This window comes from Pempheris klunzingeri, chromosome 10 (genome assembly GCF_042242105.1).
Source record: "Pempheris klunzingeri isolate RE-2024b chromosome 10, fPemKlu1.hap1, whole genome shotgun sequence".
In the NCBI taxonomy this organism is placed as follows: Eukaryota; Metazoa; Chordata; class Actinopteri; order Acropomatiformes; family Pempheridae; genus Pempheris; species Pempheris klunzingeri.
Window position 1 is genome coordinate 8,228,650 of NC_092021.1, and position 72,089 is coordinate 8,300,738.

Consider the following 72,089-nt stretch of genomic DNA (forward strand, 5'->3'; position numbering starts at 1 on the left):
ACGGCCAGTACTAGTGTTCCTGAATGTAACGGTGCACAGAGGGATACTTAACTATAGTAATAGCTACACCAAAGCGATTCTTTAAGAGACAAAAAGTTTGCGTTTTGTGTCATCCACATCCTCATATCCACAGACCATTTTTCGGTATACACAAGGAACATTTAGTTTACAAGCATTATTTTTTTACATTATTACATTATCCATCAAAATTATTACATGTTCCGTTCTGGAAAAACTGAGCCATCTAAAAGGTATTATTGTGCGTAAAAATGCTACTGTAAAATCAGTCAGTACATTTTAGTACATTACTAGGCAAGTCGTGACATTGTTAGGGGTCATTAGGGTCATTACATGTTCTATTAAGTGCAAATGCATTCCTTCAGGAAATTCTTACATTATTTATTGCTACAATCCTCATTCACTTTTTTTGCCGAGAGTTCGAGGAGAAGATTGATGCCACTGTTGTGTGTATCTGTTAATTATGAAGCTAAAGTCGGCCACTGGTTGGCTTAGCTTAGCATAAAGACTGGATTTAGGGGAAACAGTTAGTTTAGACCTATGCAAAGGAAATAGATTGTGCCCACGTTATATCTCATTTGTTTAATCCGTATAAAAACAACTACTATTTTAATAGAAATATTGATATGCACATTTAGTATGTGAGAGGTATGGGTGTCCTGATCCAGTGCGCAGTGGTTGTCACTGATACCTCACAACAGCTTTCTGCAGATCTTGCCTATACTTGTGTAAGTGTGCATGGCCTCCTGGTGCTCTGGTTGCCTCCCACAGAGACACGAAGATGAAATGGCGACTGTAAATTGTGTCCAGGTGTGAATGTGATACACTGCACAAGGCAAAATGGTATAGACGTTGCACAGATGGTTGTGTATGTGGAGCGGTATGAGTGGAAAATACGGTGTATGATCCGTAGCTCGTGGTAAAGTCAAAACCGTCCTATAATGCATGCTTACATCAGCTTGCTGATTATTGGTGCATGAAAGCGATCAAAGATTTCCACCAAGACTTTGAATGAATCAATAATTCTAATAAAGTGTACTGTATGATCTGTATGCTTCCCCCCATGGCCGCTTCTGTCTGGATTAGGTTAGTCATGGCAGCTGTGGGCTATTCATGCCCGATCACACTAAACTGAACTAAAAGCGAGGTGCACTGCATACGATGCATTGATTATAAGAGATTTTTTTTTTTTCCTCCCCCTTGCTAATGCTTCTTGATGAGCCTTGGCAGATGCATTAAGGAAGTGTAAACTCAAAATAGGTCTCACGGTGGCTCAGCAGTGCTTCATCTAGTTGAAAGGATGAGGGGGTGTGTAGGGGTGGATAGGATAGGATTTCAAAAAAAGCAGGGGAGAGAGATTTATTTATTTCATTAGTGAGGTTGTTGAAGCCTGTGACTGGTAGCAAATGAGGGATGGAGCAAAATATCGACAGGGTGCATACACAAAGTGCCACCAGGATACTCTTTGGGCATACACAAGAAACGTCAAAAGAGGATGCAGCCCAAGATATAGACACACATGATGCATAGTGGTTATTTAAGCATGTCATTGTCACATTTTTGGTATAAGCAATAATAGTGGCTTAAGAAATGAAAAAAAAAGTTCTGCACTGATAAATTGTTTATTGAACATTTTTGTCATCTTGTCTGTGTTTACATCATGTCTGCTATAGTCATTTCCCTGAAAATATTTCCTCCTCACACTGTGTGTGTTTATTTGTTTTCTGCCTCCCACTGGTATGAACTGTACCCTGATGCATGCAGCAGGGAGCAGCAGTTATTATTTGTAGCTTACCAGGAGATTACTCTGCATAGCTGCGTCACATCCAACTATTGGATGTCCTGTTTGATTTAATAAAAGATAGCACCGAGAGGCAAAGTCTACTAAACTGATACAAGTAATGCTTCTTCCTGCTACCTCTTGAGAAAGCCCTTATTGATATACAACAAGCTCTGCATACGAGTGCGAGTATCACCGCAGTGGAAGATTTTCTTTCTTCAGTGAGGTCGCCTACGAAGGCTGGGGACAGAACTGTCTTTGACTGATGTGCTCTGTATGCAGTACCTTCATCATAAAGTAACGCAACAGAGAGGTATTGATCAAACGGGCCAATCTGACAGGTTCCCGATACACTAAGATATCAACCGTTTCTCCAAAATACTATTCGTCAATTTTGAAAAACGCATTGACTTAAATTCATCGTTCAATGTCTTGAAATCTACCAAATGTATTAATGTTATCACTTAGTCACTCTGACAGCTGAAGACTTAGAAATACATGTTCCATCTATAAAAACGCTACGATATCTGTTTAAATGAAGGTTGAAGAGGGTTTACAGTTGCATCAATCAATATTAATATCTCTTGTATTTGTGTGTTAAATGCGTCTCTGTATAAGCACAAGTATATAGCATGAAACTATGCCACCTGCCACAGCATTTAAGGCTGCTTGCCCCAACACGGGCTTTTAAAATGCTCAACAAGATAATGCATACGAAACACATACATTTATCGTAAAACTCAATGGCATGCACCAGATAGTTCGTGACTACATGACTGATTCCCCTGAAAAAATCCCATCCCATCATGATGCATTTTGAGCTCTGTGAGGAGCGAAGCGTGTGGTTATTCCAGCATTTATGGATGGAGTTATTATGAATAAATGTAATGAAAGAATCAAAGCTCAAGATATTTCACTTCTTAATGGCGGTGTGAGTGTTGGATGAAATTATTGTGTAAATGTGAAAGGGGTTGCTTGTAGTGTCAAAGCAACAGAGAAGTATCGGCTATTTCCTGCAAAGCAGAGAAACATCTCATTATTTTTGTTTTCAAGCAAACTCATCAGCCTTGTTTCCAGCAGCAGCAGCAGAAGGAATCTGACAAGCCCACGGTACGCTACATACCCAGCAACAAGTGGCAACAAACGGTCAGAGTTCACAACAAGCTGGTGAATGGACTGAAGCATTTAGAAGCTAAAGAGCCAGATATTTTCCTGGAAAGCTGGAGGAGACATTGTACTTTCATGCATGAGGCAGAAAAACAGAAAAAACAAATTGATTCCTTTTGGGCAGCTTGTCCACGTGGGACCAGAGCATCAATTTATTCAGCTTTAAAGTCTACCTTATTTTGGTCAAGGGCTCAAGTAATGTGGGCTGTTATTCAGTTAATGCCTTCGGGTTACAAATGAGCACAGTTAAGTTCTGAATGAAGGCACAACACTGCTCTTGTTGTCAACAGCAGCAATCAGCCCAAGTGTATTTATGCTATGAATTACGGGCGCATCATACCTCAGTCTAATACTCCAGTTAGAGGACACACAGCCTTACTTCAAGTTATGTGTTGTTTGTAGTAAAAGATTTTAAATAAAATAAATCACTCAATTAAAAACACACACACGCACATTTTAGTTTTGTTGCTACCAACCTTGTAGCAAACTGCAGACCACTTTTTCTAAATGGCAATATTTCTGCCCGGCAGCAAAAACTGACAATAGCATTATATATTTCTGGTTTCTAAATTACTTTGCAACCCAAACAGTAAGTGGGGAGTTTTGTCTGCACAGAATACACAATGGGGGCATTTAAATCAGGATAGACTTATATAGTTATTAACAGTGTTTACTAGTTAGAAACAAGAAACGTCTTTGGCGATCACATCCAGCTGTGACATCATCATATCGTAAGGGACCGGTGCGGAGCCGGATGGCGTCCTGTCTGGACCCGGACCTATAACTAATAAATTAGTGAGAATCATTAAATATTGACTGAGACCGACACAGCTTTTCTAGCCTTTACAGCACTGGTTTAGCGACCCGGGAAACTCACAGACAGATTGCATGCATTGTAAATCATCCCACATGATGCTGTTCAGCCTATCAAATTTGTGCATTTCGAAGCATTGCAGCATGGGTCAGTGAGTGACATACACACACATACAAGGGAAGAGACAATCATGTGAGTGCATGTGAAGATGAACAACATGGCAGCTCCCAAACATCTTGATCGTTCCCCCGGTGGCTCGCTGCAGAAGAGGTCATAAAGAGATTTTAGCTAGTTCTTATCATGCTGATGTGTGTTCCGTTTTCTTCTTAGTTTGGTTTTAATTAGCTATTTGATGCTATAAAAAGAGGGTAATACATCATGATTGACAGCTAACTCTAACCCTCAATTGAGTCAGGTGGGTGTATGGGTGGGACCTTGATAGGTCCAGCATCCACCACTACTGCTCCATAATGACATCACCATGCAAGATGGCAGTGTCTGTGCCCAGGATGTTTTGGCTTCATGTTTTTTTACAGTGGGAGGAAGTGGAGACGTGTCATCTTTCTTTAGAAGCAGTGGGAGAAATAAGCGAGCCAGAGGAAAGTAATTTCACATGGCATGCTCTGAAGAGAGAAGAGCAGACAGCAAAAAGAGAGCTTTTATTGATGAATGGACAGACTCTCACGTGTTCATTCTTCCCACGGCCAGTTCAAAATTAGTATGTCTCACATGTTCCGGCATGGTGGCTATTATCAAAAGCACCAATGTGAATTGCCACTACGAGACAAAGCACAAATCTTTGGAGCAAACATACCCACTCAAATCCAAGCTGAGGATGCAGAAAATAAACAACCTAAGAGCCCAGTATGATCGATCAGAATCCTGTATTTTATTTTCAAATGCAGCCCTTATTTTACTTGAAATTAAAAAAGAACATTATCTATTATTATCTATCCAGGTCGGTTTTTGTTGAAGCTATTTTAGAGAGTTGTCGATTCCACTCTGCGCTCATTTTGGAGGATGAAGTTTTGTGGTGCTATTGTGCTGTAATGCGTTATTATTTTGTCCACCCCATTTATATTAATGATGGTAGGGTAACTAACAGCACCAAAAGCTGCATCCTCCAAGATGAGCATACGGTTGAATCAACACGTCTCTAAAACAACAAAAACTGAACGTTGGCTGTTGAATCAGACGACGTTAGTTTCAGCTTGGTGTGCTGCATCCAACAGACTGGCATCTGAGTCTATACGGCCCTGAACATGACGTAGGTTAGACTTAAGACTGACTTTTGCTTGAGGACGCTTTCTTTAGCTGGAACTCTTTGAATTTTGCATGAATACTCCTGGTCTAGACACTGTGGTGGTGCTGATAGGATGAAGAGAATGGCTGAAGATCTGGATGGATGTGGAGAGGAGTGAACCTCTGATGAACTCTAGTCTGGGTGCTGGATGTGATGAAACTGGAGTGGAGGGGTGGAGGGGGGGGGGATCACTACGGTTTTGTACTGACAGAGAGGAGAGAGACAGAAAGATGTGAATGAGTGTAGCGTGAAGATAAAATTGCGATGGAAATTACGCTAAGCTTCAATTCAGCTAACATTTCAGAACACTTCTGGGTTTGGAGAGCTCAGAGTACGTAATGGCACTACTGTTACTCGTCCTAATTGGTAAGGTGTGGTACACAGTTCTCTCACTGAGGCCATCACCAGTACAAATCTATGCTGTCACTGTAACAAGCTTTACCTAAAAGACAACCACCAAACGATATGACCTGCATAATAATACTAAACTTATCATTTACAGTGTGTATCTATCCAGCGGATGGATATCCAACGGCCCATTTCACCTCTTAGCTTTGGATGCATGTGCGCAAGGCTTAGATAGTCTTGGAGAAGATGATTAAAACTGGCTCAGAGAGTTGACTCTGCATTGCATGATGTGATTGCATCACCTCAGAGCCTATTATTTGTGCAGTGGAGCAGAATAGCTTGCAAAGGGGAAATGGCTGCCACTTGGCAAAATTTGTGGAGAGGATGGCTTGTAATTTCAGCCTGTAATGTAATTATTTCAGCCCCCTCGCTGAAAGGCAAGACGTCTCGGGCTTTCCTCGGCGAAGCGGCTGCGGTCATCAAGGTCATCGTTTCTGAGAAAGTTCAGGCATTAGAAATTTTCACTTCACTGCATATCCATTTAGAGGGAAGGTAAGTTTATATTCAAAGGAAACAGGTGAATGCACTTTCCAAAACATCATTTCATGAATCGTCATTGAATTTCCAATCAACTCCAGGATACTGGCAGCAGACACTTATACATACACTTATACATAAAAAAAGTTCTGTGATTACAAAAAGCACAGTGAAACAACAACAACAATTTATTTTCTATGTGTGTATACTGTATATGTGAGGAACTTTAGTTTCAACACTTTGAACAGTTTTAAAAATACAATCTCTGGTGACTCATCGCTCACATCATTTCTGTACTCATTAAACCATTCAGTGAGTATTTGACAATTTGCACCCCTATCCACTCATTTCACCATCTTTTTTCCCTTACAGGATAATTCCGCTTCATTTCAGCCCAGCGTATTTTCTCGTGCTGCCTCTTTCTGTTTACTTTCAGTCAGACTCAGACAATCATTTGAAATGAAAAAACAGATTTTTTTTTAAATTTTAAATCTTTAATTTGTCTTTCATCTGTTTTCAGATAACATTTTTGCTCGCTTTTAAAGCTGAAATGCAATGTTTGTTTTTCAGAATTCTCTCAAAAACCTTGCAAAACACTAACTAGGGCTAATTTAACAGTTTTTTTTTAGTCTTTTTTATTGTCTATTCTACTCTAGACAATATAATGTGCACCAGAAACACTATGACGAGACAAAAACAATGTGCAGCTCACATTATAACACAGTTTATATCTTTTTTTGGTCTTTTTGTTGCTGTGCTGCTCAGAGCATCACCATGAATCCACTCAAAGTTGGTCGTGCTTATGTTCATCCCTGGACAGCTCCGTGTGGGAAAAGTTAGTCTGACCCTTTCAAACAGAACCACAGTCAGCAATAAGCACATGTTTTGAAAGGGCAAAAACCGGGCCTCTTTTTATAATTCACCACAAATTGTGTCTTTTGGGGTTGTCGAAAGGTTGTCAATAAACCTCTCAAGCTGAAACCGGTGTTCACAGAGCCGCCGTTTCTTTCTTCATATGAGTAATCACAACTCTGGAGGATTATGTTATCCACATTAGTGAAGAGATTTATTGTCTCTGTAGAAATGTTCTTCATGCTGCAGGCCCATTATGATTTTGTTGGCAACATGACAGACCCGGAGTCAAAAGAAAATGAATTTTCTTTGTAGTCCATTGTAATGAACTTGTGGTTAATAATCAGTTTTGTGAACAGAGACTCTAATTCACTTTAAATCAGTTTCACGTTTGTTGAAATGTAGCTTGATGTTTGATCTCAAGACAGTGTGTTGGCGAGGTTTCTCAGTCTCACAGGATTAAAACAATAGCAAAAACAAACCACGTTCTTTCAAGAGTAAATGTCTGCAAGCATGAAGGAAACAGTGGTGGTGTGTTTGTGTGTGTGTGTGATTGTCTGGGAAGCTTATAACTGTCTATGCTTTTTAATTAATAATTTCATTTTAAAATAAGCCTCTTGTGCAACTTCAAACTCAGAATAAACGTCAAATTGACTGACTTCAGCCATATGTCTTTGTTATGTCTGATTTTCAATTTACTACTTTCAGTTTTGCCCTGTAACCACAATCAGATACTCATAACTTGGGATAGAACAAGGATCTTAATTACAGAGCAAAGCCTTTGTACTATTGCTGTATGACGGAAACACCTAAGGCTCCTTTGTTTGGCATCAGCCTAGTACGTAAATCCATTCTAATCAAGTTCCAGGGGACTTTCCATTTAACTTGTGCGTGCAATCTTACTTGTCCATGCTAGGAGAGACACATTTCTCCTGCCTTGAACTAGGTCTAGATGCAACAACAGGCACTTTGAAAAGGTTATGGACAGTTATTGAAAGCAAAGGATGGACAGTCCACCCTCGCCCTGAAAATAAGATTCAGTAACCTTTTCCTTCCCTGGGTTTGGGAGGAGCAGGTGATTCCCGCTAGTGGAAGCTGAAAGTCTTCAAATCTCATGAGGAGTGAAATGCAGTGAATCATTATCTTATTATTATGCTAGAAAGCTGTAGTGTTGCTTGGTGTTTAAAATACAGCATCAGCTAACAAGCATGTTAACCATGATTACTGCCAACGGACTAGGAATGATAATGGTAACGAACTTGAGTGAGTTAAGGAGGATTAATTATAACTGATTGTGTTGATTTAAAGTCTATGCCTTCAATTTTAGTCAGTGTGGTGAAGCTGAAGTAGCTTAATCGCTACATTAGCTCATTACATTTACGTTAGTTCTTTAAGATTAAGTAAAGGATAATCCCTGATGAAGTGTCCATTATCAGGAAATAATGGGCGCTGGGGAGCCCATTAATTTCTGACCATGGACATCTTGAGGGGCATCATCCTGCTTGTACCATGGTCACATAGCTTGTAAACAGAGGCTTTGACTGTGTCCCTGATATAGTCACTCATTTCATTGGGCAATCAGAACATTAACTTTACCTGACAGTTAATGAAAATGTTGCAAAGAAAGTTATGAAGATATAATTAAAGTTATAAAGACTGTATTACAGCCCTGGTCTTGGTTTGATGGTTTTGTTTCTCACTGCCCCCTCTTCTCTCTTGCAGCGTTGCCTCAGTTCATCGAATTCATTGGCTTTGTTCATCTTATTTTTGTTGCATGCTGCATATCCCATATTTGCCATGGCCCATGAGCCAGGCCGTGACAGCAGCTGCAGAGTTTTAGTACCTTACCCTAGGTTTTTCCTGGCCCGTATGTATCTGCATAATAATTTACCCCTTTCCCATAACTGTTTATCCTCCGTAGAATTTGCCAGGGGTGTGTAACAAAACCAGCCAATAGAAAAAAACAGCCCAAAAACCAGCTCAACATCAGAAATTAAAATCTGTCCCTGTCAAATCATATGCACAGCCTCCAACAACATAGCAGTGTTGTTGTGTCCAAAAACATTGCTGTCATTGCTGAATGTATTGTAATATCTACAAAGTAATATATGTTTAGAGTGCCAGCACTAAAAGCAGCTCTTTCAATTCGGATCTAAAATGGCCTTGTGTATTTAGATACAATATATTAGCTTAATCAAATACAGATCTGTGAATGGGTAGACCAATTCAGTGACACACAAACTAACCATTTGTTCTCTTCTTCTTTCCCCCTGCCCAATATGAATGTATTTACCGTAGTTAATGCAATACCTTATATCAATTTGTTAATACAATACCTTATCACTTGTCAAAACATTTGACAGGTGATATTGGTGCGCTTGAGTTCATCTGAGAGGAATGTGGGGGTAGTCAAAAAAGGAACTACTGATTTGGAGCAAGAGGCAGCTAATTATTTTCAAGGACAGATTTGTGAGGAACTCGATCTCACTCTGTCTTTGAGTCACTTTCAAGCCCAATATGCCTTTAAAATTACTTTTCAAAAATGCTCTTTAACATACTTCATGGCGGTGAGGATGTTTTACTTGATGATGTTTGATTTGCTTTGGTTTCACTTGCATAACTTATATGTTAATTGCGCAGAGGAAAGAAAATCCAATTAAAACGCACTTATCCATCAGTGCACTTTATTCCGTCACTGCCTTAACTTGTGACATTTAGTTCAGCAACCATCGAGAGTCTTTCCTGTATATAACCAAAATATAATGTTAGCTTATCTCCCTCCTGATGCAAAATGACTCATCATCTCGTGGAGCTGCAATTAATGTGTCTCACATGCAGTATTTAACCGAGACCTGAGGTTAATGTAGCCTGGGTCCAGGTGCTTCACAGGAAACAGCTGTACAGAGCTATGACCAGCAATGTACGGTGTGATGTTGTGTTATTTCATCTTGGTATCTAAGCAACAGTAGCTTGTATTTCAGCCCCAGGTTAGAGAGCCTTTGTACTTCCCCTTGTGTCAGTCTTGACAACCGATTCCAAGTTTCAACACACGAGTAGGTGGGACTGCCCGCAGTGTCAGAATGAACTGTTCGGACATTTTGTAACGCTGCGGTAGCTGATATAAATTGTTTGGACTGTAACCGTGGCACCATTTTACATCAAAGAGAGCTGCTTATTCAGTGGCCCTTGAGCCCCGAGAAGTTACAAAGATTTCATTGAGACAAATAATGAAGAGCACCAGGTGGCCACAGGATCCAGCAGGGGATTTTCACATTAAAGCCAGCAGGTGTTGTAGCTGTGATTCATGCTCTGTGCCTTGATTTAGAAGCTGACATATGGTTCAACTCACACTGCAGACCTGCACTCAAGTATCTGCTCTGTCACCCACCACCGACAGCACCATCCTTTGTAAAATGGCGACTTATGGACTCATTAAATTAATTGTTGATCTGCAGAGTCACTGTGGAGTGTCATGTAATTGTTGGTGGGTTTTTGTTTAACTTTATAAAATGAAAACCATTTTGAAGTGAAACTTCTATGAATTGGATGTGCAAATCGAAAAGTATTAACTCAATAAAGTGCATGTAGTGTAAAGCCCTGAGCTCAAAGCAGTGAGCTTCATTACTCTCATTGCCAATCACTCCTACGGAGTCCCCCTCCCCTCATTACTTGAGACATGTTTGGCCACAGCAAAGGATTTCTAATGGAGCTAAAGGACCGCATGTGTTATCTGAGCCAAACAGGGTATGACAGAATGAAGTGGTCTTGAGCGGAGCTTAATCCAAGTCTTTTGGGGAGGGCTGCAATAGTACAGAGAATGGTGGCTTTGAAGACTTCACCCCACCAAGTCTTAAACACATTCAGCAACTGGATGAACTCCTGTTATTAGAATTGTATGCCTATATGTGATGGGGAAATAAGATTTTTAGATTTTCAATGTTCCTTACTTTCTACATGCAGAAGCTTGAGGAAACTGGCATGTACATCTTTCACTAGCTCAAAAGCTCGCACTTAAAGTTTAGCAGCCCGCTGATTTTCCACAAGGGGGTGTTGTTTGGTCATTCTCAAAGTAGTTTTCATGCTGACCTACACTACCCATTCGAAAACAAAGTATAAGTGTGGACCTCCAGATGTCGACATGATGATATCCCCTGTTGAAGCACTGGTTCACAACCATTTTGGCTTGGTGATGTTTTTTGTCTCCTATCTATGAGTTGCAAGCAGCACAATCAAAGATTTACATGTCCTTCTTCATAGGGATAGTTCCATTTTGATAGCCTGTAAAGCACCTGGCAGAGGTAAGAAACCCTCCAGCAATTCATAAGGAAAAGAAAAGAATTTTATGAAAGTCAGAAAATTTTTTTGAATAGAAGAATTAAGTCTTTTCTCCTTTCCTCTCCATCCTGGGAACCCTTCAGACTTATTTTGTGACCCCTTAGAGGGTCTCAAGCCAAAGATTGGAAACTGTTGTCCTAAAATGCATTAGAGTATTAGCTGCTGCAGTTTTAATAGGTGAAACACGTACAGGCAATGAATGTTACAGGCACATCGTTTTCTCTACAGCTGCTTTTTTATGCATCTGTTCAGACTTTTACAGTTAACAACTTGTTAGCTAAAATAAAACATGAAGAAAAAAATTGCAATATTATGTCACACTAAGTGAACAACTTGTAAGTACAGTATCAAATACAGCAACATACCTTAAAGGAACTGAATGTCTCTGCAAAGGATCAATAGATATGTAAAAGAAAATTCATTTTTCATTTTCCCCCACAAGATCCACAAAATCAAGCCACCAGGAGGACGGTCCTTGAGAACAGAGGACAGACAGTGACATCATACCATCAGCTACAAACTGATCTGTGTCAGGAGTCTTTCTCACATTGTGACAAGTGAGAAATGTTGAGGTCACGATATCGTGGGAAAATTAGCACACAGGAAATTCCATCAGGGCTTTGCTGCAGATTTGACCATGTGATTTTTACTTTCTCCCACTGTAAGACTTTCCATGCAGAAGGTGGGGGACCACAGAGGCACAGTTTCCCTGAACAGGGTGAGTAATAGCAGTGCATGATTAGTCTCACAGACTACTCACATTCTTGTCCTCTGACATCCCACACATGTGCACAAATGTACCAAAAAGCACCAAGGCTGTGGACTGGTGTGTTCACAAGGGATTCAGTGTCACTTTCAGCCTTCGAAGCGCAGTTTTCTCAGAACAAGAACAAATCTGCCAGTCAAATCTTGTTGTGGGGATTCAAGTTGTTCCCACTTTAGTTTCTTTTGTTTCAGAAAGCAACTCTGAAACAAAACATTAACATTTATTCTTGCAGTTTGGATGTTCATGGACCATGCTTAGACATTTTGAAATCAGTTTGAAAGTTACAACAGGGCCCATTAGTCGAGCTTTGCTGAATACCACCAGAAAAATTATGAGGTTAATTAGAGCAAATGAAATGGGAGAAACACACTGATGGCTGGGTGACACTGGCCTCAAACATATCAGGCAGAATGTTTCTATTATGGTTTATGTTGTATGTATCTAATTATGTTCGCTGCAGACATTCTCCAAGTTATTATTCCTACAATACAGGAACCTGTGAATTAAAGTAGGCAACCAGCACAACAACTTACTAACACAACATCTACATATCATCGACAAAGAACGGAACTATTCGCCTAAAAAAATGACTCTTCCTGTGACAAGCTTAAGTCTAATTTTCGCTCTTCTTTTAGCTCATTTTTGGTCACCACTAAAGCTGCTGCTTAATGTTCTGGTAGTTTTACCAGCTAGTCTCTTGCTGTGTCAGTCTGCTGTTTGGTGGTGCTCTGGTAGCGAGCAGTGGGTACGTTGGAGCTGCCTGTTGTCACTGGAGTTGCAGACTGTAAAACCAAAAGAATGAGCTGACACTCCTGAGGGGAACCACAGAGTATAGTGTTAACTTTCTGTACGTTCGTCATGTTATGAGCGCCACCCTCACACATTTGATCTATATCGTTATTAAAATATTGATTGCCGCAGCGTTAATGCAAGTCAAGAAAGATATCTTATCATTTTTTGAACCAATGACTCAGACCTGGGCTGCCAGTGTGGAAGGCAACTATTCGTCATATCACCTTTAGTGACCCTACAGTTTATTATTTCACACTACTTCCTGCACTGACAATGAATGCTGCCATTACACCTGAATTACTGTTCAGGAACAGCTGCAAATGAAGGAAATTCATGTGAAGCACCTGCTGTTTGTACCCACATACACACTGTGCTTTAAATCTATGTGAAAACAGCAGGCTGGTCTGTTAATTAAGGTCTTTATACCACAAGTGTTGCTGGAATTTTGTCCTCTTCAGGCTTTTTTTCTCCGTGCACCATGGAAGCATAGGTGGAGATCGTTAAGCTGCTTGTATAATACAGCAGGCTGACCACAGAATATGACCATGGATAATGATCCATGAGAAGTGAAACAGTCATAGTTTACTGAGGGTGTGTTGATGTGATTTAACTGAGTCATGCAGTTAATAACACGGCCAATCATCTTAATGACATTTAGACAGATATAACAGTTTTATCTTTTATGATTCCATTTCCAAACCTTTATTTACCAAAGGAAGGTGGACTGAGCATCTTTGCTCTCTTACTACTCTGCATCACACTCATAATGTTCCACACAGTCACTCCTGGGAGCCGACCAGCGTGACCACTGTCTTCTGCTGCTGGCTGTTTACGAGCTCCATGGGAGCAGTTGGGGTTGAGGAGGCTGGCTTGACGGCACCTCAGTATCCCTTCGGAGAGTGGAGACAAATATTAGCTTTCCCTGCACAGATTTTCCCAGCTGTTCAGGGGAAGTTGGACCAGGACCACTTTTCTCAGTCTTATCCAGAAAGAGGGCTTATCTTGCCAACTGTGGCACCAGCTGAGGACAGCACAAAACGTTTGATTGTGGCCATCAGTCAATTTGCAACATCTTTCACTTTCTGTAGAGTTTATGAGAATAGAATTGACTAAAGCAACTTCAGCTGATCTGGCAAACAAAAGTCGCATTTATCTCAAAGCCAAAACCATTAACCATGAGTACCTGCAGTTACAGTATACAGTTACAGTATTTACCTATGTTCAGAGTAGAAGTCTGAATTATTAAGTGAACTGAATACTCAAGTGATTGAATCAGTAGCTTCATGATTTTCTTGCTAGAGGCTTAATGAAAGCCACAGAAACAATCATGATGTGTTAATTTTGGTCTATATTGGTTGTTACTGAGATGTTAATATTATCATCAGTGCTTGTATGAAGCCTGGATTTGTACTGAACAGAACTGAGCATACAGAGGTGTGCGTAGTGATGATGTGATTGTATAGCTTTAAAAAGAAAATGGAATGCCCCCCATATTCAGTGTCTTTGAAGTGAATGAAAGGGTTTGAATTAACAAAGTTATCCATAACTTCCTATTGTAGTTCAGAACTGCTTTAAGGCAACTTTAACTTTGAGGCAAAAGCACACAAACACCCGAGCATTACACCCTCATGTGGTTGTTAAACATCTTAAGCAGCCAATACAACATCAGAACCAGGATGCAGCGATTTGATCCCAGTCAGCATTACTGACTTTGAGCAGTTTTGTTGGGCGATAATCCCTGACTCGGAGTGTTTCAATTTATCCCGAAGGTGATGGAGGTTGTCGAAGTTAGGACTCTGTGCAAGCCAGTCAAGTTCCTCCACACCAAACTGTAAGAGCTGGTTCTTTGTGGACAAAAAGCTACAAGCATATGTTGTCCAAAATATCATAATATAACTGAGGCAAGAATACACTGCAAGAGTTAAGTGAAAAGATGGGTACTACTTTCAAGCCTGTATGCTGAAGATATGAAGATCTGTCCAAAGGTAACACTGTCAGCTTAATAGCACCTCTGAAGCTCACTAATTAAACTGTCCTTTACCATTTGTGTGATCCGTACAAAGAACCAAAGAGTAAAAATGGCAATTTGACCTTTTGGCAGTTATGTGCTGAACTATTTCATGGCCAGGACCAATAACTTCCTGAAGACTGTCGGTTCAATTGGTCCCTGGTCTGGTCTGTGTACAGTTTCTGCTATGAAATAGTTCATATAATAATAGAAATAATATTCATGTACTTAAATAGTAAAGTTTACATTTAGTTACAATCGTTACAGGTTGTGGCCATGTGGCGTCTCCAACAAGTGAAGTAATAACACACGCCATTGCCATTGCTTTTGTCTAATTATCTATCTATACAAATTTGCGTCAGAAGGCTTTACAGTCTATATAGCGGACAACACCCATCCTCAGACAGTAAAAGCCACAGTTGTTAGTCAGAGCGACCCCCAGCTGTGTATCAAATCTCCAGCCTTGGCAGTAGCGCAGCATTCCACATTTAACACAGTGTATTATTGTAAAGAAATCCACTATGGTGTTTAACACAGACTAATACATTCATTCATGTTTTGAAAGTATGAGGTACAAAGGGGCTAAGAAAGGCAGACTACAATTCCGGCGTATATTTGCCAGCTTCAAACTCAATTATGGAATGTGTCACTAGCAGAGACCTGGAGGAGCGGAAAGAGGTCTCAAAACCTCTCCAAAGACCATAACTCAGGTCTGAAGTTCCTGAGTGAAACAGACACCTGATTCTGGATAATGGGCTTCAGAGAGAAATTTCTCATCTCTGTGAGGGATGAATTGAAGTGGACTGGAGCGCTGTCCAGGGCTGCTGTCCTCCTGCAGCTCATCAGCTCCCGACAGACAGACAGACAGACAGACAGAGAAGGACAGAGGGAGAGAGCTTAACATGATGACGTTTTCTGCCACTGCACAGGCTGTCCACAGTTATGTTTTATGTTTTTAAGCATTAATGCCACACTGGAGAGTGATAAGTACAGGACGGGTACTGTGATATGAATGATTACAGAGTTCCTCACTGGCTTGAATTTGAATTCCTCAGTAAACTTTGTGAGTAAGGGGAATATTTTATCTCCATATGTTCAACCGTCCCTCCAGGAAATCACTCGGAATTTCCATTTCTTAGTGCCTGCAGACTGGCACAGAGTTATCACACGGAAATACGCACCCACCCACTCACACACACACACACACACACACACACACACACACACACACACACAACTTCAGCCCTTCAACTTGATGAAGTTTCCCTCTGAACACAACATTCAGCGCGGATCAGCCTCCCGTTCAGCAGCATGGCTCTACCCAACAAGTGGTGGCTTTTGTGCGCCGTCTCGCTCTCCTGTGTCGTCCGTCTTGGCTCCTGCACAAGAGATAGACAAGGTAAGATGACTGATATAACAACTCTGTGTGCGAGCAGAGTGTTATTCTAACTGCATTCGCCGCGTTCGCCTGAGCAGCTGAACGACAGCAACAGGGGAAAGTTTTTGTCCCCGAAACTCGTGCGTAAAGTGGAGCTGGGTCTGGAGTTTTGTACGCAATGACACTCTTATGTCTCTAGACTTCAGTTTATTTTAGCTTGGACTTTGCATGTTGTGTGTTACCGTGTTATATGTGTTATTATATTCCTACAATATTGAAGTGATATTTGTCTTTCTTGCGTGAACTCATTTTCAAACGAAATGTTTGCGGCTCAAAGTGACTCATTATACTGTCCAACACTTGTTAAATCAAAATACTGATAGTTGTCCGTGTGAAATACCCCACACACTTGAAAACCCTGCTCCCTACCAACACCATTTGCTTTGTTGTGTTGGAGGCCTGTAAGTCCTTATTGGCTGGAGATGTGGCGTCGTGCGGGGCCAAAGTCCACACCGACAGCAGTTCTCATACAGACCACGACTCGCACCTGAACCGCCTGGCACCTCCTCCTGTCTTGTCGTGTCGCAACAGCCTCTCAGGCGATAATAAGTCTGCTGGGATTGGATGTCAGATACTCAGCAAGTGGAGAAAAGGTCTGAGCAGAGGCAGGTCTGGCCCAAAGCGGAGGAGAGTCTGTAATACTGCTCTCTCTTCTCTACTGAAAGTGATGCAGTTAAGAGGAGAGCCCAGAAAGGTCATTCCTTTTGTGGTAGGTCACATATTGGTTGAAGGCAGTAGAAAGGTGTGGTGCGTTCACTGTATGGCTTAAATGTCAGCATCAGCCTTCACTTATCTTTCAGTGACATGCAGCCGGTTTTGTGTATTATGTTCCTGTGAGGAAGCAGCATTTACAGTGTGGAAGCAGGAAGGCTGCTTCTTATGGAGATAAATATCTTCAGGAACATTTTACAAATAAGTATTGCTTGTAAAAACATTCTTAAAATACTTGCACTCTGTCCACAATGTCAAAGCCTTCCCATATTTATTTATTATGTTTATGTATTTTTTAACATTTTGTTATTAAAGGCCCATTAAGAACTGACAAAGCTCTGACTGCCCTGCATGTAACCTGCTTGGTTACATTATTATGGCCCATTATGTGGGGCGCAATTGATCTGTGGGCCCGTTTTTACTCGCCTTCTTCTTCCCCCGGCCTCTGTGAGCTGAGTTTGTATCTTGTTGTATTTAAGTACCCATCAGGTGAAGTGCACACTGCCAGAAACACATGGTAGCTTCATTACATTCTGTCCAGAGGCCCGGAAACCAACCACAACTCTTAGAAGGCTGTCTACTAAACTATTAATTAAAATAGAATAATTGCCACACAGTGGGCCTGGGGAATAGTTCATAATAATAATGTAATTTATAATTATAAGAGTTTATTTATTAGGCACTTTTAAAGCAAGAAGCTCAAAGGTAAGGGGATAGAAGCTCAGAGATGTACTCCATTCAAAGTTTTATAGGTAATTACTTAGGGGTGGGTGATATGGGCAATATCTAATTTCATGATATATGTAATTGCAATGGTATACATCATGATATAGTAATTGTTCTGTAAACTCAGTTGAGAAATGCTTTAAAATAACTATAGCTGTACATCATCACATTGGATTAATGTCTGCTTACACCTGCCTGCCATGAGATACACTTGAGCTAAAAACACAAGAGTCAAAACAGTAAAACTGACATTCTCTCAAAATGGAAGCTTAACTGTTCCAAATGAGAAGAATAATATCCAGTGTTTTAAGGTTAACATGTGCCAAGAAATACCAGGCTGACTCCAGTCGGTAGGATGCCTCCTCCGCCTGCTCTGTGTTTACAGTTTCATTCCCCTCCTCCGTGTCTGCCCTGATCACATGACTTCGCCAGATAGCTGGACTCATGCAGTACTGAGGGTAGCTCCAGTACTGGAAATGGCGTTGCCAGATCTTTTCCAGTGGACACATTTCTACTGTTGCACAGTGTATAATGTCATATCACCCAACACCATGATTAATAGTAATTTGAAATGACATTTAAAAGAGACTGGAAGCCGGTGCAGTCACTGCATAATTGGTGTGATGTGTGAGAAAGACTTTGTTCTAGTCGGAACAATCTGGAGCAGCTCCACAGCTCGACTGTTCAGACAAGTAAACAAGGTATTGCATTAATCAAGACGAGATGGTATGAAAGCACGTCTAATTTTCTCTGATACTGAGTAAAAGATATGATCTCATTTTGAAGTTATTCCTCAGCTGATAACAACATGACTGGACTAATGTCTTTATATTTTGCTTCAGGCTTAAGCCACAGCCAAACAGTAACCCTGCCTGGTGTCATGTCAGGGCCGAGGGGACCAAGGAGTGGCTGTATTTGTCTTCAGAGCCAATAATCACGACCTCTGCTTTGTCAAATTTTGAGTTTGGAAAAGTTATACGTCAATGCAGTGAAGCAATGCCAGACCTGAATAGGAAGCAGAGGGACACAGTCAAAGCTTTGCTGAGCTGCATTTTGCAAATGTCACCAAACAAAGCCGTGTAGTTACAGCAGTTACAGCAGTACAGTCTCAGCAATGCCACCAAGCAAAGACACGCTGTTAAAGTGGAGGCAACCATCTTCGGACGTGCATCGGACGTTCTCTGCCTTCACATCATCCATTAATTCCAGATAACGGACTCCTTAATGGGTTTTATCCCTTACTTAACATAGACTTGTATCTTACGCTGAGTGTTAGTGGGTGAACCCACTGGTCACCTTTTCAAAACTCTGGACACTTAAGCCACAGTTAAGTTTCCATCAGAGAAGACTATTGGCCAGTGTGTTCTTATCCTCAGATAAAACAGCAACATTACAGCAACATGAGTGGTTCTGCAGATGGATTTACTGTTACTGCACCTTGAAATTATGGTAAAAATGGAATAGTGCTACAGTATAAAGCCTGCGTTGGTAGAGCAAGTCATCCCATGTTTGGCATAATATATTGTGCCTTATTTGAATATATTTGAATTTAAATATGTTTGACCTTTATTCAGTACAGGATTGGATATTGTCATAGCTTTTCCCTAAGCAAGCGTTTTACATATTTTGCATATAAGAAGCTTCAGTTTCTCTCAAGCCATCAGCTGACATGTATTGATGGTTGACATTTGCAGTCAACACATGTTTCGTGTTTTAACCTCAAAGCACAAAAGGACAAATACGCGGAGTGTTAAGATATTGCACTACAAAAATTGAGCCTCCAGGCAGTGTTACAAAAATGCATTACCATTTGGCAATTATGCCTTGCATCCGTCTGAGATATGAGAATCCATGTTGTCTGTAAATACAGAGAGGCAATCAGGGCTACTTACATTACAGGGGCCTTCAACAAGGTTTTCCACAAAGGAACACTGGCTTTTACTATTTGCATATCTTTAGGTGCTCTTGAGAGGTAAAACAATAAGGGGCCCATTGAGCCCCTTTGAAACATCAGTAGCCTATCATTGGTGCACGGTCTTGGTAGCTTCACTAATCGTCTCACAGAGGCACAAACATTGTGTCTCATTAATTTATGGAGAAATTTAATTAGATCCTCACTTGCTGTTTGAAGTGGTCCTTTTATTAGGAGGCCTCAAGCCATAGACGGAGAGGCAAGTGTGTAGCGCGTGCCATCTTAATTAGCATTTGCAATAAGGAGTAGACTTGAGAAAAGTACTTGGCTAAACTGTCACTAAAAGCCATTTGAATCTGTTCGATGAATACACCTATAACTGCAAAGTGTAGACACTTCTCTTCCTTGCCCACCTAATGTTTTCTGCACTTTCCAATGTGTTTAGTTGTAGTTAAGTTTAGTTCTTAATGAGAAAATGTCTTTTGACTGAAAATGAAGCTCACCTTGAAGATTTCACTTAACGTAGCGGCAAAAGCAGCAGCTCTTTGTGGGGGCGACACCTATTAATGAGTCCAAATGCATGAAATTCTCACTGATTGATGCAAATCACTTCTCTGCTCTGTTTGTACGTCTCCACTCCACAGTTTTAATCATTATTTTTTTTTATAGTTTTTGCTTTCCATGCCAACTCATTTAATTAATACTTTGTTGGGTTTTCACTTCTGACTACTGCGGTCAAGTAATCCAATTTAAATTAAATTAGAGCTGTAGATTTGAGACTTGAACATGAGTAGGACTTGAGCTGTGAGTGTGAGACTGGTCTTTCACTGTAACACATTTACTATAAAATGACAGTAAACTACTGGCTATGATAGACACCAGCATCTAACAATTATTCATGGTGCCACTACTGTAATTTACTTCAGCAGTATATTACCCTTTCATTTATTATGGTGTCCTACAGTAGGATGTGAGGTTCATTGTGCAAAACTGCAGCTATGCCTGCCAGTAAAATACTGTTTCTACTGTGTTGCAGCTGTAATGCACTTTTCTTCATATTCATATCAGTAAAAACTACTGTAAACTGCAGATATATGTGGATAATATAAATATCTCTTTCACATTTGTGATCCAGTAGTACAGAGATTGTAGAGTGCATGAAACACCTACAGCAAAAAGAGTGTTAATGTAAAGTTATTAATGGCTGCTGTCTCCCAACCTTAGTCATGGGTCAAAACATATAGTAACAGCTATGCAATTTACTGTGCAACATTTTGCTCTGTGAAGCCAAAACAAAGCACCATTAAACAGAGCGCTGAATAACGTAGTGCAGTCATATGTCCTCTATTTTAATTAGAAGAGGGTTGGCATCCAGGTGTCCAGGCTCACAGCTCACTGAGTGAGAGAGAGGGAGGGAAAAGAGGAATAGGGGAATGAGATTGGAGGGCAAAGAGAAGCATTTGAAACAAGAAGGGACACTTAAGTAACTTCAGGTTGGAGTGGCGACATTAGGACTCACCGTGAGTGTTCTCAGACGCTGCTTTTCCCCCGTCTGTCCTCTGGTCTCCTCTCTGGGTTAATCCCAATGAAGCACCTGAAAACAAACGGGCACAAGATCAGGCAAAGCACTGAGAAATAAGGGCATTTGACTTGTTAACTAATTGTAACAGAATTATAATTTCAGTTCCTTGGAATACAAATAATATGCTAGTTCAATGTACCTTTTCATGGTTACCTGTTATAACATGAATGGCTGACAGTGATTTTAGTTAACGGTACAAGACACCTCCCAAAGGATACAGCAACACAGTGATAAGCAAAACCGTATCTGGCTAAACATCCCTCAGTCACTTTTTTATTTCACTTGATCATCTAAAATACCGTTTCGCATTGCCCCCCATTGTTGTTGCAGTTTGTATTCACCATGAAACAATCTAAAACAGGGGTTGCTAACTAGCTATGCAATAGATACACAAAATGACACACAAATAACTTCATCAAATCCATTCCCTGGCTGAGATGAGTTCTTACCTACATGCCAAGGCTGACGCAAAGTACAGAAAGAAATCTCCTTCGCCACTGCAGCAAACACACTTAATATTTGCTGTAGGCACATGTGATATTAGCCTTAACTTAGCAAATGTAGTGAAGAGAAAGCAGTCACACTCTGAATGGTTCCAGCATGTCTCCCTTTGTCAGAAGAAGCCTGCTGTTTGTGGTGCTCACTGTACGGTGCATGGAATAACAGAAGTCATTTCTTTAGCTTCCTGATCATAACTGCCTTGCAAGCTGCCAAGAATCTCACTGTGTTACAGTGTTTTGAAAAAAAAAAACAGACTTGATTGAATCCCACCGGAGCACGTGGCCTAGTATTGACATTCCCAGCGTGCTCCCAGCACAGCATCACTGTAGGTTACTGTACTTCTCCGAAGAAATGGGTTGAAATGTGCTCGAGGTAATGCCTCCAGCTAGCACACTGGTCGTCTAGTTATTATGTCCTCTTGTCTTTGTCTTTTCCTCTCTCTTTCTCATTAAATCACAATGGGTATACAGTGCATATCTCCATGTTGTTGATGAATAATATAAGCCCGGATTCTGTATATAAACAGCTAAATGAGGATGCCCCACAGCTTAGTGGGAGTCAAAAACACTCACATTATGTAATCTAATTGACCTATGATTTTGACTTTAATGGCTACAGATCACCACAGGCTATAGAGTTCTCAAGTCCTTGCTGATTCATCTGCTGCAGCATATAGAATTAAGGAGACATAGCATGACAGCAGGAATGCTGGTGTGTTAGTTGCTGGTGTTTGTAATGAAACTAAGACGAGAATGCAAAGTAGAGACAAGGTCTCCTGTGTAAGTCGGTAAACACCAAGCAATTATTTGAGCATTGTAAAGTAAACAATAGACTGTAACACAACACACAACATGTCCACATGTGATTTATCATATGTAGAACACTGATGCACGACCAAAAGACTCTGCTCCAGGGAAAATGGCTCTGAGCATCAAACCACTGAATCACTGTTAACCTACTTTCAGATAAAAGGCTGACGACATTGCAGTATGGTGAAGATATGTGTCCTGTGTGAGAAAACGCTTGCCCACTTGAGGTTGACACTGCAGTGGAGATGACAAATGTACTCGGAGAAGCATGAGCCACGGGTTAATCTGCGTGTCCTGTGTCACCTGTAGAAACTGCCAAAGGATACTTCCTTAGCTTTATGTTTAGAGCGAAGATGCTGTCTCCTTGGTCGTTTCTCCAATAAATTTGACAAGATGGAAGTTAAGCTTTTGATTCTTAGTTGCAGCAGAACCGACAACCTGAGAACTCTCTATGTCATCTTATTTGCTCACTAGCAGGAGTTGATAGCACAGCTCAGAGGCAATCAGCCAATAGTGATATGTTCTACCAAATGGATAAAAATGAGTTTTATGATGTAATGCTACCATTGGAATCAGATGGCTGCGCAACAGCTAGTGAGTGTTATTCATCTTCTTGGAAATGTCAGCTAGAAACTTTCAGTATTTCCACCACTAGCTTCCATTAGTGCACTCATAGGTGCCACAGAACACATCGTGCACTCTGTATAAAAATGGGGGTGTTTTAGTGGCCTGAGGTGTAATTTACAATTTACAATGGAAAGTTACACACGACAGGTTTCTGAAGAGACTCATGTGATGTCTCACATACTGCTTTCCCCTTCACTCCTTGAATATTCCCTGCTTAAAAACACTTGTTTGGTTATGCTAAAGTGCGAAGGAGCTTGAAATTTTGGCCACCACACCACCGTGCTGCCCCACATCCCTATATGTCTTGTCAAAATTATGATAATGTTTGTCATAGACAAACATTGGCTAAAGAAACATATTATTTAGTAGTCAATTTCTTTTTGTCTCTGCTTCCTTTTGTTGTCTGTTGAAGTTATAGTCGATATATGTTCCAACCCTCACCTATGGTCATGAGCTTTGGGTAGTGACTGAAGGGCACATCCAACTGGTAGGAGACCCCTTGGTAGACCCAGATCTTGTGGAGGGATTGTATGTCTCATGTGGCCTGGAACACCAGGGATCCCCCAGGAGGAGCTAGAAAACATTGCCCAGAAAAGGAACGTCTGGAGTACCGTGCTTCGCCTGCTGTCAAATTGGACTACACTTGAATGGACAGCACGCGTTGATGAGGGCACTGTAATTGAAGGCCAGAATGTCTGTAAAGACGTGCTACTATTCCACTGGTCTTACAAACTTTGGTTAAAAATGGACTTGTGCTGCCTGCATAGTGTATATACTTTCTGGTTGTGGGGGTGTTGCCTAATTACTCCGAGAACAAAACTAGACAAAAGTAAGGCCTTTGTTCAAATGTCCCTTTATCTGTCTGTATGCACAGTGTGTTGTATCTTGAAGGGCAGTGTGTGGACAACGGAGTCTGCAGCTGGGGATATATTATTAGTGTCTCTCTCACTTACAGGAAGGACACATAATTGGATAAATATTTCACATTTTGCTCAAGGGGTGAATGACGCTGACAAGGATACTTATTAGGGATGTCGCCCTGTACTGTACATGCCTTCATGTCTCACTGACTTTGGTTTGTTCAGAAAGATAGTGATATCTTTTCTATGCCTGGAAGGCTTTTGGGACAGAGCACTGGCCATCTGCTGCTGGATAAGGCTATTTTAGAGCTTCCCGTATGAGTCGTAACAACAGTAATTGTAAGCTTTATTTAAGGGAGAGTTTCAGGAAGTGAATCATCTTACAGGACACATAACTTGTGAGAGATAATTATTGTAAGTCTCTTGGAAAGCAGCGATGTAAAAATGCCAAAATTTGTAAACAGAAACATGGCTTGAGATATTTAATGGTATTCGATTGCTTATGTTGATTTATTAGAAATGTGTTTTGCAAAGAGTGTTAGAAACCAAAGGTCAAGGTCAGTGAAATAGCAACATATAGTTGTGCTACCACAAAAATTCATCTTAATATGTCTTGGCATCACGCAGCAGGAAAGGGCGCTCTCGTCATAAGAAGGTGTGCTGTCTGATTGTAAGCTTTGCACTCAACCATAGCAGCTAATGTCAGTGGCGTGCACAGAAGTGGGGAATAAAAGAAAGACGTGAACTAAGTCTGAACTTGTTGAGGTAGCTCTCGCTTTGTCTTCTCTCTGTGCCAGTTCAGACAAGGTGGGAGTGGACGATGAGCTTCTTGCTTTTGCCTGCTTGATGTTGATAGTCCCCGAAGCTGAGATTACTCCACTTTTGCACTCCAAAGCTGCCCACTGCTGAAAAGTGACTAAATGAGAGACTAACATATAGTGTGAAAAAAATGTTTAAACTTTTAAAGTGAAGATAGAGATGTCTGCTGTTGGGCCTGCGTGCAGTTGGATAAAAGTATCCGACTTTGTGTACCTCCAGCCCTACAAGTTCTAACTTTAGGAAAGCACACACGGCAAGGAAAAGAGCCCAGGTTCAATGCAAGTCCATCAAAATCAAAACACCCACAGCTCTTTTCAAACACTCCACGCTTTATTCACTTTACGCTTTCAACCAAAAGTAACCCTAACAATCATCTGAGTGATACTATCAGCTGCACAAGGAGACCTTTGAACAGATGAACACCACCATGATTCAACAAAACAAAAAGATAACAGGAAAAATGCTCTTTATTCAGTCTTTTTTTAGTGTAGTGCAGCTGACTGATGATTCAAGCATGGTGTGAGTCAACTATAGTTTATGTAGTATGAGAGTATAGTGTGAGAATGGATCATAGAGAATAAAAAAAAAACAATATTATTATTAGAAATATTAAATTTGTACTTGCATACTGAGATGTGCAAATATGTACCAAAAATAATAAAAAAGTTGTGCAGGAGTGCAGGATGTGGGCATTACTGTGTTTCTACATAAATGAAATATACAAATATCTCAAATAGTATAAGTTTGTTTGCTGACTTGCTCACATACAGACATTCATTGTTTCCAGAGGATGTATCCTGACCCTGACTTTTCATGTAGTGCCACGATGAGGTTGAAATGTTTGCTTTGAGTGAAATGTAAATAACAACAGGCGTACAGTGGCCCTGTCAGGGAGGAAATAGCTGCCGCTGATTTTGCATAAAATTGAGATTCATAAGATAAAAAAAAAAAAAGCAAACAAATTGGAAGTTTAGCTGTAGCGTATTTGTAATAAGTGTAATAAGTTGCTCCCAGTAGCAGCAGCAGGGTTAATCCGTCTCAGGAACTAAATCTCACCAACTGCTAATAGAAGAAACATTCCACTTTTTCTCTTTTGTGTTGTTTAAATGATAACCTGCATTAGAGAAAAGTACCACGGTATCGATCCCCTCATCTAATCAAGAGTGCATCTACAGTACAATCGGTCGAAGATGACATTTGCACAGATGGGGAAGGAACCACTTGCTCTCGCTTCCTGTCTGTCCCATTGATTCAGCTGTGTAATCACATCCACATCAAAGGAGAGGAGACTAAGGCACAAACATTGATGGCTGCTGCCTGCTGAGTCCTTGGATGTCCATTTAATGTTTGACAAATGGCTGCTTCGTCGTATGTGGGGAGTTTTAAGCTTGGCCACTCAGGATGGACAAAACGGCAACTTTCCAGCCACAACAGGTTATTGTTCTCACGTAGTAAAAACTCTTAGTGGTTGTTCAAAAACCTGCGGTGTGGTTTTATCCTGTGGGAATTATTGACCTGCTAAAGTGCTGTCTTTTTCTGAATTTTTCTGACAGCAAGTAATTGCCTTGTGGCCATCAGCACCCTTTGAAAACACCGCTCACACACGTCACAATGCTGTGAAGGTACAGATGGGGAATAAGCTTATATTGAATTCATTCATCGTTCATGATATTGCAATGAGATAACGCAATATCACTATACTGCAAAACTGTAATATAGTTGTTCCAAAATTCATGTCTTAAATGAATTTGGATGATAGAATAAAGCCCCTAAAGAAAATGAGATTTTCCAGCAGATGTGTTTCACTCAAAGACCAGTAGCACAAATATCGCACCTTCCTGTGAACATTATGTCTGTTGTGGGTCAAGTCTACTGGAACCAACATGAGTGAGTGGCAGATGGTGAACTGTACAGGAGACTGTGAACAGTATGGAATAGTTCGTCTATACTCAGCTGATAAAGCATTAAGGCTGTAAACATTCATAGTAGATCTTAGACCTAAAGATGAGGTGCTGCTGGCCTCAGGCGTTGCACAATATGTCTTTATAGTTATAGTAGTAGTTATAGTTACACATAATGTTATTGTTGGATGAGTTGATCGAGATGAGATTACGTTGTGTGTAAATGAGTGCACGTTTTTATAGGCTCATTTCCTTATTTTTACTGTGTTTGTAATTTGTTAATGTTGTATATGTACTCACATGGCTTATTCTCATTAGAGCTCATCTACAGTTGCGTGAGGTCCAACGCAAGTTTTAAAAGAATGTCGGAATGATAGAGCATAGTTTTACTGTGAGTGTAATGAGGTAACAATTGAGACAATCCTTTTTACTTCTCAGCAGGTACTTACAGGTATTTATAGAAGCTGAAATGAAAATAATAAGTGGTGATTCATATTTAGTTGAATAACATACACAGAGGTGACTGGTTGCCATCAGCAATTTAATTAGTTTGATCCTGGTTTGCATACACATCTTAGATTAAAAAAAAAAAAACCTGTCTGTTCCCACCTCTGCATCTCAGCCCAGGTCTCTTGCTGACAATCAGGGGACGTAAGTGGGGGTGAGACACTTGCAACGCTTTAAGGTTAGCTGGTCCATTAAATCATTTAGTTCGTAGGCAAGGGAAAGAAACCTGAGCAGCAGCCTGCATATAACTCAATTCCCAATATATTCACAAGCACATACCACTGGGAGCCTTCATAGACCGCATGAGAAAACACAAGTAAAACATTTCAGAAACTTTCATATTTCAGAGCCTATATTTTTAAAGTAGTTGTTTGAAAATTCTGTCCCCATTTACTATCTAGCCTGGCTGGCTAGGGACTGAATCCCATTGTGCTTTTCTCTCCATTGTTTCTTCACTGTTCCTCATAGCTCTCTTTGGTGTCATTTAAAATAGTTCTGGCTTTTGTGGGACCTGCATGATGATAACACATTCGACTGGCCTACATTGCTTAATGTGTCACTAATGCTTTTCAACACCAAAATGTATGTGCTATTTGAAAAATAATGATTCTGTGCTGACGGAGCTCATGTAATTTAAAAATAAGCAGCTGCTCACTAATTGTTATTTTACCATTGTGTGACATTAACGTTATGTAGTTAGATTTATGTAACATTAGCCAACCATCCATTTTCTTAGGCTTATTCGGGGCCAGGTTACATTGGCAGCTGGCTAAGCAAGGTAGTACAGATGTCCTTTTCCCCACAAAAGTTTTTCAGCTCCTCCGGGGGGGGATCCTGAGGCAGTCCCAGGCCAAATGAAATATATAATCCCTCCAGCGACTTCTACGTAACATTAGAGTTTTCTTAATTAAAATCACAGTTGCTCAGAGCTCCTGTTTCACTTCGGGCGGTTAGAGAAATTTTAATCTAATCACATTCTAATATGCTGGTGCTCTTTGTATTGAAAGCCTTTGATATATCCACCTTTGAGCATTTTCTATTACTGGTCTGAACACCTCCATTCTTTTGAATCATTTGGTTGTTATTGCAAGCGATGTGATGAATAATTCACTCAGTGTTTTGTAACTGGGACCTTCCCAATTTGGCAGATGGTGCCTTAGTACTTCTTCGCCTACAGGCTTGTGTAACTTATGGCAAATTTATGCCCACATCATTGTTTGCCATATGCTCCTTCTGGGCTGAGAAGTTGTCATTTTCTGTCAAAGAAAAGGGCCAGACACAATGTTTCTCCTCCATATTCATGCTTGATGTCTTGCAAAGGCATGGCCGCTGTGAGGATATCAGTCACCAAGCTGTGGTTCAGCTAATCATACACACCCGCATTAGTGTGCAGGCCAGGAAACGCACTTTGTCCAATTGATTGGCTGAGAAGCAGCCGGGACCAACTCTAATTGGCATTGAGTGGGATTGTTCGGTTCGGCAGTGCCCTGACTTTGCAAATGTCAGAGCCTGGATTTGGCAGAATCACTGAAGCGGGGGGGGATTTATGGTTTCCACTATTGTTTTGTTATGAAGACCAATTGGGAAGCAGGTAGGGGCTCAACTTAGATATTGCCAGGAAAAGATAATGCCATTGCAGGGGGACAGCGTGGAGATTTCCCCCCACTGAGCTGACACTGGAGAGAAGTCAGTTGATAAAAACAGCTATTTAAGTTTGCAGCTGCTAGATATAGGAAAGAGAGTCAAAGCCATGAAAAAGGCAGACAGAAAGTTTGATTTCTTTTTTGTTTGCTGTTGTTTGTTTAAAGTCTCCAGTTTGAAAGAGTGCGACAAAAACCCTTCAGAGGGTGTGGGTGGAAAAGGCAAGCTGAGATGAATGTTAATCTGGCTTAGAGTGAACAAATACGTCTACAAATGCTATCGGGCTGTGGAGCCACAATTAACTCGCTCATTGCATCCCTCCTCCCTCACCACCTGCCATACCAATGTGCAGGCTCTGATTAAAAATGCATGGGTCTCACAAACCTTTTAGATAATTAAGAAGGTTTCCCTGCAGTGCTGCTAGTTAGAGCAAAGGAGAAAGCGGTCTTTTTAACAGCGCCGTAAAAGATACATATAGCAATGGCCCACACAGATATCTTTGTGGTTAAAAATATTCTTCATGAGACCGTACCTTGAGTGCAAAGCTTTTCCACTTGGGCGTTTCCAGCGGCAATCACACCACCAGTGATGGCAGAGCTTTTGTCATGCTGTATGCACTGAGCTGCCCAAACACAAGCAGGCTCACCACTTACTCAGTCTTCAGGGTAGACCTCAAATCTGTTTCCCCGACCACACAATATGAGCTGTCAAAGCATTTATTGTTCGTAAAAATGGCAACTGATTTCTCCTGGAGGCGTGAACGCGTGCGTGTTTCAGGGGTTCTTTTGATCTGTTGGAAAAAAGTGCTTTGGAAGGTGCTTGAAGCCCACTTTGATCTCCCAACACAAAGTGCCATAGGAAGCTCTGTTTGCAAGATTGCTTCAGGAATGAGGTCATCTCTCTATGGCTGATAAAAGGCTAACGTCGATTTCCTTAATGAGCTGCATTTGAAATAATCTGCAGGATCATTGTTCCTTTGTAGTTTCCCTATACCTCCTCTTTTGCAGGTTCACTATTATTGAGCAGATCCACCCCTTATTTTGCTGTTAGCAGCCTAAGCAGAAAAGAAACACATAGTCACCAGCCTGAGTCCACACAGTCCCAGTTTGTGGCATGCAAATGGCTCTTGATTATGAAGCCATGTCTTTAACTAACAGCAAAATCAACCATAGTATGACATCATATTTTTGTGCATCTGATGTCCCGTAGGTCTACTGTATGACCGGAGCACAACACTGCTAATGGTGTTTCTTTGTGTGGTGACGGCCTCACATACCTGACAAGTGGACTTAATCCCACTTTTAAGGAAGAAATATTAATTTGCTATCTTTTTATTCACTCATCTTTTAAAGAACAGAAGTCTTGACACAAATAAGCCACACAAGTCACAAAATAGCGAAAACAAAATTAACAAGCAGGGCAGATTTATCACATGAAATGTGAAAGAGGGCAATTGTCAAAACTTTGATGATTTTAATTACAACTTATTAATATTGTCTTAAAAGACTGTTAGAAATTAAAGTTCAAACAAACAACTGTTGATTTCACAGCTACAGTGACAACTGTCACCAGTAAATTTACTCAGCTGGAGCTAATTAGCATTTGTTCTGTGAGTTCCAAAACAACAAAATAAGGAAATCACTGTCTGTTGCCTTGCCTGGTTAATATGCTCTCTGCATGCCAGTGTCTGTATTATTTACCTTTGACAAAAGACGGGTTTGCTGAAGAAGAAACAAAGTAAGTATCAGTTTGATGTTCAGCGATCGCATCAGTTTCAAACAAATAACCAACAGGTAGCTCATCAGAGAAACATTTCTGTGTCCTTAAGCTGTCCAGTGGGTTTTAAAGCTTGGTGCTGAAAACAGCTGCCTGCAGCGGCGGAACACGACGCTGTGAGAGTGAACGAAAAAACAGTGAAGTTGTGAGCTGGACAGCTGAGCAATGAGCTGATACTCACCAAACTCTGTAAATGTGAGGGGAGCTGCAGATTCAGGTGATAATTCTATGTACTAAAGATTCATCATTATAAGTGACACCTTTCATGTTGACACATTGTCTTCCCATTGTCATTCAATACATTTATTTAAAAATATCAATTATAGCCACTTTAATAAATGCAAAAAACAATTTCATCTGATTCTATTCACATATAGAAACAAGATAAATGTGTAATAATATATCTAGTAATAGGCATACCTGGCTTCCTTTTTGGGCTCCCCTTCGTCTACCATGACATACAGTGACAAAGCATTACTCAAATATCTGCAGTAAACATGTTGGGAGGTGTCAGATACCAAAGGGGGTGACAAACTGGCTGTACTTGACACCCTGGGAATGAAAACAGGCTGAATATTTCGTCTATGGTAACATGAGCCTGTAGAATTATGAACAGATGGAAACTAACTAACCTAGCTACATAATAAATAACCCACAACACAGCACTCTTTTAAAGGAATAATCAATAGCACAAAAGCATTGTACTTTGTCCACTGAAAGAGAAAATCTGCTGCTTTATGACATCAGTGTTGTGTCTCTAAGCTCAAACAAAACCCAACTTTTTCAAACTTGTGGCTTCTTATAAAAAAATAAATTACATGTTTTAAAATCAGCGCACGCACACAGATATAACCAGGGTAGGCTCATTTGTTGAGTTCAGCTGTAAAGCCTCGGAACAGGTTGTGACTCATCCTCAGCCCTTTGTCCACTGGCTTCAGGGCACGGCTCTGATTAACACTGACAGGGTTTCTTACGCAGCAGGCCTATCTACCGTGGCACCACTGATGCAGCCGTAGTTTTCTTCACCAATGCACACTGCTCTGACCAAGTGTTACGATCCAACATATGCTTATTTAATGGAGTTTGTACTCTTTGCTTTATGGGCCATTTAGCGCAGTGCGTCACTAAAGAAATGACTGTTCCATGTTAATATACTGTATATATGTACTCTGTTCAAGTATTAATCATTGTTTTTCTCTTCCATAACTGGTTGTGCAATTCTTTTTTTTTTTGTGAACACAAAATATGGTGCAGAAATGACATCTACAAATAATCATAATATTTTTCATACACATAAATCCCTGCACCCCGTCCATTGGCATCCCTCTTGAATACCCCCCCAACAACTCACCCCAGGACCTACCATGGACTGCTTAACCATATTTAATTGGTGTTTCTCTGAATATTAGTTTTATTTATATTGGCCCCTCTATCATTAGATTCATGATTGTAGACAGTATTTGCCCTTATTCTTGAATATAGTGTGCTTTTACAAACTAATTGATAAGACAATTTAAGCCTGGTGAACCTGGTTTGATTTGAATGGCCCTTCTTCAGTCGTAACTCGTGGCAATCACAATTTATGATTTTGCAAAAACATTTCCAAAATCAAGGATGATGAGGATTTTGGGTCCAGATGTAGATCAAAAACGTCTAAACATTGTTTGCTATCAAATTTACAAGGAATTGTGTAGCTTTTTATTTGATGTTGTTTGCCTTTTTATCAATTATCTTCTGTGTTCTGTCTTTTTGGTTTAGGAATTACATTATTACAACTGGATTTTTGAGAGGGATGGAAAATAAAACTTCCACCTGGGCTTCTTAAACATTAGAATTTCCATTCCACCATTTTAGTAATTGGTGGAATTATTATGCTGTATCTTATCTTCTAATCAGACACACCTCAGCGCTGTAGAGAGGCATCACTTAGGCAGTCAGGGAAATTGTAAATGGACTGTACCCCTTTAGAGCCTTTCTAGTCTTTTTCAACCACTCAGAACGCTTTAACACTACGTTCACGCACCATGCATACACTGATGGTAGGTTGCCAGCCCTGCCATCAGGAGGGAACTCGGCATTCACACACCAAAGCTATGCTTCAGAAGATATTTGGGGTTCAGTGTCTTGCCCAAGGACACTTTGACAGCCGGGGATTGAACCACCGATCTTCTGATGGGAAGCTCCACCTGTGAGCCACAGAAGAAAGAAATAGCTGTTACAGCGTGTCAAGTCATATAGTAAAGGCTGCGGATGACAAAACCATTGAGCTGTCAAGATTGTAGGATTACTCTTCTCTTTTTCTTTCAACATCTGTCTCACTCCAGCTATTTTATTAGTACATCATGCTTCACTGTCATCCTGATGTGCTCTTTGGTGCCTTTTAGTGAGTCATCAATAATGGGCTGTCCTTTGCTCCTTTGCTTGTTTGCTGATCCATGGCTACTGTGCAGTTGGTGCTTAAGGTTCTCCTAGAAATGGAGATAATCTTCTGTTACACCAAACAAGCTGGGACTGGGCCTGAACGACTCTACCTGCCCATCTCTGGAATTATGGAGGTGCTTGGCACAGAGCGCATGTTGAGCAACTCAGATCTTTATCCAAATGTGTGCAAATCTTGGCCAAAATGAGCCTGTCAGCAACACACAGGAGACTAGCTGCCAATGGAAATTTGATACATCTAGAATCCATTTCCCTATTCAGCATGGTCTATATTTCAGGGAGCTGATTTGTTGGCTGGCTTCCAAGAGTCTTGCTGATGCATTGTGTGAGTAGGACTATATTTATGTATCTTCTGTTTAACAACATGGAGGATTCCTGCTGACAGATCTGGAGCTTTGGGTGAATTTGTGGATTGTTCGGAAAGGTTTTTTTTTTTCATTCATGCGGACTTTATCACTGTAGCACTTCTGACTGCATCATGCAACTTAAACTGGGAAAAGAGAACCTACAGTATGTGTGTTATGAAGCTGTCAAACCACGTATGGGTGGTCTCATCGTCATACACTGGAAATTTTGGAAATTTGTGTCCAGCACAAACACATTAAGGCCGGTCACTACTACTACTACTACTACTACTACTACTACTACTACTACTCACAATAGTAATAATAATAATAATAATAATAATACACAGTACTAAATCCCTCAGTACAACAAGAGTTGTGTTATACTCACCACTCTGCTGCTCTGAATTTCTCCCTTGTAGAAGAAATAATATTTTCATACTATATTTTTTTTTCTTTGCCGTTCTCCTGTCTGATGTTAACGTCAATAAAACTCAACGCTTCCTGATGTACTGATGCCCACCTATAAAGCGAAGCAGCAAGACCTTTATTGTTACAGTTCTGAAGAAAATGTTCCATTGATGGTAGCTTTGCATCATTCAGGGAAGAAAGCAAAATGTTGTACTCCCAAAATTTGTAATGAAAATGGACATTATACTGAATAATAATAATCATCATAATCATAATCATACCAAATAAAATATTTTGCACAAGAAAAACCCTAATTAAACACATGTTCAGATGGGTTTGTGTGAAACCTACTCTAATACAGTGCTGGTGTCTCATCTCTGCGTGTCTTCACAGCTTTTTATCTGTATTCATATTACATGTTACTATAGCTATATATTTATTTTAGGTGTGGTTGCTAGTGGACAGATGTTCCTCAGTTTGAAAGTGTATTATGCATTTGAAAGTGATGCAATAACGCACTCTTTAATTTTGAAAATTGACTTAAAAGGATTTGCATTGTGCATGCAGGCATGTGTCTATGTGGTTTGCATTTGTCTGTCTGTTCTACAAGGGCCATTTCCAGTTTCCTGATAGAGAAAATGTTTTAATTTGGCTGTAAACATTGTCTGAGGTTGTGTTTCTTTTCACTGCCTTACAATGCTTCTGTCTGGATAATGGACACGAGTGATTGAGGAACACATTGCTTATTGTACTTTGGTCTGCCTCAGACAAGACGGACTAAGATCAATGGGGAGAAGTCGTTTTCTTTCCTCTCCTTGGGCAGTCAAATTCTGGCTTATTGAACCTTCTTATTTATGAGGGGAAAAGTATGTGGTGCAGACACATCCATGCCACATTCATTTTTCATCCAAAAGGAATGATTCTGTCGCAGCCATGGTAGCTTGAGGCATCCAGTGACAAAGAAGAGCAAACAATTTCAACATGTCATTATTTCTGAGTAAAGTTTGTTCAGTCAGGTTCATCATTGAGGTGTGTTTACACAGCCAAAATGGGGTTGGGTACAAGACAGAGACTCAGATTGCCTGTGTGGTTGTGTATTTTCTCCCTTGCTAGACAACCCAGTCTTCTACTGCTTATCAGCCACAACATGAAGAAAGCAAATAAAAAAATACCACAAGTCCCTGCAGGGAAGCCCCGCTGCCCTCACCCAGCCTCCCACATGTAGCAGCAATACCACAGGTCAGGTGGAGGGAAGGAGATTGGGAGTATTTGATCGGTGTCCCCAATCCTTGGTTATAAATTAGAATTAGATGGGTGAAGGAGGAGGGCAGTGTGTAGTGGTGAGCTGCTGCCCTCATTATCTCACCTGGCAGAGGAACTGTTTGTTGACTGCCGTGCCGATAGGACAGGGCAGGCTGGTTCCCATTAGAGGATGTGCTTTGATAGAACTTTGTACCTTACAGGATAGATAATTTAATGTTTGTTGTCCAGAAAAATAAATAGAAGTGGAGGATGAGTCCTTATAAGCTATCCGTGTTATCCACATGTGATCAGGTTAATGTTTATCATAAAATCAGTCCAAAAACAGCAAGAAACGGTCTAAAACCCTGAACAGCCTCACATCCACGTTACCTCCACATTACCTCAGCTGCCTTTTCAGCCTTTCCCTTTTTCACCCTTTCCACTCTGTGCTGATGTCTTGAAATTAGAATTCTAAAATAACATTCGATGGGAGATCACGTTAGCGGTACACTGAGGCTATTGAATATTACCACGTGCAAATGCAGAGAGACATTTTAAAACACGGTCACTCAAGCACTGGCTATCTTGAAATCCCTCTGGACAGAGATCCCTCTCTTCTCAGAGGACTGAAGTAACTGCACTGCTACAGGCAGGCATAACAGAGACCTGACCTAAAAACAGCAGGGATGAGGGCAGAGAAAATCATTTCCCAGCAGCACACAGAGATAGTGATTTAACATTTGTAACAGTGGTTAGTAGAGCATGTCACCTCTTTCCTGGATCTGACAAAGCCAGCTTTTGTGAATGATAATGACAGCAGAGGAGAGCGTCTATGCAAAGCTAATTCTTTGTCCACAACTGTATCTGATCCGGACAATCATGAATAATGGGACCTCTATCTCAGTGAATAATAACCCTACATCCAATGATCAAACATATTCTGACAGCAGTGCAGACTATTTAACACTCTCTGATCATCCAGTCTCTCAGTGTGTGTAGCATACATCCCAGTCTGTGCCAGTGCAAACTACAACTGGATGCTGCATTCTGGGAAATTCCCACTTCTGTTTTTCACTCTTCTCCTGCCATTTGCCACCTGCCTGGATCTACTTTGAGCACTTGGGGGAGATTTAGGTGCTCTCTGAAGGTTCTCTATTCTCAGTGCAAGTACACACACATAGACTCACACACAAAGACAAACACACACACACACACACACACAGAAAAACCTGTGGGGGTATATTTAAACCTGAAGCTGTATTTTATGTCATTTTATAAAAATAAAAAAAATAGTATATGAATGACTTTCCTGACTGTACAATATTAATTATTCCTAAATGTTCAGTGAGGTCACAAAGCTCACCATGCTTTACCGTTAAATCCTTCAAAGTCTCCCCCTGCTCCAGAATATCTTAAAACAGTAAGCTGTCAAACCCCACGCTGAAGTCTTTTGGAAAATGCAACTTTACCTTATCTCAAAGCCTCAGGTTAGAGTTTGATGTTGTGACCTTATTTCTTCCCCCACGCACACACACACACAAAAAAAAAATCCTTTTCACAGAGTGACACAAGGAGCAGAGTACTAAAAGTTTCTTTCTATCCCACCCCAGCAGATGGAGCTCCGCCCGAGCTCTTCATCTTCAATGAGTTGTGTGCCCTGAAGGACGAGCCAGGGCCTTGCAAGGCCATTAAGAGGCGATTCTTCTTCAGCATCGACACAGGACACTGCGAGTTGTTTGAATATGGAGGCTGTGGGGGAAATGCCAACAATTTCCTGACCATGGAAGCTTGTGAGGAAACATGTGTTGTCTCAGGTGAGTCTGACCCTTCGGCTGATACATTAAAAACGCAGTTTTCAACAATTCACTTTGACGTTTGGTGGACCAGTTTAACGATCTCCTCTTGGATTCATCAGTAACAGTGACGCAGACACAGATCCCATCATCACTGATACAAAGGGATACAAAAGGAACATTTTTTCGTAATCACAGTATGGGACAAGTATATATTATAGCTTTGCTTTTGTTACTTTGTTAGCAAATAATCAGTTTTGTTTTCAAGGACTGTTGTTTCTCATTAGACTTTATTGCCACCTTGGGCATAAAATCCTATTACAAAGTCATTTTGTTGGTATAGTATAAGATGGAACATTGCCAGCACATTAATTCTGAACAGTTTTCCTGGAGGCATCTGATTAATAAAAAAAATGGGCACTTTTAAGAGAGACAGTTAGTATTGCATTATTTATAGGTTACACATGCTAAATTGATGATAAATTGAAGTTGAATTAATTGATAATAGATCTTCCAGCTATTAGATTTTCCAGTTCTCATGTCTCAGTCCGAAAGCAGATTTTAAATATCTTTAAATTGACCATGGTAATGTATGATCCAAAGTTCTTAATGAAACAAACACCTCATAACAGATGCTGGATGTTGTGGAAACTCCTCTATGGTGACAGTGTGAAAGAGGCAATGGCCACTCATCAGTCTGGAACCTTTTGTACTGAGCAGTGTTACAACAGAATATATAGTAGCATAGTATCTCCTATTATGGCATCCTTGTGAATTGCTAGTGTGTTACTGTACATATTTAGCTAATTGCCCTGGCATGCTAATGTAAACACACACACATAACATCACTTTGTCAAGAGTTCTCAAGAGTCCATTATCAGATTTTTTAAATATCAATATGAGAATCAGCCTCTAAAGTCCAATATCAGTCAGGCTCTACAGCACCAAGTATTCCTCTACAACTACACTGTTTCAACATGTTAAGAAGATCATGCCAAAGCTTGCACATCTGGTTAAATAGTTAAAGTTGCCGAGCTATGATTGGACAATCGCTGTTCTGGGAAGAGGTTTTAGTCAAGGTACACTTCAAAGTTCCCAGAGAAGTAAGAATCCACACTCAGAAAGCACTTTAAAGCTTTGTACATTTCAGTCTAAATCTATACAAATCTGCTCACATCAACAGTTTGTCTCCCTCTTCCTCATTCCAGGCAATATTATGCTTCATTAAACAGTCAGATTAGATAAAAGTTAGCATTGGAAAATAATTGCATCAAGTATATAAACGTAGCAATAAACACAGAGATGAGGGGGTACGGGAAAAAAAGGCAGTACACATCATTAACATAATGCATGGATGGTCGCATGTGTTCTGTATTTGCCAGTATTTATCTGTATCTACGAGTTTATTTGTGCTGTCTGTATGTAGGAAATGGTGTTCGTTCATCTGAGACTTCTGGTGAAATATCCCGATTTTAGGGTGTTTTTCTAGTTCAATTAGAGCGAAATGAAAAATGGAGCTAAATATATGTTTTCCCGCTGGATTCTGAATAGATGGGTTGTAAACTATGATAGTTTTTCCAGATAAGTCTCAGGCTCAATGCAGATGAAAACAACCTGATATTTATAACAGGAAATCAATTTATTTTCTCTCACACCACCCTGAAACATTGTGAGTGATATGCGTGCCTCGCACACGGTGGACTGCAGTTCGAAGGTGCATCTATCAGCTGTGATTACATTGCTGATAATCAATATTGTCGTTAAGTGCTGATGTGAGTTATGTGAGATAATCAAAGACAACGGCTTTTTCTGCAGCAGCTATTTTGCGCTGGTCAACAGAGATCAGTAAAAGAGGCAGAGGTGTGAAAATGTTTCTTCTCAGCCTTTTTAAGCCTCTTATTGGCGGGGGGGTGGTTTGACCATCTGTCCGTCTCATTCTTGTGATCACCTTATGGGAATTTGCTCAAATTTGACATGAACGTGACTCATTATTCAATACCATAACTCAGCAACAGAGAGGGAGATCGTGACCATATTCCACATTAGCTTGGATACTGAATTGATGACACTAATCATGGGCCTGGGCAGACATGGATGTAAACTACAACATGGCTGGCTGGCTGAGGCACACAAGTGCAAGGTGGTAATTGTAGTGTTAACTTCTGTCAAGTGGAAAAAAATGCCTGAACCATCATCGCTGCCATAGTTCCCTTAGCCTTCATGCAGAACACAGCTGAATGCCACAGTTGAGGTCAAGCGTGTTATGAGGCAGCTGTTGAAGATTTTTCTGTTGGAAAAATGGAAACACACGCACAAACACAAAAAAAAAAAACACTAACTCAAGGGTCACTCACGCACAACACTGAAGTTTGATATTTGATAATATTGACAGAGCAGCAGAGGATGATAAAATTAGAGGGGTAAAAGTCACTGTGAACGTTGATCCTCGCTGGATCTTACCTAATCGGATGTCAGTCCGAGCATGACGATACCTGCTGAGTGCAGTCTTGACAGTGCAGGAGTACACTGTGACACTCACCACTACACACTTAGCTCCTGTCAAGTGGAGCGTCAGTAATGTATCACAAAATGGCTGCTCTCGAAAAAGCTGCACCATTTAACTTTTCACACTTGGGAGTTGAATTTAACCCTCAAAAAGGTGACTCGTGCCACGTTGGTTTGGATCAAATGCAGATGCGCGAAACAATACTGAGATACGCATGTGAAAAACACCGTACGTGCACAAAAGGAAACCGAAGAAGGAGGTAAGAGAACACCTGCCTCTCTGGAATAACAGCTGCACAGAGTATGTAATGGTATCTGTCATCTTAAGAGGGAAAACAATACATCTTTAATACTTAAGCTTGTCCGATCAACATGAAATATGCTTTAACATGCATAGACGTAACACATCTGTCTAGATGGCGTGTTACTCTGTGGTGTGACAAAGTGAGAATAACCTTCACCTCCTTATTGCATGGTATGGGATATATTATGCAGGCAGACAAGAGGATCACGAATGAATTTGCATGTCTCTTCGTCAGTCTCTACGCAAACAAATCTGCACTGTAAAGACAAATATGGAAGTGCAGAGTTTGTACCCGCAGCTCATCCAAAGGTGACATTAAAGAAAACAGCTTGGACAGAAATGTGAAGGTGACACGTCAGCACAGACGTTGAGCAGTAAGCTGGTCTGTGTGTAAAGTCTTACTCAAGAGTAAGACTCTTGCGGCTTTCTGATCATAAAGAAAATTACGCTGCATTAAACAGAGCTATAAAACACACACATTTGGACCATATACCATGACATTTAAAGGGCAGTTTCACGACTGTTTTTAGTGGTTCAAATGGCATGTTGCAGTGCAGTATAACACCCAGTTGTAGCTGCTTTTATATACATTGAATCGCACTACCAGGTTTCAAATTTGCGTAGCAGCCAAGTCAAAACTCGAATGGAGAGAAATAAACTGCGTTCCAATTCCATATTACATACCAATTAAACAGGTACTGTAGTGTGTTCAAACGGACAAAATGACAAAACTAAAAGGTTCCCCAAGGAGCCACTGTTTGTGCCATGGAGCAATGTTTTACAGTCACTGTTTTTCGTATATCTAACTGCAAAAACAGTACACTTCAAATATGAAAATGAAGTACATAGTATATTTAAGCAGTTTGCAATTTTGTTGTAGCTGCAAACAAATGAAGCCATTAAATGAAGTAGCCACTGCAGTAAAATTGATGTCACACTGATCTTGTTTGGCTCATTAAATCTAATGCAGTTGGAAATTAATTTTTAAAAAGCTAAATTAATAATAGTCTGATCAATAGTACCCGTGATTATTTTTAAACTCCTTGGCCACATTTTTTCACATTAAAGGTCCCATATTCGGCTTGAGTTCATAATTGTGTTTGAAGGTCCTACTAGAACAGATTTACATGATTTGATGTTCAAAACGAATGTTCTCACACAGATGTGGCTGCTGCAGCTGGTTTTAGCCTCCTTCCGTACACTCTGTTTTAGAAGAAAAGTAATCTGTGTTTTTTGCTCTCGCTGTCATCATCTTCATGGTACCAGGAGCAGACATTAGGGAGGAAAAAACAATGGTGGAAAGCTTGGTGGATTCAGGAGGTTTTCAGTAGACAGTCTGCCTGCTTAAGTGCTGAACGAGATCGCATGATGAACAGATCCGCTTGTGACATCATAAAGGGAGACAAATCCAAACAGAGCATTTTCACACACATTTACTGAAAGAGAGAGAGCATGGTTCTCATAGTTTGGCTTTCTGTGGGGACGCATATTTATGTTGAAACGACATTAAAAACTGCATTTCGCATAATATGGACCTTTAACTTTGCCTGTACAATGTTTCTTTTTGTACAGGAAATGCATGCATTTTTTTTTTTTTAACTATTTGATTCAGTGCAGTCAAACTAGCAAGAAAGCAAAATTAGTCTCTTGAAAGGGTTTTGTTTTACAGCCACAGACCTGTCATCACTTTTTTATTTTACAGAATGCAGATCTCAAGGGCAAAATCCTTTGCAGCAGGGCTGTTATCGTCAAATCAGTGACATTTTAATTTTCACAAAGAGCACACACTATGAAAAGTGCTAGTGACACATTCTAATTTGAATTATTCCACCAATCAGTTTGTTCTACCTTCTCGTGTGTCTTACACGTGATGACGCGGCTGCAGACAGCTGAAAAAGAGTGCTCTCGTAAAGGTCACAAACCAGTGTGAGGAACAGTCTGACTTACTGTCTTGTCTTGGATTTTTCTTTTCTTTATCTCTGAGCCTCTCTGACTTTTTTCTCTCCTGCACTGATATTTCACTGAGACCCCAATGAGTCATAAACCACCGTGTCCCGAATTCTGTCTTTGGTCTGCTGTTCCTTTTACAGCGGTGCTTGAAGAGGTCAGGGACACAAAAGCAGAGGTTTTCTGAGACAGTTGCACTTTTTGTCCCTAGCTCAGGGCTTCTGCTCTGAGCTAGGGAGAAAAAAACCACAACAGCACAAACAATATGATATTGCTGGAGACGGCAGAACTGAGTATTGTTAAGAAAACTTGGACTGGAACAGTCCAACTGCTCTACAGTTTGTAGAGCAAAGCAGTTTTTGTAGCACTTTACAATAAGCAAACAATAAGATTGTAACAAAGTAATCAGAAATACCATAGGTAGTTCTTTTTGGAAAAACTGACACGCTGATATTGCTACAGAGGACTGGAATACGTTTGGGTTCATCCATCGGCAATCGCTATTTTTACAACCGAGTTCATTTATTTTGCTTAGATTTCTATTCCGTTAGAGATCGGTCGTGGTTTTGCCCCACAGGGGGCCTGGCCAAAATGGTGTCAGCACTTTTCGAGGCAGAAAAACAAAAACCTGTCAGAATATGCTGAAATATATCGAAGACAGGTGAAAATAAGCAGTGAGGTAAAGTAAAGAGATGAGGGAGGGATGGTTCCCACAGAGCTGTTGTAGACATTGTTAGTCTAAATATTTCTGTGCCAAATTATGAAAAATGTGTGTTGTGTTTTTTTTTGTCATACACAAACCTGACTTCCCCTCACAATCATCTGACCCCATCTTAAATGTGAAGTCCCTTGTGATGAAATATTGAGGTTCTCTGTGGAGAGCTGCCAAAACTCTCTGGAACGGTGGGTCTTGTGATTCACGGCCAGTGCTTAAAAAAAACAGCTGACTAATAATTCTTCCCAAAACACAAATCACCTCTTCCACCTTCACAGCTCTGATAGAGAATTGTGTTTCTGAATTATTCATCGCTGCATTGCTCCAGAGAGAGCGCGAGACTACCCTTTGACACATGTCTTTGCCCAAGCTTTTAAGTCAATGTCACCTCATAAAACGTATTTATGTGTTACAATGATAGCCTTTTAATCGCGGTCACCCCTGAGTAGAGTGCGGCTATTGAAAGACTTAACAGACAAACCAAACAGAGCATGTGTTGCTGATGTAAGACATCCTCTGGCATTCACATAAGAAGTCCTGCTGGGACTTTAGACAGGTAGCAGCATTTCGTTACACACAAGTCAGAAGCCTCAACAGAATTCTAATTTAGCTTCTCACAAGTGTGATTGATTTTGTGTTTAGTCAGCGCATTAGTCGATAAATCACACGGGTTACTCTGTCTACTCGTCACTGCCTTGTTGTAAACTCATGATGGCTACATGTCTTACAGAAGCGAGTGGATGACAGATGACAGTACAACATTTTGGGAAATATGCTGTTCACTTTCTTGTTAGACAAGAAGATTGATACCGAAATACAAGGCTACTGCTAGCAGTGTGTTAGCTTAGCTTAGCACAAAGTAATGGGGGGGACACAGCTAGAATTACTAGTTACTTCTCTCAAAAGTAAATGAATTGCTTTACTAATCACTGCATATTAACGCTGTAACGCCAAGTGTATGATGTTTGATACGTGAGTTGTTGAGACCTCTACATCATCAGTTTATCATCATCATATCATTTTATCTGTGTTTTATATGTTTTTGTTTGTTTAAGATAAATAAACTGTGAGCAATACATTGCACAGAATACATTGCACAAAAATGCAAACTTAAAACTTAAAAAAAAAAAAAGATTTGTCAGAAGGTTCAACAAACACTCCTGTTTAAAAAAAATAGAATTTTCTGGCAGTTATTTCATGGTTCAGGCTTTACAGAGTTAAAGTAAGTTACTTAAAGGGGGGTGTTACTTTTACATTACTTTTAAATATCTCCATCAGTTCTATTATTAATACACATATAGTATTTTTGAGTTGCTATGGCACAGTGTGGGCTCAGTACTCAAGCTTGGAGAATGAAATCACCAGTAAACAAGGAAGTGCCCGCTAAAATGTAGTGGTGACATCAGGGGGGAAAGTCACTTCCTCTCTGGTATGGGCAATAGAAAGTGAGCTACGCTAGCATGAGCTGTGCCAGAGATTAATGCCCTTTCTGGTGTGAGAGAGAGAGCGAGCTGTGAGGCAGGACAGGGCTCTCCCCGAGCTTTTAAATCATGATGTTATGATGGTAGAGGCTCAGGGCGGCTGACATTAGATCATAAACCGGAAAGAGGCAAGTAACATGCCATTTTAATTTCAGTAATTGTATTTAATTTGAAAAAGTAATTGGTCACATTACTAGTTACTGCCAAAAAGTAGTGGAATTACAGGAACATGTGATATCTCGTTGGTTTAACCCTTTAACGTCCTCACCAAGAAAAAAGCAATGAAAAAATGTATCCTTTATATATTTTATTTCCTTGGGGTACTAATCACAAAAATCAATGTTTTTTTAAGAACAGACCCCACATTTTTTTAAATATTGGCCTCTACCAAACGGTTGAGATGTCGTAAGTAAAACATGTTTTCAATAAGATATAGTGAGTCAAAATGTGCTCTACCATATGGTTGAGCAGAAGGTTAAAGGGTTAATCCGTACAAAAACTATAAGGTATTCAAATGCCAATTTATAATGCATCAAACTAATGTTTGGCCTGCAGGAAGCTCCCGTAGTTTCTATTAGTTCCCAAAATGCATTTTTCAGTGCTGGTAGGCAGATTTTGTTACTTTCAGACCCAGACGGTGTAGCTGTTTCAGTGGTGCTCAAGTTAAAGTTAAGCTAAGAGACAGACAGACTTTGGCAATTGTATTGAACTTCAGACGAAAATAATCAACCAACTACTGATAGCTCCCAGCGTTTTAATTTAATGCAAGGTTTCGATCCAACAAAGATCTTCTTCGGGCACGTTCAAATCACCACCACAAAGCAGAGCAAACAATGAACAGACACATTCTTCACTCAGGTAGTTGTGATCTGCTTGATCAAAAGACAATCTGTCTCAGACTGGACCAATCAGAGCAGAGCTGGACAGCTATGTCTGATACTCCGAAAGGGCAAAAATAGATTAAAACACGGGGATAAATATTATACGGGCACATATCAAATCCAAAGCATTAGAACATAATGTCAAATATATAGGATAAGTCACGCAAGTCATCCAGAAGGCACAAATATCATAGAAAGTGTAATATATTGTCAAGGCAGCTGATAAGGTTTGGTCTGTAGTAGTGATGGATTTGTGTGACTGTGATCAAGAAATTTATCAACAGCTCAGCAATGGAATGTTCTATAAAAAACTCAGAAATATAATTCAAATACTTTATCCTGTTATTTTGAGAATGGACACATTAAATTGATCATCCAGTCACACCAGTGACGGTATATATACTGTATACACACAAAACATCCACAATGATTTAGAAAAACTACCAGGTAGACCTATTATAGCTGGTATTGGCTCTTAAACTGAGAGATTATCAACTTAAGACGACTATTATCCAAAACTTCATGTCAGCTCTCTGCATTCATATGTAAAATATATCATTGACATGATTATTATTTTAAAAGCCATCACCTTTTCTGCTGATAATATGTCACTGGTTACACCTGACGTGGAGTCACTCTATACCATTACACCACCTGACGGAGCCATTTAAGTGCTTGACTTTTATTCACAGACCACTCATCCAGATATGAATGGACTGCCTGAATCATTCAGATCATCAAGATCAAGAACACGATGTTCCAGAACATCAAGAACAAAACAAGCAGATCTCTACAGTAAACCGACAGATAAGAACACATTGTAACATGCCAAGAGTTTCCAGCCCTCCTACCTCATCGCTACAGTACAGTACGTTACAGAAGCAGTCTTGCTTTAGCTGTTTACCAGAACATATGTAATAGCTAACTGATGGGCGTGGGCAAAAGTCAGTCACCTGACCTTACTCCAGTAGAGCATGCCTTTCACTAGCTGAAGGCAACATTGAAAACAAAAAGGACCTGAAAGAAGCAGGAAATCCAGGGAAGACAACCACCATCTGGTGAACTGGTGAAGTCTGTGGGCTCCAGACTTCAGGCACTGACAGACGAGTGCTCAATATGACTAATTTATTTAATATTATATGAATTTGTCCATTTACTTTTGGAACCCTGAAATGTGGGGTCTGTGTACATAAATGGTTGTAATTACTGCATGGTTCACCCAATGCTGCTGTCAAGACCCTTAAATTAAAGCTGAAAGTGTGCACTAAAAGCACACACTAATGTTTTATTTCAAATCTGCTGCAGTGGTGTACAGAGCTAAAATAGCAAGAAGGTTGGCTCTGCCCCAATCATTATGGAGGGCACTGTATAATACACACAGTGGACACATGATGGAAATATCTGGATCCAGAACTTGTTAAAGAGATGGAGGAATGTCGGCCAAAGTCAGTGTCTCAACAATAGATGGACTGAGTCAGACAATGGAGGTTCTCTCTGCATCATACAATCCTCTTCTTTGAGAAAAGAATTTGAAAAGAAAATTCCAGCATAATGTTCAGCTGTATTCTGACCCTAAAGTCAAAAAGATTCAAGTTAAAAGATCCCCGTGCATTGTTTACAAATGTGCTCCACATATTCATGATGTCATAGTCAGAGTCCACCTTCCACCAGAACGGCAACTCTTTTTTGACCACTGCAACTGTGAGCGTGCACACAATGTAACTTGACTCGTAAATATCAGTCATCCTCACTTGAACTCCACATCAAGGGTATCATTACCTGTAATACATAAAACATCAGCTATCTGATCAAATGTCTCTGTGGCTTGGCTTACATACCGAGGAGGGAAAACAACGTGCTGTCTTAAGTCCTGTATTTTAGAGCATAGAAGTAACATACGCACCAATGACCAAAACAACCCTGTGGCTGTGCACTTTGATACACAGAAACGCAATCCATTCACACTGAGTTTTATGGGAACTGAACCTGTGAAAACCCCCAGAAGGGAGGGAGACGTCAACAATGTTCCTGTGAATAGAGAGGCATTCTGTATCTTTACCCTTAACACTTACGGGCTTAAATTTAGACTCTAAGCTTAGAGGATATCTTCAGAATGTTGTGGATGTCCCGCTGCTTCAGTCGATTAGTTTGTTTGTGTTACTGCGTGACTTTGGTGTTTAAAAGGGTTAGTTCAAATCCAACGGTATACTTTTGCTACACAAACAACCAGCAACTCCTGTGTTCTGTAAGGTAAAATCTCTGTTTTTGTCAATTGAGTCTGGTGGGTTTTGAAGAGAGCCATGTAAGGGCTGAGACTGGTTGAACTGAAAGGATCATATAGATCTACCTCTGTGGGTATCCTTTCAGGTTCAGATTGTTAGACCTAATCTGAGCCTGAGAAAACAAGCACTTTTAGTGCACAACCACCTGAGTGGTGGCTGTGTCTGAGGCTGTTTATTGCTTGCTCTGCTTTATGGTGTTTTGACCATGCTTTCTTTGGGCAAGAAACGGATTTCCCAAAAATGCTGAGTATATTGACTTTGGTTGATTTGTTAAGTAAGCTGTGCACTGGTTAGTTAGTTAATTAAATCAAAATTCACTTTACTTATCTGATATATTATAACGTATGCAAGATGCAAGATTGATTCTAGATATGTAATGCATCTACAAAACATTGGAAGAGCTTAAGTATGTAATCTGTGATTGTGTGTCTGACAAAAACACGCATGGTCTGTGTTGGAATATTAAGACATGGCAGCTTCATTTATGTTGCTCATTTTAAACAAAGAGACAACTCAAACAGGCACTAAAAAGCATTACAATTACATTTTTAAAAAGATTATAACATAAAACAATACAAATCACAAAAAATCTAAATAAAAGAAATAGAATAGATAAAGCGAAAAAGTAGAAATTGAATAGACCAGAAATATAGTTAAAGTGCAACTAACTTTATTTCTGTAATAAAGTTGTAAGTTGCTCCAAATACAAACAAAGGAAATAAAAATGCAAGCCAATAAATCAAAGAAATGGGGGACCAGCAGAGTTTTGAATTTAGATATGAGGGCGAGGAGGGTCGGGGCCTTTTTGAGATCATCAGGAAGTTGTTTTCATCAGCATTGCAGCTAAAAGCAGCTTCACCCTGTTTGGTTCTGACTTAAGACTGTACCAGCTGAGTGCCTCCTAATGATTTAAGGGTCCTATTGGGTTTATATTCTTCAATGAAATCAGAAATGTATTTTGGCCCAGGATTATTGAGTGATTTCTAAACTGGCAGCAGCACTTTAAAGTAACTGGAAGCCAGTGTAGACATGTAAGAGCAGGAGTAATGTGCTCCGCTCTCTTGGTTCTCGTTCTGAAGTTGTCAAACAGTCTTTTGGGAAAAGAACAGACAAGAGAGCATTTCAATAGTCACTGCTGGAAATGAAGCCATGAATGGTTTTCTCTAAATCTTGTCCAGACATTGTACCTGTAATTCTTGCTTTTTGTTTGTGATGATGAAATTCTGATTTAGTATTTGCCAGTTTTGAGTCTATTACAACACCAAGACTTAGGCTAACCTTGGTTTTTGTCTTCGTAGCTCAGGAATCAAGTTGAGAAACAACTTCTGTTCTCTCTAATACAACGATTTCTGTCTTGTCTTTATTTAACTGAAGGAAATTAAATTGCATATAGCTATTTACTTGTTCTAACCATTGATAAAGTGAGACCATCACACCTTTATTGATAGATATTAATGAATGAATTTGAATCATCGTTGGATTTAATCTTTGGGTTTTACACCAAAAAAAATTGGACTCAGCGTAAACAGAAGTTCAGAACATAAGAGTGTGTCAGATGTATGTTTGTTCATGAATATTCTGCAGTCTGGCAGTCCTCTCAAACTGCCTAGCAGTGCATATTGTAATTGACAATGTATTGCAATCCATTTCATATATCAACTCCGTGTTTCCCTTTTTACCTTCCTCTAAGTAGCTTTCTGTTTGTTAGAATTATAATGTAACACTATGGTCATAGATATTGTCCATTTTTTTTCAGCATTTTATTGAAGCTGCTGTACATGATGTTTACACAGAGTGAAATACTATTCACACCCAAAGCTCCATGCTTTTATTTTTGACTTTTTATTTTAGATCTCCCCAAAATTCAGCCTGGTATATTTAGTATTTGAGGAAATGTTGGGATCTCAACTAGAATTTAGAATGAAATGTTGTGGCTTTCATCAAAGTCTGGGTTCACAGCCTGAGTTTGCACTGACCTATCTATCCACTTAGTTATTTCACTGCCTCAACGTTTATAGAGACACATCATCAACTACCCTTTTATAAATGTGAAATGCCTCATTGTTATTCTGAATGTGAAGATGTCTCATGTGTGTAATACTGAAAAGAACCCTCCAGTATTACATTATCACATTTTCCACATTGCAGACATTTAAAGGTAGATCTGGAGTGTATATTTTGATAAATAAATCATCATATATTTATCTCCATGGTGGACCGTACATCCCAGTACACTTGCCATGGATGGACGCATTCGTGAGAAATGTTTTTCAGCTGGTCACAGCTTGTCAGGTTGCACCTGTCTTGGTTGACAGTGCCAATAAAGTGTGTTTGAAACCGAGCCAGTCCACAGGAAGTGATGAGCTTCGCACCACGGTCGTGATTGTGTTCCGGACTCAAATCAAGCAGCAGCCTGTCACTCGGTTGTACATTTTTTTTTTAGGTTTGTGATGGCTTGTTCAAATAAACAGCAGGGTTCCCGACAACCATCAGCACAACTCTTTGCTGTCGAGTTCTGCACGCTGCACAAAGTGACAGCATTTAAGGTAACAGATTTCAGATTAAAGAGAGCGTGTACGCAGATTGCATGACAGATATGAAGTACGAATAATCATTGGTAAATGTAACATTTTCCTTATAGGGCCAATTGCCAAAATAACAACAGTTGGCATCAAGGAAAAGCAGAAACAGGAAGCAAAACTGCACTATTGCAGCATACTTACATTAACCTTACACAATAAAAGATGCAGAATTTGATGATCATTAAACTGTGGCTTATAACTGTCCTGATCCCGATCCTCTAAGACCCAAGGGTGATAATATAAGAAGTGCAACCTGGAGAGAAAGAGCTGAACTAGGAGGCAGAACAGATGACAAAAAAAACAGAGAAGAAAGACATGGCACAGGCGGAGGTGTGGTTCACCTGGGACAAGGGAACATAAGGATGTTCCTGCTGGAGGTTTTGACTTGTCAGCTTGCAGAGGAAGATTGGGAATGAATCTGAAACCTGACTGGAGTGGAAATGTCCCTGTACCGCTGGGGGGGACAGGAAGTGTGCTAGCTGTGACCAAATGGCCAGTGATTGCAAAGTATGTCGTGGCCTGCAGGTCATTTATTGGACCAGCTTTGAGTAGCTGTATCTCCCCTCCCTGTGTTGTTATCATTGTGTCTCTGCCTTGTTCTGTCCTTGCTTGGGCTTTCTTTTCATTGGACTGCATTGATCATTAAGATATATAGAGAGTTACATCTCTGTGTTCAACAAGGCAGCGGCAAAACGATATAAATGTTATATCTCAGACCAAATGCTCTCTGATGTGTAAAGAGAAACAAAGCCATTTCCCAAATTTACGAGTTAATTAATTGAGCAGCAGACCTAATGATTCAGTGTGGAGTATTTTCTTAGTTTCTTACAGTTGTTTTTCCCTCTCCCTTTCCCAGATGACAAGAACCCGTGCCATTTAGCCGAAGCTCCTGGTCCCTGTCGAGGGCTGGTGTCGCGCTACTTCTTCGACAGCAACAGTCAGCAGTGCAAGCATTTCTTTTACGGAGGTTGCTTCGGCAATGCCAACAATTTCAGGAGCATGGCGGCATGCCAGGCGAAATGTCAGAGCCCAGGTAGGCCAGGTCGAACTCGTGACCTTTTACAGTGAAGACTGGCAAACGGCCAAGCTGTCCAGACAGCAGCATCGTCAGCCTCTATTTAAAAGCACAAATTAAGTCTGAACTGCACTGGTGCTGGTACTGTGCTCAGCAGCTATAAATGCTCCAAAGATGCACCACCACATCTGCACCTTTACAGCTTTACAAACCAGCTGTACATGTCTGAAACAAGATTTGAAACTGCGGTCTGTGCCGCGTTTACCTTGTCATTGTAGGCTTGAATTTTGGCCATGCAGCAATAATTACGTTCCCTGTCTTTACCTCAAAGCCGTATGCGAGATGCAATTTATTTACTTCTGGGTTGTTAGATAGCCTAGGCCCAGCTGATCACAGCTGCTGCCCAACAAATGAAAACTCATTTCAGAGTGGTGACATAATCAAAATAGTTCTACCTCAGAAAATGAAGTTTCTGATGAATTTTCGCTGACCATGAAATCACATTCCACCTTGATTTAGCATTTAAATCATTTTAAGTGACCAAAGCACACTCAATTACGCTAGACTTAGGCACGACTTAGAAGTCATTTAGATATTGAAATTGTCAAAGAAAATAACAAGTTGCTCGACTGTGACCAATTCCGCTGACAGCCCATGTTGTACTGAAAATCAATTGTAAAAGCTGGTGTGATTTTTAATCTTTTTTTAATGGATAATAACGTCAGATAGATGACTGTGTCTGGGTTTATTATTTGATTATATCTGTTTGAAGACCAGCAACCTTTCTAGTCAGATACTAATTATGTTAAGCTTTCTTTTATTATGATTGATCACAGGGATTTAATGAGATCTGTTCTAAATATAGTCAGATGTAAAAAAAATCCTGGTTTATAATCTATGATTTGTTGGATTCACATTCTGTGGAGACACGGACACTTCTCAGATTCTCCTTTTTTGTCAATATAGTAAAACCCACTAAGGCGCCAGAAGTCCTCACACAGCCTGCTAGGAAATTTGCCATTGTGCAGCCAACCATAGAAACTGGTAAGAGACTTTACTTCAAGTATAATATGAATGCATATTGTGTGTATGTGCAGAATATAATATGTGTTCTGTTGCTGTCATTTCTAGCGAAATCATTGTCTCAACAGGGAAAAAAGTTTGTGTGCTCAAATAAATCACTCAAATATTCAGTAAAATATGTATTCAGTTTGGCAACCGTGTAATTCAGGTTTGAATTTTGTGCAGTCCTCCTCAGATTACTCTTGAGGGGAACGCTTCAGCAATTTGAAAACTGCACTTTTTGGGAGATGAGAAGATTGACAGCACTCTCGTATCTGTGTGTTAATTACTGGATGTAATTAGACTAGCTTAAAGAGAGCATAAAGCATAGAGATTGTGAACCCGGTGGAGACGGTATACAAAGCTGCCAGGAAGAGTGGTACGCTGGGGCTTGTTGGCGAAAATCACAAAACTCAAACCACAAGAATGTTATTTTCACATTACTGTTTGCTCAAACAAATGAGATACATCATGTTGATTTGTGAACCTCAGAGGTTCGCCTAACTGTTTCTCCTGACTTCTCAGTCTTTACGCTAAACTAAGCCATCCACCGCCCCGTTTCAGCTCTGAAACAAACAAAATCTTGTTGAGGGCCTCCAAAATCCTGGGCCTGGGCCTCAACAAGATTTTGTATGTGGAAACAAAACACTCTCAGTGCAACCAACATCAACACACACACACACACACATGCACACACATGCACACACAATAGAGATGGACAACAGCCAACAACAAATCCTGTACTTCATTTGAAAACGATGTATAATAAAAATGTTTCAAAATGTAATGAAGTTAGAAATAATTAACAATTGCAAGGTATTCAAAATAAATGATGATGAGGTCGACTTGTTTGAGCTATAAAAGCCACATAACAAATCTTTAAGTAAAGACAATGACGAATGACACAGTCTCATTGGAGGGCGATGCTGATGGCTGTGGTACCTTGGTTACGACCTCTACAGATGAAGTCACGTCAGAGGACGGAGCAGATGCCCCCGAAGTCTCTCTCTCAGCAGCAGCAGAGAGAGGGATATTGATCGTCTCATTTCTCTCTGGGACAGAAAGCAATTAAGTGTGTTTGCCAAAATGTTGAACTGTTCCTTAAAATGACTGATCCCTTGGCACGTGTGTTTGTTTCTCAGGGGAACTGACTGTTAGTGAGCCTCAGGTCCAATCAAAAGACAGTGCTGCAAGGCCAAAAGGTAAGAAAGTGTGACTCTAGGTGTGTTCAGGCAAAGTGCGAGGCCAATTTGAGGCGTGTCGTAAACTCCGCTGAAAAATGCACGTGGGCAAGAAAATAACGGAAAGAACTGAATGTCTTCTGAGATCGTTCAGAGGCTGAGCTGCTAAACCAGCCACGCACGGTCGTCGCTGTTGGTGCGTGCACGACCAGCTTACGGTTAACTGTCTGTACAGATGGTACATGAGCTGTGTGGGACAATTAACTCAGACTGCACAAACAGCCCTGTCTCCTAGAAATTACCTATAGGATTTAAATTAATTTGCAACAGCAAAAATTGCGTTTTTGGGGAGAAACGTAATGCCAACCAAATTCAATTCTATTAAAATATCGAGGAGATGTTATTAATCAATGTATCTGACAAGTCTGAAAATGCTGATACTGAATGCTTCAGTAAAATTTGCACAGACAGCGTGTTTCATTTGTTGTCTGTTTTTCATTTCATATGTATTTTATTTGTTCTCCACATAAATAACCACAGTGATGATCTCCCCCTAATCTTAACTAAAGTGCTTTTGTTGCCTAAGCAACAAAAAAAACATTGTATGTGAATATATTCCATGTAGCATTTATGTTTGTCAGCAAAACATACTTAAAACAACTTTATTAAAACAATTTAGTAATATAAGTGGTCCTGCATTATGACATGTCTGAACACATTAAAAGAAACAATGCTGATTACAGCTTAGTTCACTAAACTTGATCCGTAAGGAAAATGTTTATTTTCTTTTCAAGATGAGGAAAAAAAAAACACTTTGTTGGTTCTACCACATAAATGCAGACATCAGGGCACAAGGCCAGAAGGAGTAAATGCAGTGTTCATGCATTAGAGAAATCACAGAGCATCAGACATGTGGGGATGGATTAACTGTTGTAAGGCAAAATTAAATCAATCATTCTGTCCTCAGAGCAGCAACCAGTCCGTGCTGCATTCTCAACTATGCTTACGCCTCAAAGTAAGCAAAATCGGTTCATTTATTAAACCAGTGTGTACTGCCAATAACTTGTATCTGTGATACAATGAAATAAAAATGTCAATGCGCACTGATGCAAAGCTGGTAGACAGCATGCAAAACTGCTTGTGTTTGTGCAAAGACAAAGGGCAGAAACGGAGCGCATGAGCGTCTTCTTCCCACCGCCATTTGTCACATATTCCCATTTACTTAATTTTTTTGTGTGTATTTGGAGGGAGGGAGCATACATCAAGTTTGTCATGTTCCAAGGCTCCTTTGTGCCACAGCACAGGGAGACCCTGGCCTGCTTCCCACAACTCATTCAAAGAGTTATAATTCTAAGAATTCAATTTCACTCTTGTCAGGAAATGTGAATGGGGAGAGATTCAGGATGAGTTAGCCTCAATACTACCGCCTCCTAATCAATCAGTTTTTTTTTTTAGTTTTTTATTATGAGATCTCCAGCATGTGACGAAAACATGTCTCAGTAACAATGCTGGCATGAAAGGAAAAGTCCTTAGAGAGACGATGAATTATTCAGATCTTAAATTAGACAGATTTAGAGGATGATATTTGGTAATGATGCAGGTCTCTAATGAATATCAGGTGTTGGTGTTTTTCATTACTGAATGAAATGGAGCGTTTGGATTTCAGTCACAAGTCACAAAGCCAGGAAAATGAGCGTTATAGAATGGCATTCATTTTGCATATAGTGTTATTCTACTAAGCGCATGCTGCAATGGTGAAATCAAAGAGTGACATCTTGTGGTTATAGATGATGCTCACTTTTGGTGTCAGTGGGAGGAGCTGTGATGTAGGAATACAAAGTAACCCTAAACTAAAGCAACTAAACTCTGGGTTAGGGCCCCTAAAACACACACAAGACTACTGCTGCTGTTACAGTTATTTATTTACATTCAGCACTAATATGAAATTATTTTGTTTTGAGGGTTTCTGTAGTTTTTGCTGAGGTGAGTTCTAAATGGTTTTGCATTGAAATAAGAACAAGCACCTATACGCTGAATTTACGCATTTTGTGCATTCGTGCATTTATTTCCAGATCCACTACACACTTGAGGAAACCTCTGTCTTTTCCAGACTTGAGCAATGTGATGTTTCATGTATAAAACCAAACTTTCCACAGTCTCATGTAGGACAAAAACAATGTTACCAATTTATGTCTGAGATAATTATATAACATAATTAAGACAATGTTGAGTTTCTCTCCATATCAGGGTGCAGGTTTTCATCTGACTTCAGTCATTCTTAAAGTGAAGAGCAGCATGGTTTAAGGGCATTTCTTCTAGTATCACATCTGTAAAGTCATACAGTAACATCTAATGCTTTGCTATACATCAATAATATTAACGCCATCAATATTTATTGACAACTATTGACTTTTGAACTGAACAAATAATTGCACAGTCCACTTAAACAAGTTTAACTACATATAAGGCTCTGGTGGTTCACTCTGGCTTCACCTTGTGTATCTATGGGTACGTCCTTTTAGTCACTTTCACCTTGCAAACCGTTCACTCACTGTGGGAGCCCCAGCCACAGGCTGCCATGCATTACCTTACTCTGTGTGTTACTCACTGGTTGCCAGTTTTGATCTAACATACCAGATCGTTCTCTCTTGTTGACCTATCACAGAGGACTGTTAGTAGCTAGCAATACATTACCAGCAACAAGTACATATTCGTTATAGAGACGAAGGGTTCCCAGGCCAGACGATCAGTCCATGAGTTTTGGGGCCTCCTGGCTGTGGGACCCTAATCAGCCACTTTGGTGTCTTATTGGAAAGGGGTGCACATTCTGACTTCAATCATTCTTAAAGTGAAGAGCAGCATGGTTTAAGGGCATTTCTTCTAGTATCACATCTGTAAAGTCATACAGTAACATCTAATGCTTTGCTATACATCAATAATATCAACGCCATCAATATTTATTGACAACTTAGTCACCATTGATCCTTTCCTTAAGTTCTCTAATTGTTCTAACTGCCCTCAGTTGACCCCCGAAAAATGAAGTAATAATGAGGTGAATATAGAACTTTTGAACTCAAAGTGTTTTTGATGAAAATCAGCATCCTTCAGATGTTGGAAAGGCCACTTAACAAGCTCTCCTACAACTGGGCTACAGCTCTGTTTCTCACCATGGAGGAAACTACAGAATAAATCAAAGAGGAGAGCTTACACGGCCCTGTGGGAGGCCACGATAACAACTCTCACTTTTTCGAATCTGTCGATTTAAGTCTGAGAGCCCGCAGACACTGGACCTGGTCTATTCCAGAGCCAGACGGAAGCTTAATGTGTGACGATATGAACCCATGTGGAGTTAAAAGCAAAGATGTTGATGAAAGGCAAAGAGGCATCATTTGGTTTCGGGCACTTTAGGTCCTCCGCTCCTGCCCTGACTCTGTCATCAAAGTGGAATAGATCCATATGATGCAAATTCATAATGATGTAATATGTAAAATGTATGGGATAATGTATATCAATAAGGGTGCCGACTGATCGGCAAAGAAACACTGATTGATAACAGAAATGATTCTCCAGTTTAAAACTTTGATATTTTCTGACTTTTACTTTGCAGACTTGTGGCCGGCAGAGATGTGCTTCCGTCCCGTGGACAGAGGAACATGTCAAGATGCAGAAAGGAGGTTTGCTTACAACCCGAAGACCAAAAGATGCCAGATGTTTACCTACAGTGGTTGCGGAGGAAACGAGAACAACTTCATGTTGCGGAAAAACTGCATTAGGTCCTGCATTCGAAACAGAAAGGGTATATGGCTATAATAAATATATGGCTATAATAAAAGATCATTTCCAAAATGCTTGTTTCCACTTTAGGAATAATAAACATGGATTCCATTAGTTAGTATAGCTTAAGTGCATGCACAGTCTGTAAAAGTGTAATTGTAAGTGTGTTTTGTTGACCAAAAGTCGGTGGAAATCATTTGAATTTTTTATAGCTTTCTGATCGTGAGATTTGTCACCTTTAAGAAAGCCTTTAAGAGAAAATCACATTGTGTGGTTCTGCTCTGTTGCAGTTCACGGGAAGAGGATGATCAGAATAAGGAAGAAAAACATTGACAGCATCGTCCATCGGTCAGTGTGAACACTTGGCCCCGCACTGGATCCTGCACTGCTGTGGAGCCGCCTGTATTTATGTCCATATATGTTTTTTTTTAGCTTTACTCATAGCTGTTGTTATGTAATGCTGCAGTGCTACTTGTATAAAAGTCATTTTTATTGTACCTGAACAAGCTTTGTAGTGATTCAATGCAATTATCATCACAACCAACATTATTTGAATATCTCAAAAAAAAACAAAAACATTTTTTACTGATTTCTAATATAGCTGCTGTCTACAATGATGTTGATTAGTACTTTTGGATAAACAATATATTGTGTCTTTTTAATTCTACTGTTTCAAAGCTTTCTTATGATCATGTTTTTTTTTATGGTAAAACACCAAAGCAACAGAATTAAATGAAACCTCTGCATATTTACTGTGTATCTACGGGAAGTGATGCTTTTCTACAAAGGTTCTGATGCTGCTTCGCTGTTGTTAGTCAATGTGAACCGCAGCATTAGCAGATTAAAGTGGTGGACAATCCTTATTCTAGGATTAACGACAACAATATATGGACTGTTGTTCAAGCAAACGCATTAATCAAGATGAGACCGCGTCCGCACAGCTATAAATCATGTAAACAACGATATGACTGCTTTATGCTTGTTGGATTAAATATAAACACTTTGTTTTAATCAATGCTATGCAGTTTCGTAAATCACTGTTGCAGGTTACACTGTCGGTGTTGTTGGTGAGGGAAAACAGAAGGAGGCAGTGTAGTGTAAAGTATGTTTTCAAAGAGGTTGTTGGTGCCGGTCCCTCCTGGGCTGCACAGTATCTGCTCTGCTGTCTCGCTTTGTATACAGTCACTGAAATGACTTGGACTGGAAGAGTTTATATAATAAGTTTCAACTATCTTCTTCCTCTGTTCTCAAATTTGATATTTTTCACTTTTTTCCTGTTTCACAGTAAAAAAAAAAAAAAAACAGCACAACAGTAAATCATATTAAAATAATGGGATAGTCTTCATAGGCCTTTATAATTCTGTATTTGTTTTCACAGGAGAAACCCAATGAACAAATGAAAATTACTGCATGGCCTCAACAACTGTCAACTATTCAAATTCTGAGGAAAATGTGATTGATTTTCTTCAGAGACTTTGAGAGTACGGTTTATATCTTATAGGCTGGTTCCAGTATTTTATGAGACTAAGTGTACAGGAATCTGAATTACTTTTGCCCAATAAATAAACATAAAAAGTAAGTGTGTTATGTGTTAGTGTTGTGTTTTTAGCTTTAGTGGCAGCATCGATGCTATGCTAGCACACCAACGCAGATGCTTCGAGCTACACAGGATCAATTTCATGCATTCTGGAAAGTGTCGCCTGAAAATCAATCCATTGAAATAACCCAAGTGCAAGCTGCAGTCTGGGTGTTGCAGCTACCGAGCGCTATAGCATGAAACAAGAGGAAGCCCAGTCCTTTTTGTGGCCACTCCTGTTCAAAACAACCGTGAGCTGCTGCTTTGAAGCTCTAGCTGAATATGCGTGTATGCATCAGTACATTTATGCTCATTAACCTCTTTTTCTTTGTTCCGTGCAGTAAGCACAGTCAGTGCACGTTCCTCCACAGATGCCTTGATTGTTAACCACGGTGGTCATGGAAACACCGAGTAGCTCTGTACTGCTCCCTTTAGTTTATTACCTCCACTGGTGTGTATGAGCAGGGCTAACCCAAGCTGTATGGGGCCCTTAGAAAAATTTGATTTGGGGACACCCCACCGCCGCAGCAGCACCACCAATAGAATCAGAATATGCTTTCTGGACCAAAAATGTGCACACATATAAGGAATCTGACTCCAGTTTTTAATTGACATTTGGATCCGTCTATTTCCAGGTCAAGTTAGCTTCATTCAGCATTCTTGGTTAACAGGAGATGATTCTGAGATTAAAATAATTGCACAGTCCACTCAAACACGTTTAACTACATATAAAGCTCTGGTGGTTCACTCTGGCTTCACCTTGTGTATCTATGGGTACGTCCTTTTAGTCACTTTCACCTTGCAAACCGTTCACTCACTGTGGGAGCCCCAGCCACAGGCTGCCATGCATTACCTTACTATGTGTGTTACTCACTGGTTGCCAGTTTTGATCTAACATACCAGATCGTTCTCTCTTGTTGACCTATCACAGAGGACTGTTAGTAGCTAGCAATGCATTACCAGCAAGTACATATTCATTATAGAGAGGAAGGGTTCCCAGGCCAGACGATCAGTCCATGAGTTTTGGGGCCTCCTGGCTGTGGGACCCTAATCAGCCACTTTGGTGTCTTATTGGAAAGGGGTGCATATTTCTGCTGGGCATTATTCTATGTGCTCATGTACTTGGATGGACCATGTGTGTGGACTTAGGGCACGAGCCACTCAGCTTTAGTAAAAATAATTTATTTCTATGCCTACTGTCTATAATGGGGGGGGCATTAGATGGAAATATAACAAGATTATGAAAGAATGATGCCCTGAAGTGCAAGACACCCACCATGCTGACTGCGGTGGGAGGAAAGACACATTTGAGTGCAAGAACCACATTAATAAAAAAAACAAACTGTACTTCCAAGTCTGTTTCAGATAGTGGGAGGCAACGGCAAAACCATCCCGCGCCGTGTGCGTGGATCTGCCACAGCTCCCGGGTCCTCAGCTGTGATGTAACACCAACAGGAAGTAGTGGGTTGCCTTCCAACGTCAACCTGACAGCCGCTTCAGCTGCGCTCATTGAGAGCTGGAGATCCGCCGCGTCCGCTTCTCTGTGCCGGAGCCGAGGACAGCCGACACTTTTGGGGGATTGCCTCGAGAGTTAATTCCAGTTCAGCCCCCCCCCCCCACCCCGTCCGCGCTGCTGTTGGATTTTTTTGTCTCCGGTAAGACGCGCAGAAACGGAGTGTTCATTGTGCGCGATGCGCTGTGTGTTACTTCCATGTTTTCTGAGCAATTTGAGCCGCTGTGAGCGTCGAGTGTTCTTCACGCGGAGTTGACAATGCGTGTGTTTATCGAGGTCATTTCAAGCTGAATCCGCGTGGATTACAGAGCCGAGGCATGTGCATTGACGGAATACGGCGCGATGTCCCCCGCAACCCATTAGAAAACGTCGGGACAACCAGCGTGAGCATCCGCGACTGAGTCCACTTAATCTGCATTGTGCTTCTGCCAGGAGCTGGATGTGAAAAATATGGATGTGAGGTTGTGAAACAGCGGTCTTTTGTGGGTTCCGATCACCGTCGGGCCATCAGAGCGCGTCGTGCGCGATCATTGAGCCTGTATGATTTTAGATTTCTCATGAGGGTGTTCACCTTTTATCCGCTTTACGGAGCTTTTTCTTCGCGGTGTGTTAGGCTGTACATGTGGTGATGCACTGAGAGTTCACCCAGCTGGAGCCTGCAGCAGATCCACGCTTCATGGAAAAGCTTTAAAAAGCCCAGAAATATAAATAAAACTACATTTTTTTTTGTTTTAAACCGCTCAGATGAATTTAACATTGTTGCTCCATTGATCAGTTTTAACATGTGATTGCATGAATGGCTGACTCAGCTATGGTTATGGCTGTGCAGCCCCGGATTGCTCATGTGCAGCCCACCAGACTTGGCATCCATTCTATAGACTTAATAGTCATTATTAAAGTGAAGGGGTGAAATACACGCATGGCTTTTCAGGCTGATTCATCTGGAAAGCAACAGACATGCAGCTCCATTCAGCAGCGAGGCTTTGATGTATGCAGTGATCACTGCTTGCTAAATCATCTGCATGGTTACATAAGCAGCAGATTTGGACATGCTGGAAGTTTGTGGGCTGGACGGTAAAAAAAAAAAAAAAAGAAAAGGATGATGATGGTGATGTGTAGGAGGGGGGGGGGGGTGATAACGGTGGTCGCCATTGGCAGGGTACATTGTGCTGAGGAAAGATGCACTGGAGTCATTATGAGGGAGGTTACAGAGCAACTCCCAGGCCGAAGCAGATTGGTGATTCACTGCCAAGTTTCGTGGACTTTTCCTGTCAGCACTTCAAATTTGACACAGCTCTGCTGGAAGCCGTACTGCAGAAACTCATGGGGTGTGATTTCTGTTCCCAGGAGTCCTATTATTTATATTAACTGCAGTTTAATTTAGCAGCTTTGATAATGATGAATGGGAAGCCACAGCAGTTGTCACGAGTTGATGGTGTAAAAAAGTGAAGTCAACAGGTTTTATGTGCTGTTTTAGTACGTTGCTGTGTCTTTATGCTCTGTTCAGAGTGTTTTGGATGTTTAAAACCCAACAAGAAATAACCTTAGATAAGACTATGATTACGTTTGGGAGCACTTTGATTATTGGACCCTTAAAACCTGCCAAAATGTGACCACTTAAAGCTCCTGCAATATTGGTTTCTAAACTTACGCGTTCCAGTCAGTAGGCCTACTTTTGACTTAATGAGCAACCCCCAAAGTTAAAGTTAAAGGTTATTCTTAAAGTTAAGGTTATTATTTTTAGGAGTTTGGTATCTGCTCTGATCTAAACCTCTAAGATGGAAATCTGCGTCATCAGGACCGTGTGTGTGGTTGGTTGGCTCATCACTTACAGTAAGAAGCTGATTGAGAAAATGTGTTTTCAGGGCTTTTAAAGGGAATCAACCCATAACAGCCATCAGTGGTTGTATACGTGAATCAATTGTGAGTATTTTAAAAAAAATTTTACTTAAAAGTGAAGTAAGCAGTTCTGACTCCACCATATAATAGTTTTTAGAGGCTGGAAGAGTAAAATTATCCTGTAATTCACCTGAAGGAAGCAGATCTTCGAAGAAAGTCTCCAAAAAGTGCAGCAAAAATGTGTTGAGCATCACACAACCCCTCAGAGGTATTGTCTGACTACTTTCCAGCTGGCAGCATCATCAGATGACTCCGTGAGGCCTTTATCTCTCATTCTTCAATAAATACATGAATCAATTGTGCAGTGGCAATGTCATGAAAGCCATCCCATTCAACCTCTAAACCATCATGCTGAGCGTTTACAGCCCGAGCCCAGAAAACGGCTATTAAATGTGGGCGAGACAAAGGTCTTGGCAGCATAGCTTCCAAAGCCCTTGTGATCTCCATGGTATGGTCAATCTATTCCTAAAGCAATGGCATTTAGGAGGTCGTGCCAGTGGAATCTCATTCAAACTGTAGCTGCTGCCGTGTTACAGTAGCTGTGTGGTGCGTCAGGGTTGAATTTATTTGCAATCAAGCAGCAAAGGTGTGATTTCCTTTCCACCTCACATTTAGGAGTCTTTGTTGTGCTACTGAAATAGCTGTGGTGACACCTTCCCACAAACACTGCTGGCCACCAACGCTGATGAGTGCAAAGGCCGCCTGATTCGCAGTCACAAGAGTAATGCCGGTTGTCATTAAACTTAACCCCCATTAATCACGAAGGCACACTGGGTTTCTGCAGCCTCCATCTAATTGATTATCCTCCGATGTTCCCTGCCCTGGTTTGGTCACTGTAGGAGCTCTCATGTATATTTATTAAGGGATGCCACCGTCAATTCCATATTCTTCCAGTGTCTCTTACTGCCCTTCAAACTCATTCAAGCCAAACATTCATTGTGTTCTAGCTCGGATCAAATCAGCAACCCAAGTGTGCAGTATATTATATGCTTTTTCCTGTCTGCTGAAGTTATCGTATTACACTAAAGCACAATGATGTGATGTACATATGCACCAGTCTCAAAGCGCTCCCCTCAGGGTCTGGATTCAGTTTCGGGGATGTGAAACCTTTTGAGGTTATTTTTTTCCGCTCATACATTATGGAGGGTCTTTTTTTTTTACCTCCCCAGTGTAATTTCAGCACACAAGGTGTCTGATGAGGCCTGTCATGGGCTAATTTCTCTTCATAAGCAGCGTGTGGGACGCTGCGTCTATGTGCAGTGGCTGGCAGTGTGAGCTGCAGTGCTTCATGGAAGAGGATAGAGGACAGTGGAAATAGGCCGGACGGTTTCTAAGGGTGTTCCATGTTTGTGTGAGCTAAACAAACCGTCAGTGACACAGGCTTCCTGATTTACTGTGTAGGAGGGGGCTTCTGGCATACGGAAGAGAGGAAATGGTCTTTGGGAAGCTCTGGTAGTGTGTCTATTTGTCTCGTGAAGGCGAACCGGCAGGACTGCGTAGTCGTCACATTATGTGCACATGTTGCTGTTTGATTTTTTTTCTGCTAAGATATAGAGGAGTATTCAGAAATACCTTTTTTTTTTTTTTTTTAAAGTCCTGTAACTCAATTAATTAATTCAATCATTGTTGAAAAGCAGCCTTTCCAGTCAGTATATCCTGCTTTTGACTTCTCTTCCATCCTGGATTTTCTGCTGCTGTGATCAAATGTCTGCAGCAGATATTTCTGTTGGATCTCCAATTAGCTAACTTACTCTACTGTGAAAATGGGACTGTTATTATTGTTAAACTCAGGGCGCCCTAAGCTGTGCCAAAAACCTCTCCATATTATTGCAGTTAATTGGTTTCCAAGGTTAGTAAAAGTCCCAAATTGCCTTGTTCCCTTTTAAAAACTTCAGTGTATTATTGTCCAAACTCTGTACTCTTCATTATCACAACCCATAGCGTGGCCTGGACGTCTGGCCTTAGGGTCTCTCTTGTTATTTTAGTTGAACTAAAAACCTCTAGCAATGGTTATTTTTGCAAATTAATTAGCAACACATAATACTAATTTGTTTTTTAATACATTGTCCATGCACTCATGACAAGGTATATACAGACCATGTGCCTATATTAACTGTTTCTTTTTGCTACAGCATACATATCTGCTCTGTGAATCAAAAGTCCTGTTTCAGAAATGTATATTTTATACTTTTATATTTTATACTAAAGTAAAGACAAGGGCGACTTTGGTATATTTTGTGTAAACAAAGGTTTAATATGATGGTGAGCAATATGTCTATTTAAATGGTTTCATTTTAAAATGTTTTTGCATAATGTAGGCACACAGTAGACCGGCATTAGCTAACGATGTGTACACGGGAGGTGTTTCAGTTGCATGCACGTCTGACGGAATGATTCGCTCCCATTTTAATCAGTCCAGCTGTCTACACAGGCTGCATAACAGCTCGCGTTGGACTCATGTTATACATGACCCCAAGTGTATCCTTACGCTCCAAGTATGTTTTCCTCCCTTTCTTATACATGCATTGTGCGTTGGGCTCCTGAGTGCTGCTAAATGGCAGGTGACCGACACACTCGGTGCTCAGTGCCCGAACACATCCTGTGTGGACGCTGACGAATGATGCTGCTGCTCTCCGAGCGCACAGCTTTCACTAAGCAGCCTGTGTGGAGATGGTGTAACAGTCAGACAGCAACCTAATGCACAACACAGTCAGAGCCACAGTCTTTCACCAACCAATATCAGCTTTCCGGCCAATGTCATATTCTAGTCTAACTCACAAACATGATCGCATGTCTTGTTCTGCACTGTATTTTGTTGCTGCTACCAGTTAAGATCGATTCGTTGGGTAGTTTGCTAATTATCTTTTGTGGTCCATTTCCTTGCCGGAGCTCAGCCTGCCAGTTGTTGTCAATTTCTTCTTCTTTCTTACAATAATGATTTAAAAACACTGTTGATAGTGAATCTGATATTATTTGACTGCAAAACGGTGATTAGTTGAAACTTCTGTTGGACTTTAAATAGGCCCCTAATATTACTTCGGTTTAATCTTAATAGTGATAATTATGTTACTCATGCATCTGAGCTTAGATTTGTTACCTCTTCATATCTACTGTTTTTGTTTCTTGTTTTTGTGCCTGTTCATCAAGCAAAATGCAGTTTCATATATTCCGAGCTACTGTTAAAATCAGACCCCTTCTATTGCCTTCCACGACCTGCAATGTATTTTCGTTGTAGCTCACTCATGTAAGCAGTAAAACGTTTTTGTTACACAAACCCAAGGCATACCGAGCAACATGAGGCCGTTAGTAATGATGTGAATAGCTCTCTTAGAGGTCAAGTCTAGGGCCCGCAGCAAGCGCATGGAGGATATTCCTTGGCTTCCGTGGAGCTGTTTTTACAGCAGTGAATTTGACCAAGCTCCAGTGCTATTTCTGTCGTGGCAATACCAGTGGGGAACCACTTACACCAGTCCCGGAAGACCCTGTGTCACTGTGTGGTCATACTCCAATCTTACTGCTCCTCTGTGTTTGTTTTTTTTGTGTCTGTGTCAAAGTCACATATGTCACATATCTCACCTTGGGAATTCCTTTTACTAACACAGAATGTGAGTGCAGTATGGATCTTTGGTGTTGTCCAGATGGGTAGAATGACACTGAACACGAGGAGGATTAGAAAGTGGTTCGTGACTGGCCCGCAAAATGATCCCAAAGGGCATCTTTCTGTGTTTATAATGTTTCCACAGCCAGAAGAAAAACAGCCGATAGTTGAGCTCAAGCATCGTTGATGAAATCCATCGACATGAGATAGACAGAGCTATTTCCACATCCCCAAATAAAATTTGAAAGAACATGTAAACACCCATTTAAATTCTCAGGGCAGTTTTTGGCCTGAAAATCCCCTTCTGGCTGTTTGCCAGCTTAATGACTACTAATCGCTGCAACAAACACAGCTATGAAACTAAAATCTGTGAAAAGCAACAGCCAGTTAGGATTTAGAAATATCACACAGAAAGGAACAAAAACCCTGCTGCGAAAGTTTAAGCTATTGCGTGAAGCTGTCAGCCTGTCGGTGCACTTAAAGCACTTGACAAGGAAAACGAGTGACCTGTGAAAACTGGTCTCCATGTAGTGGAAAGAAATGGTGGAATTAGCCCAGTTTTCCCATCAGACTGTACTGTACGCCTCAGGTTAAGCAGTGAGCACATGTTCAGCAGGTTAGGCTATTTTAAGAACAGCCTAGAAGCACTATAGCTACATCAAAACATTTACATTAACACTAAGGAGAATTACTAGCAGCTATGCAGGTGCAATGCACTATGGAGCCTGGTTTATTTTTAACCAGTGTATTTTTATCCAGGCATTTGTGCTATTTTTTCCTTTACGTAGACTAGAGGCCTCTGAAATAGATCCTTTTTCAATGGCGAGACCTCTTCACCTCCTTTTTAAAAGTAACCGAAGACAACCACAGTGTTTTGTGATGATTAAATAACAATGGCGTAGTATTGAAACTAATGCAATTTCAGATTCAGAGGGGAAATGTAAGCATGTTGTGTTTGGAGCAATTAATGGCATGCCTGCTGTCACATCAGTGTTATCTGGTATCTGACAGAGTATTCTGACATTTTTGGAAACACACTTTCTTGCCAGTACTGCAGCTCCAGAGCTTTAGAGGTGCTGGTAGGCACATTCTGTCAGCCTTTATGCGAAGCTTAGCTAACCCGCTGCATTTGCTATACAGTGTGATGCTATCAATTATTTCATTTAACTCTCAGCAAGAAAGTGAATCTTAAAGTGTCAAACTATTCCTTTGATATTGAAGGAATAGTTAACAATAGGAGTGATGATGATTGATGATGGAACAGCAGGTTTGAGGACATGGTTTTGTGATGTTGAGCAGTCATTCTGTTACAGTAACAGGTCATCATCTGTCTCCATCAGTGACCTGTGACTGGTGTCCACTGTTCCTCTTTGACTGCCTCTGTGTTTGACAGTTCTTCGGACTTTCCACCCCCCCCCCCCGGAACATGAAATAGCTGTGGGTTATTGTGAATCATGAACCCCCTGTAGAGTTCATGCACTGAGTATTTGGCATCACTGGGACTCAGCTGCGTCATGATGTTGTCAAAACTCGCTTTACATACGTTTTTGAAAGCTGTCACATAGTTGACATTCAGTACACTATGGCTCACATGTGTCACTGCCTTTTTTACAGATGTTTGAAAGTGTACTTACGTTAAGTTTTTGCTTATCTTGTACGTACTGTGCGTGGTAATAAGGATGTGAAACCACATCCATGAAACTTAACCCTAACAACAGGAGTACTGTTTAGTGTTCCCACTTCCTCAGTTATGGGTTTCCAGCTATGTTGAACTATTTCAAAACACCTTTTTTTTTCTCATACAGTGTAGTAATCAATATTTGATATACTGACATGAATCTGTGAATAACAGGAGACGTCATAAACGTCATAAACATAATACACTCGTATGTCAAAATCTGCGTCAGAATCACAGTAGTTTTAAAGCTGCACAAATCAATATTCTTATACTGCCAGTGGCTCTTATGACCATGTGTTATGTGAAAGATGTCGCTGGTGCTGATGAACCCATGAACCAACTGCAGGCAGCTGTTTTTCTCAGGATTTAGTCAGAGACCAAAGCAGAATGAAAAGCAGAAAATACAAAAATATGATCCCAAATGAGCGCTGATGTTGCTCCTTGTCTGCTGGATGTGGGAATTGGCAGCTGTTTGCTAACATTATAACTTTAACACCACCTTAACATGATAATGTGTGTTTTAACTGTCCTCAAGTGGCCAAAAGAAATTAATGCAACTACACAAACACATTTACTATCTGGATCTATAAAAATAACAATGTTCTGCACTGGCACCGAGCATTAGCATTGGAAGAAGATGGCGTGCGACAGAATCCTTCAATATTTATAAGTCCTCAGGATATTTGCGGCCTCATCTGCCTCAAAGGCTTGAATGACCACCATGAATGGTTGTGTGTCTAACATCTGAAATCATCCACTAAACTACTATTTAGTACCAGCGTGAGCCGTCCCTTTGTTATTTCCCCATGTGCTACGTTAGTATTAGATTTTTTTTCCCCCTTTTTTCAGCACCATAGTTGTAAGTAGATCCATGTGCTCCCCCTGAGAATGTTGGCATGCTGGCAATGAGGGTGTGAATGCAATGACATGAATACTTTGGCATCTGGGTTGTTGTCTGCAATGCAACCACTGGAACACTACCGACCTCTTGCTATGTTAATGCAAAGAACATAGCGTGCATCAGTCAGGGCGGGTGGACTGAGAGTTGAGGAGGTCTCTTCATGCAACAAAGATGACTCCTCCCTCACATCTGTGTGGGATTGTTTTCCCTGACATCTGGTGGTGCCCTTGGCAACTTGGAGGCTTGCATGAGGTCTACTCCCATGTCCTGCGCTTGGTAACATCAGCGCCTGAGATGTTCTGTAATTCAGACATCGTCTCAGCCTCATGGGAAAGATTATTTAAACGTTCAGCTGACCCCATGGCAGATTTCCACCAGCTATATTTGGGCTTGTTGAAGGAGGGAGGAAGCTCTCAGAGGGACGGTGGTTCCACGTCGTTCTTAAAACGCTTCTTCTCCTGATTCTTGTGTTCACATGACCAACATCTTTTGCAGAAAGCATTTTTCTTGGAATGTCCTGTTTCCTAGACCCTCTTCTGTCCACTCTGTTCAATCATCAGCTCTCATTGTTCTCAAATAAGGACAATAGTGTGAGACTAAGCTGGCTGGAGAATGATCCCATTCCTTCCTCTGTCTAGATTTCTTTGCTAGAAATCACTTTCAGTACTTGACTTAATATAATATAAAAGAAATGATATACAGGTGGAACTTTTACCAATGAGTGATGATACATGCAAGAAAATACAGTAATAAAAGTGTCTCAGGGCACTTGAAAAGTTAACATTTTGCAGCCACTGGTTTAACAAAACCAAAGAGTATAGCTTACTGTTGTGTATTTCTGTGTGTACACCCAGACAACTCAGCTGGTTGCCGGCACTCATTAGCTTGGCGTGATGTGCTGCACTAACGCCTGCACTCCTCGAGCTGTTTCCCAACAAACGTTGTTGTTAAGGTAACGTAAGCCTTGCTGATAAAGACACGGAACTGGGACATGTGTTGCACGTGCTGCATGTAAAGCGAAACTAGGCTGACGAGCGTCAGAAAACACGTCACGATACAGAGAGTGGTGAGAAAGAGCGGACTGGTGTTAGTGTGGTCATATTTGATCTTGTACTCGTCACAAGCTGTTTTCCAGAGACGGTATTTCTGTTTCCAACATTTGATGTATGAAATTTCAAAACTAAGACAGAAATCCACATGATGGGATGCAGCACACATATGCAGAGAATGTTGAAATATCTCAGTGGGAGCACGTAATGATACTGCCAAAGGGGTGGCGTACTTTCTTACATCAGCACATTTTATTCAGTTGATCATATTTTTTTCTTTTTCTTCAATCTTGTTACCCACAAGTTTCAGTAGCTTTGCGTTTTAAGAATACATGCTGTGATCATGCTTGGCCTTGGTTTAGAAGGTGACCTCCATCACCAACCCATGTGTCAGCTGAATTTGCCGTGATATTATTCCCCCTCCATTCATATTTACGGCCTTTGAAATTGACCAATAATATGCAACACTCAACGCAACCTGTCTTGATAAACACTGTACACGTTGTAGTCAGTAGCGTGGCTAAATTGAATAGACTAGCGTGCTGGCAATGGATAATTAATCTAATTTCTGAATTAATCTCTGAATTATTGTGAGAGAGATTTTTTGATATGGCTAAATCAAATTTTTGGAATGAAGGTAAGACTGTTTGCTGCCTCTTTTGAAGTTCCTCTCTGTTGAAAAAATCAAAATATTTCAACAGGTAAGTTTTCTTACAATGACATGATATACAGCTGATTTTATATTACTTTTATATTATGTTATTGTGTGTCTTGATACAGGATTCTAGATAGTCAGTCGATGCATTTCCATGCCTATATAAATCTCACTGCTTGGAAAATGACCCTGAACCTACGGTCCCCTGACTCCTGCTGTTTCTCGAAATGATATAAGACTGCCTGTCATTAAAAATCAGATCCAGAAGGCACAACTGTGCTATCTCCCATGCTGGGTATCTTCTTTTTTCTTGTTTATATAGCACGCTCAAGATACATACCCCAGTGACCAGTTTTGTGTTTAGAATCAAGTAAACACTGCGGTTCAACAGTACCGTGTTTATTTTTGCCTTCTTAACAGAGGCTGCTTGATGCATCAGAAAGTTTAATAGTATCAGTTGAGATAGTCTTTGCGTTTGGTGGAAAGGAACATTTTGCCCAGTATTTGCAGTGAAAAAAATATCACATTAAAGGATCATTCTTTTTTAGTTCAGTCTCTATAGAGTGCACTGCCACTACTACAGGATAGTGGACCATGCATAATAAAAAAGAATCACCATATCTTTTTTATTGTCAAACTCTCTCAAGAATCAGGGTCACTTTATTTGCCATATGCAATAAATGTACTGCAATATGTCTGACAACATGAACAATTATAGGGCAAACACAGGGACCTAGAGGGGCTTCACCAGTTCTCATGGCTACTCCCCTTTGTACTTCAGCCTATATCCTGCTGTAGAATGGGCAGTAATGATGTTGTAGGCCTTCAACAGCCTAATGGACATCCGAATGCCACCGAGCGGAACTTGAAGTATGGGGCGCCAAACATCCTGTGAGGGCAGAAGGATGTTTACAGCACTGCACAACATCTCTGCAGGGACAGTGGGAGTTGATAAGTACAGGCTGAGCTCTGGCACTGGGCGAGAAGACAACAACTGTTATGCATAGGCTGTTTTTCCAGGTATCTTTCAGCATGCTGGCTGTTACACAGTAATAGGTGATGTCAGCTCTTGTGCAAAGTCTACATGACTAACCACTTCTGTGAAACACTCCAAGTGGACCACCCACAGTTAGCACAGGTTTGTGTTTAGATGAAGTTGACCCAACAGACCAATAATCTAGTGTTGTGCCTCTGTAGAAGTTGCTCTCTTGCCTCTGAGCTGAAATTGGGAAAGAATATTCATGAAGTACATGTTTTTTTATTAGTTGTTTTCAGGGTTCTAGGTTCTGCGGACCATCATGCATCAGTTCATTGCCACTGTATGCCTACATCTTGGTAGTGGTAGAAGAAACACCACTCTACAGCCTCATTTTAGACCCATCCAGGACATGACAAATTTTTTTTTACAACTTTTTCAATAGCAAAAGTTATCTTTTTCTTGGGCATGACATATTCCCTGCTAACCCCTTTTAAAGGAATATATCTAAAACCCAGATGTTTTTCTCTGAAGTTCATGGAGACCAAAGCAGAGCTAAACCTCTAGTGGATATTTAACTTAGAACTAGTCTAGAACTAGAAATATGGAACTTCTCTGGTAGCCAGAACAGAACTCCAGTGGGGTGACAATGTCACTAGAGGTAATTGTTTCCTAACACAAATGACATTTATAATATGAAAATATGTCAGGGCTGTCAGTCAGCAGGTTTCGGAGTTCTGCTTCCCCCTAGTGGCCAAAAATATTTAAATGCAGCTTTAAGGAAAGGGAAATATTGAAGTCATGCTAGACAACTGTGCTACAGTATAGATGAGGTTGGGCTAAGGCATCCCAGTGCTTCCTGCACTGGAACTGAATGTTGACTAAAGGGTTTATCATTCAAAAGAAGCCGGCCTAGCGTTGATCAGGCTCTTCTATATTGGCTGCTCAATACCAACCCTTATTCGCTATGAAGCTACAGCATGTGCTATGGGATTTATCACTGTTAGGCAACACTTGCTGTTCCATCATTAACAAGGTATTTATGGCAGAAATATACAAAATGTCATGCTGGAAATTCCCACCATGGCAAATTGATTCAATTTAGATGGGTCTTGGTTTTTTTTTATACACCTCAACCTTTAGTATTAGTTAAAGGGTGCTGTATGAAAAAAATGGGATGAGAAATAATTCCCAGCAATCAAGCAGCCATTGGGACAACATTCTGTAGTGTCTGTTCTGTGTTGCCATCTGACAAGATATATCCCGTGTACCGGTCTGCTAATGTATAAAAAACAGTCTTTGCCAAGAAACAGCTGGGGAACTTGGCAAAGTAGAACCGTGTGTGTGTATCCCTGTGTGCATATGCTTGTTTGTGTGCTTGCATGCATGTGTGACAGAGCAGCTGATCTTTTCCTGGCTGTTTCTAATTTGCACATCACCATAATGTTTTACAATCCCATTTTCAGTAAGCCCCTCCTCCCCCCCCCTCCTCCTCTCCCCCATGTAAGGCAGTTCCAACTCTGAGCAGACTTGAATCAACTGGGTCAAATCTCTCAGTGATGTACCATCTGATGGCCCCCTGCTTTGCCTCCTTTTTTCCTCTGTCAGTGTGTTATAAGATAAGTTTTTGACAGTGAAAATGTTTGTTTTTTGTGTGTGGGGGGGGGGTGGGGGGTGAGGGCCTGTAATGGAGGGTTCTTTCTTGTGATATTGAACATTTTCTACCCCAAACGTTCGTACTTTTGATTCATGCAGT

The 72,089-nt window shown here is 40.6% G+C and overlaps 1 protein-coding gene across 1 annotated transcript; it reads left to right on the plus strand.

Moving 5' to 3' along the window:
• Nucleotides 1–15,904: 15,904 nt before the first annotated feature.
• On the plus strand, nt 15,905–58,038 carry tfpia (tissue factor pathway inhibitor a). Its single transcript, XM_070837679.1, has 7 exons — nt 15,905–16,119; nt 36,577–36,780; nt 50,313–50,489; nt 51,438–51,515; nt 52,676–52,735; nt 56,322–56,510; nt 56,779–58,038. Exons 1-7 carry the CDS (start codon nt 16,032–16,034, stop codon nt 56,844–56,846), a joined length of 864 nt encoding a protein of 287 aa, XP_070693780.1. The 5' UTR covers nt 15,905–16,031; the 3' UTR covers nt 56,847–58,038.
• Nucleotides 58,039–72,089: the final 14,051 nt, after the last annotated feature.

Coding starts and splice junctions, on each gene's coding strand:
- tfpia (XM_070837679.1), top strand. CDS start 16,032: ATGGCTCTACCCAACAAGTGGTGGCTTTTGTGCGCCGTCTCGCTCTCC. Junction 16,120..36,576: donor CTGCACAAGAGATAGACAAG/GTAAGATGACTG, acceptor ATCCCACCCCAG/CAGATGGAGCTCCGCCCGAG. Junction 56,511..56,778: donor CTGCATTCGAAACAGAAAGG/GTATATGGCTAT, acceptor GCTCTGTTGCAG/TTCACGGGAAGAGGATGATC.